The sequence below is a fragment of the Loxodonta africana genome, chromosome 1, assembly GCF_030014295.1.
Source record: "Loxodonta africana isolate mLoxAfr1 chromosome 1, mLoxAfr1.hap2, whole genome shotgun sequence".
NCBI classification, from domain to species: domain Eukaryota; kingdom Metazoa; phylum Chordata; class Mammalia; order Proboscidea; family Elephantidae; genus Loxodonta; species Loxodonta africana.
Genome location: NC_087342.1, coordinates 146,607,528 through 146,679,616, shown reverse-complemented (window position 1 = coordinate 146,679,616; position 72,089 = coordinate 146,607,528). Strand labels below are relative to the sequence as shown.

General features: G+C 40.5%; 1 protein-coding gene across 1 annotated transcript; it reads left to right on the top strand.

Annotated features, from left to right (window-relative positions):
• The first annotated feature begins 34,876 nt into the window (after positions 1-34,876).
• TBX18 (T-box transcription factor 18) lies at positions 34,877-63,192 on the top strand. Its single transcript, XM_064294693.1, has 9 exons — positions 34,877-35,168; positions 35,653-35,805; positions 35,969-36,503; positions 38,678-38,779; positions 42,018-42,189; positions 49,161-49,328; positions 52,480-52,544; positions 58,129-58,223; positions 60,153-63,192. The coding sequence occupies exons 1-9, from the start codon at positions 34,877-34,879 to the stop codon at positions 60,875-60,877; spliced, it is 2,307 nt and encodes a 768-aa protein (XP_064150763.1). The 3' UTR covers positions 60,878-63,192.
• The last annotated feature ends 8,897 nt before the right edge of the window (positions 63,193-72,089 follow it).

Genomic DNA, 72,089 nt, shown 5'->3' with positions numbered 1-72,089 from the left:
TTTTTTTAGCCCAGGCTTATTGAGTCAGAATTTGCATTTTACTGTGCTTCCTATGTAATTGGTAAGAAAATTAACTTGTTAGGAACTTTACTCTAGAAAAGAGACTCTGAACAAAGCCAATATGCTGCTATTTTGGAGAGTACCGAGACAAAACAAAGCAAAACCCATTGCCACTGAGTCAATAATTCCAACTCATGGCAACCTCATGAGTTACAGACTAGAACTGAGCTTCATAAGGTTTCTTGGCTGTAATCTTTATAGAAGCAGATCACCAGGACTTTCTTCATGGTGCCACTGGGTGAGTTTGAATTGCCAACTTTTATGCTATCAGTTGAGTGCAAACTCTGCCACACAGTGATCTTTTTAGAGTATAATTCCAGTGAAACAAGAGAAAAGGAAAAGGAAATTGAGGCAGTGAAAAAAAAAAAGAAAGCAGATGTGCAAGGAGGTATATTGCCAAGCCATCACAATTTCTCAAGAGAACACAGCTGGACAATTGGTAACATCATATTTCTCCAAAGAGGCCACACACACACACACACACATACACACACACACAAAACCATTGCCGTTGAGTTGATTTTGACTCATAGCAACCCAACAGAACAGAGTAGAACTGCCCCATAGGGTTTCCAAGGAGCGGCTGGTAGATTTGAACTGCCGACATTTTTGTTAGCAGCCTAGCTCTTAACCACTGCACCATCCACGTGGAACCATGATAACTTGGAACAGTCTGTTGTTGGGAGAATGGAAGGAAAAAAATGAGCTGGTTCATTTCTGTTTCCTGCCTTCCATTGGTCAAAGATTGTCCCAAGAAGTGTTAGCTTCCCATCACTTCTGGAAGTGTTACCTGGCCACTCCATGTATCCACCTGGGAAGCCAGAGCTACTTTGGATCCCGTATGAGTCAGAATCAACTCGATAGCTCACAACAACAGGTCATATCTGGGTGATGGAGCAGTCAAGAATTACCAGACACCCCAGAAAAGCCTTTACAGTGAAAGATATAAACCAAATTAAATCTAGAAAAGGAGAAAACAGGAAGAGTTTAAGGAGATGAAAACTTAAAAAAAAAAAAACCTTATAAATAGTATCAGAGAAGATAGGATAAGTAGAAGTGCTTATTATCTATATAGAATGTCAGACATATCAATTGGAACTGCAATTCAATTGTATATCTTCTATTTGAACTCATGTCAGTCTCTTTTCTGAAATGTCATCACAGCTAACTTTGAAATATGAAGATGATTACAGTGAGACTAGAGATGAAAGATGATGATGCATTCGCAAAGCGAAACAAAGATATTTTAAAGGAACTTTAAGAGAACAACAAAAAAAATTGATAAAAATATGATCATAGAAATTAAAAAAATTATATAGAAGGGACAGAGGATAAAGTTGAGGCAATCTCCAAGAAAGCAGGGCATAAGGAGAAAGTAAAGTGAAATAGGAGAGAAAAAGTTTTTGTTTTGATTGTTGAACCTCCTGAACTGATACAAATAAAGACCGGTTCAGGAGATTCAACAATTAAAAAAAATAGTTTTAGAAATAGATTTTAAAAACGGAGTGTGTGATGGTTGTGTGTCAGCTTGGCTGGGTCATGATTCTCAGTGTTTTGGCAGTTGTAAAATGTGATCACTTCCTTGTTGAGATATGATACATGATCACCCCATGATGGGATCTGCTGTGTGGTACCACTGGGGACGGGGCAGCTGACCGCCCCCTCAGTCTTCATCTCTCTGCCCTCCACTGCCTAGGCATTCCTGCTCTCCTTCCTGGGGCTTTGGTTTTGTTCTAGATTCTGCAGCTGGCTCCTGTTCCTCTAACCTCCAGTTCTTGGGACTTGAGCTAGCATATTACCTGTGGTCTTGTCTGCCAATCTTGAGATTCGTCAGTCTTCACAGCCTGCAAGAGCCCTGCTCTCCAGCCTACCGATCTTGGGTTCTCCAGCCCCTGCAGCTATGTGAATCAGCAGAAGTCTGCGACAGCTCTGCTTTCCCACCAGCCGATCTTAGGTTTGTCAGCCCCTGTGGCTACATGAATCAGGAGAAGCCTCTCTCCTGCCCCACGGACTTGGGATGTTACAGCCTTTAAAAACTATGTGAGCCATTTCCTTGATATAAATCTCTCTCTCTCTATGTGTGTGTGTGTGTGTGTGTGTGTATAGTATGTATATGTATATATACGCTTTACTGGTTTTGCTTCTCTAGAGAACCCAGCCAAAAACAGGTAGCACAAAGATACAGATAAAATTCACAAAGTAAACCATAAGGTAATTTAAGAAAAATTTTCATATTTGAAGGACTTGAGTATCAAGATTGAAATGGGCCGTCTGATGTTCAACATAATAAATTAAAAAAAATCTACATCAAGACTGTGAAGCCATTGTGAAGGCATTGTAGGACTGTAAGCATGTTTGGATGTGTCTTAATGGTACTGATCCCAGGTGATTTGTGGATAACAAAATGGAAGAGAGATTAGAAGATCCACTTAGAGCAAGAGAGGCACACACAAGGATCACATTTTTAATATCTACCTTTTTTTGTGTGTGTGTGCTTTCTTTGCTTGTCTTTTAATTTTTTAATGAAAGCTGGACATATTGTGCAGTACTGTTCAGACTGAGGTAAATAAATTTTATGCTTAAACATGGCATGGCTCTTCTACTAGGCATTTAGTGTGGGGGTGTTGAGTCAATCTAGTCAGGATTTTAGTTGGGTTTGGAAGTTATTGTTGCTATGGTTATTCTCAGTGCACCACAACAGGAATTCTATTCCTCTGGGATTACTTTGTGTTTAGAATGGTGGCTGGTTTCTCAGAGGACTTTCCTCAATGTCTGCTCCACCTTCAACTTCAGGTCTTTCCTTTGTTCCTGTGCCTTTGATGGATCACCCCACACTGTTGACCCTCTCACTAAAAGTACACAGCTATCAGCTTTGACTAGAAGGTTGTTAACCTGGCTTGTGGGGAAGGGTACTTACTCTGTTCCTCTGATTCAGTGTCAGTATTATGCAGGAACTGTGTCCCTTGGGTACAGGGCTGGGACCTTCTCAGTGATCCTATGTGTCCCTACTTGTAAAAGATCTATAATGGTGTGGACCCAGGAGTATTTCTACTTCTCCCTTTGAGGGAGGGGATTTTTATGTTCTTTTCTCCTAGCTGTAATGATTCTTCACCAGTACACTAACTGCAATAAGGGTTTGCTGTTCTTTACCAGCAACCTTTATTCCTTAGGAAAAGTTTAGGGGTGAAAGATCCAGGCAAGGATTTATATTTTCCCTGTGGTGGGTGCTGTTTCCCTCCCTAGACCTGTACCATCCCCACTCATCTGTCAGTTTGTCTTACTGTGGTGGATTGTGTGTTGCTGTGATGCTGGAAGCTACACCACTGGTATTCAAATACCAGCAGGGTCACTTATGGTGGACAAGTTTCAGCTGAGTTTCCAGACTAAGACTAGGAAGAAGGGCCTGGCTGTCTACTCTGAAAAAAATTAGCCAGTGAAAACCATATGAATAAAAGTGGAACATTGTCTGATATAGTGTCCAAAGATGAGCCCCTCAGGTTGGAAGGCACTCAAAATATGACTGGGGAAGAGCTGTCTCCTCAAGGTAGAGTTGACCTTAATGATGTAGATGGAGTTAAGCTTTCAGGACCTTCATTTGCTGATGTGGCACATCTCAAAATGAGAAGAAACAGCTGCAAACATCCATTAATAATTGGGACGTGGAATGTACAAAGTATGAATATAGGAAAATTAGAACTCATCAAAAATGAAATGGAATGTGTAAACATTGATATCCTAGGCATCAGTGATCTGAAGTGGACTAGCACTGGCCATTCTGAATCAGATAATCATATGGTCTGCTATGCCGGGAAGGACAAATTGAAGAGGAATGGCATTGCATTCATTGTCAAAAAGAACATTTCAAGATCTAATCTGAAATACAATGCTGTCAATGATAGGATAATTTCTATATGCCTACAAGGAAGACCAGTTAATACGGTTGCTATTCAAATTTACACACCAACCACTAAGGCCAAAGATGAAGAAATTGAATATTTTTACCAACTTTTGCAGTCTGAAATAGATCCAACATGCAATCTAGATGTATTGATAATTACTGGTGATTGGAAAGCAAAAGTTGGAAACAAAGAAGGACCAGTAGTTAGAAAATATGGCCTTGGTGATAGAAATGACTCCAGAGATCACATGATAGAATTTTGCAAGACCAATGACTTATTCCCTGGAAATATCTTTTTTCAACAATATAAACAGCAACTATACACGTGGACCACACTGGATGGAATACACAGCAATCAAATCCACTACATGTGTGGAACTAGACGATGGAAAAGCTCGATAACATCAGGCCAGGGGCCGACTGCAGAACAGATGATAAATTACTCATATGCAAGTTCAAGCTGAAACTGAAGAAAATTACAGTTTCATGAGAACCAAAGTAGAACCTTGAGTATATCCCACCTGAATTTAGAAACCATCTCAAGAATAGATTTGATGCATGGAACACTAATTACTGAAGACCAGACCAGTTGTGGAATGACAACAAGGATATCATACATGAAGAAAGCAAGAGGTCATTTAAAAGACAGGAAAGAAAGAAAAGACCAAAATAGATATCATAAGAGACTCTGAAATCTGCTCTTGAACATCAAGCAGCTAAAGAAAAAGGAAGAAATGATGAAGTAAAAACGCTAAAAAGAAGGTATCAAAGGCAGGCTCAAAAAGACAAAGTAAAGTATTATAACGCCATGTGCAAAGACCTGAAGTTAGAAAATCAAAAAAGAAGAACAAGCTTGGCATTCCTCAAGCTGAAAGAATTAAAGAAAAAGCTGAAGCCTCAAGTTGCAATACTGAAGGATTCTATCGGCAAAATACTGAACAATGCAGGTAGCATCAAAAGAAGATGAAGGGAATACACAGAGTTACTGTACCAAGTAGAATTGGTCAATGTTCAATCATTTCAGGAGATAGCTTTGTGATCAAGAGCTGATGGTACTGAAGGAAGAGGTCCATGCTGCACTGAAGACATGGGCAGAAAGCAAGGCTCCAGGAATTGATGGAAAACCAATTGAGATGTTTCAACAAATGGATGCAATGCTGGACGTGTTTACTCCACTATGCCAGGAAATTTGGAAGACAACTACCTGGCCAACCAACTGGAAGAGATTCATATTTATGCCTATTCCAAAGAAAGATGATCCAACAGAATAAGGAAATTATCAAACAATATTGTTAATATCACATACAAGTAAAATTTTTCTGAAAATCTTTCAAGAGCGTTTGCAGCCGTACTTCAACAGAGAACTACCAGAAATGCAAGCCGGATTCAGAAGAGGACGTGGAACCAAGCCATATCATTGCTGATGTCAAATGGATCCTGGCTGAAAGCAGAGAACACCAGAAAGATGTTTACCTGTGTTTTATTGACTATGCAAAGGCATTTGACTGTGTGGATCATAACAAATTATGGACAACACTGGGAAGAATAGGAATACCAGAACACTTAATTGTATTCATGAGGAACCTGTACATAGTCCAAGAGGCAGTCATTCAAACAGAATAAGGGAATACTGCATGGTTTAAAATCAGGAAAGGTGCGTGTCAGCGTTGTATCCTTTCATCATACTTATTCAGTTTGTACACTGAGCAAATAATCCTAGAAGCTGGACTATATGAAGAAGAATGGGGCCTCAGGATTGGAGGAAGACTCATTAACAACCTGCGTTATGCAGATGACACAACCTTGCTTGCTGAAAGTGAAGAGGACTTGAAGCACTTATTGATGAAGATCAAAGACTACAACCTTCAGTATAGATGACACCTCAACGTAAAGAAAACAAAAATCCTCACAAATGGACCAATAAACAACATCATGACAAATGGAGAAAAGATTTATCAAGGGTTTCATTTTACTTGGATCCATAATCAATGCCCATGGAAGCAGCAGTCAAGAAATCAAACGACGCAGTTCATTGGGCAAGTCTGCTGGAAAAGACCTCTTTAAAGTGTTAAAAAGCAAAGATGTCACTTTAAGGACTAAGGTGCACCTGACCCAAGCCATGGTGTTTTCAATTGTCTCATATGCATACGAAAGCTGGACAATGAATAAGGAAAATCAAAGAATTGATGCCTTTGGATTATGGTGTTGGGGAAAAATATTGAATATACAATGGACTGCCAAAAGAATGAACAAATCTATCTTGGAAGAAGTATAGCTAGAATGCTCTTTAGAAGCAAGGATGGCGAGACTTTGTCTCACACACTTTGGACATGTTATTAGGAGGGACCAGTCGCTGGAGAAGGACATCATGCTTGGTAAAGTAGAGGGTTAGCGAAAAAGAGGAAGACCCTCAACGAGATTTATTAACACAGCGGCTACATAAATGGGTTCAAACATATCAATGATTATGAGGATGGCTCAGGACTGAGCAGTGTTTTGTTCTGTTATACATAGGGTCACTATGAGCTGGAGCCGACTCAACGGTACCTAACAACAGCAACAGACCTGGACCATAGAATGGCTTTCTTAGTAATCTCACCCTACTCCAAATGTTTTTGCTGAGCACTCCTTGAGGTCTCTGCAGAAGAAACTGAAACTGATGCTATTTCCTCTTTTGTTTGTTGCTCCACCCATTCTATATTCTACACTCAGTCTTTAAAAAGTGTTGCTGTCGATCCTGACTCATAGTGGCCTTATAGGACACAGTAGAACTGCCCCATAAGGTTTCCAAAGTTGTCGTCTTTACAGAAGCAGACTGCCACATCTTTCTCCCTCAGAACAGTTTGTGGCTTTGAACCTTTGACCTTTCAGTTAGCAGACAAATGCTTAAACACTGTGAGATTTGTGCCTATCGTTTGATCTTTAACAACTAAAAAAAAACTTAGCAGAATTTTTATTATTGTCATGTGCAGTGTCTGGCAGAACCTGCCCCCAGTAAGCAATTTATCCTGCTCTCTCTCTCTCCTTGGAGGCACCAGTGTTTCCTTAGATTTTTGGGTTAATTAGCTGCCATATGATCTCAGCTCTCTGATGAGTTCAAGAAAAATTGTGATTTTACAGCTTATCTGGCCTTTTTGTTGTACGACAGAGTGGCAGGTGGCAGAACATATGGCAGTTCCTATCCCAATTCTGGGGTAAAGAGTTGAAGTTTAAGGTCAAACTTTCTCTAAAACACCTTTAATATTTTCGGTAAAATGTTTAGTTAATTAAGCTTAACGTTTTGATAGATTCTATTAGACATGTCTAGTGATCCATCTCCTATCTTCTCAACTCATACTTTACTCATCCCATTTTTATGGCAACCAAGTTTAGTAGATGTAATGGACAACATCTCACCTCAGCTACACTACATATCTCTTTCTTCTCATAATCATACAAATTGAAAAAAAAATTTACCTACAGTTCCTGCCTCCCAACAAATCAAACATTTAATTTTACATTTTGTTATCTAGCTCTTGTCCATACACATAAAATAATTTGAGGTAGTTGATATAAATTTGTATTCTGATAGGGTTTCATCGGTATGAGGTTTTGCTTGTTTGCTTCACTTACTATGCCATCATAACTATCCATTCATGCTGCTAAATAGTCATCATAATCTCACATAATGACTGCATTCTTATGACCATTCCTGGAGTTCATGTAACCTAATTTAATTAAATGCCCCTTATTGTTCATATTTGGTTTTAATTTTTCAGAAATTTCCATAATAAACTTTGACATACAGCTTTTTTTTTTTTTCTTTTAGGTTATTAAGGTAAATTTACAGAAGCAATATTACATCAGAGTTTATAAGCCTGGATATGGTCTTTATATGATTTGTCAACTTTTTAGCAAAAATAGTGTCACAACCAATATATTAATTAGTGAGTCAGTTTTACTGTAGGTTCATCAACATTAATTATTGTCCATTTTAATGTGTTTACTTAGTAGATGTAAACAGTCAAATCATATTAAATTTGTGTTTTACTGCTACTGACACCAAATTATTTTTATTTATCATTATTTACTAATGGTGTTTCCTTTTGTATAAATGTTCTTTTACCTCTTCATTTACTAAGGTAGAATTTAATATTTTTCTTATAGACTCAATATAATATGCTAAAACCTGTGTAATATGGATATTAACCTTTCTCATGTTTAAAAAAAATGTTTTTGCTTTCTTTTTTATTTTAGGTAATAATGGCAGTAAATGTCAGTCAACTTACATTTCCTTTAGGTAGTATTACTGGTTCTCCTCTAGCCATGCTTTCCCTGCCCCTACTAATACAGTTTATTTATTTTTCATACAATTTTTATTCACCTATAAACTCTTGAAGGCAAGGGCCAGGTCTTCTCCATGGTCAGTATAGTTTACGACATATGAGATCTTTACCTTTTAAATTTATTCTATGGCTTTCAAGTTGTTTATCAAGTTGTTGCCTTTAACTAACTTGAAATATATTTTATGTGAGTGTGACTCTGAATTATTTTTAAATTACTACTCAATTATCCTAATATCAGTTTCATTAAATATCTCTTCTTTCTCCCATTGTTTTGTAAGATTGTCATATATATTAAGTTCTTATGTGTAAAAATACTAGTTTCTGGATTTCTCACACTGTGTTACTATTCAATGAATGTTTTGTTTTAACTGGGTTCCTAGTAAATGTTTTGTCACTGTCTGAACACTTTCATCTTTTTAAATACACACACACAGGGGAAGCAGAATTTGGATCCAATCCACTCTCATTTGATTCAGCGGTCACTTTTCGTTGATCTGACCAAGTTGTTGGATGACCAGCTCACTAAATTACTGAATTTTTTCAAAATTTTAGTTTTGGTAATTATTCACACCAGTAGTTTCTACAGAGGATTTGACCTGGCAGCTGAGTTAAATGACAATTTCCCATTTCAGATGCTGAGGCATTTTTCCAGGACTCAATAGTTAAGATGTGAATGGATGAGCTTTCCTTCAAGCACACTTTGTAGGCTTTTCTGTCTTTGCAGGCTTATGCCCTGTCCCTGCTTCTACCTCTGCTGGTGAAAAGGGGCTTACAAACTCTCCTTAACCTGCTAAGGATAGAAGCCTAATGGTTTCCCTGCAATTGGTAATTTGGCAAATTGATTTTCAGAGAACTGATCTAGAGCCATCACCAAGCACCTTTTCCTACTGTAGTTAAATTATGTTTCCATTCATAAATTAAATGATTTTAGCAGCTGGAAGCAAACTTTTTTTTTTTTCTTTGGTGGGGGAGAGGGTAACTGATTTTATGTAAACACATGGTGTCAAATGACATACCAAAAGACAATCACCCTCCACACCACCTTTACCCAAAAATGTTGTTTTCCCTCAGATTCTTTTGTTGAGCTGGGATGTAGCAATACAGTGTGGATATGGATGTGGGGGTAGAGAAGAGAAAGTAGAAAGGCAAGACTGAGAAGTGAGAGTATAAGATTAAGGGGAAGGTCTCTCTGCCTTTACCTTTATATAACACTTTACCACTTTGAGCCCAAACACTTTCAAATACACTGTCTCATCTGATCTGCTTAATCAGTTAATGAATTTTTCAGAGCACATATTACTCTATTTTTCAGTTAAGTATATGGAGGCTCATAAAAGTTAAAGAACTTCCCCCAAAGTCATACAGGCAGTAAGTGAAAGAATCTGCACTAGAAACAACCTCCCAACTCTTCTTTGCTTACCCCTAACTCCTATTTGGTTGCTTTTTACATCTCTACCTAAAAGAACATCAGTCAAATTCCATTTCCTTTAGGTATTATTCGTTTAGGTTTGCCTCTAGGCATGCTTTCCCTGTTCCTGTTAATACAGTTGATTTATCTTTTATTTTTCATGTACTTTTTATTCATCTATGAACTCTTGAAGGCAAGGGCCAGGTCTTCACCACAGTCAGTGTAGTTGACAACATATGTCTCCTGGATCCCCAGATAATTTTTTCCTTTGGCTAGAGGCTTCCTTAGGTGGCTTGAATATGGCCAATAAACATTGACCAATCAAGTAGTTTCTAAGCTCCTCCTTTACCCATTGCCATCAAGTTGATTCTGACTCATAGTGACCCTATAGGACAGTAGAACTGCCCCATAGAGTTTCCAAGGAGCGCCTGGGGGATTTGAACTGCCAACTTTTTGTTTATGTTAAGTTGGCACTTAACATAGCACTTAACACTATGCCACCAGGGTTTACTCTAAGGTCCTGGCAAGACTCATAAGACCTGAATTTAAGAAGGAGAATAATATGTCAGGCTGTTTGCTCTAGGAACAGACAGCAGAGAGGTTTTCAAGTTTAATTCACTAAGTATCAGCTTGCAATGTCTATCATCTCTCCTAGAAACTGGGGATTTCTAGTTTTCTTCTCTTAACGATACTTATCATCTGGAAAATTTGAGTTCTGGTGTTGAGCTAGCTATCTTAAATGGTATTACAATATACTGTTCAGTGAGAAAGTTAAATGCAAGAGCATGTTGGGAAAAGAACTTAACAAGAAGGCTGCAGCCACTTTAGAAGTGTAAAACTCCTTCCACAGGGGAGCTTGGATGCTAAAACTTCCGTCAAAGGGTGTGAAAATGACATCAGTGGTCTGTTATCCCCTCATAAACGAACCAGACCTGTGCAGGGATGTTTGAGCAATGTCAGTCTTGTCAAACCCATAACAAGGTTTGACATCTGTTAAATCATTAAAGGCACAAATAAAATGTTAACCAAGAAGGAGCAAAGAGGTGCTGATAGCATGTATTAGGACTAAAAGTAAGAGGCCAGAAAGAGGTGATTAATTCCTGGATTTTGGAATATCACTATAGCTTGTTGGCTAAACCTTCCCAAGTTCCAAGTCACTGGCAACTACTCTGGTAATAAAAAGACAATGGAAATCTGTAATAGATGGCTTTAGGGCTTTTAACACTGATATGGCTCTTTCCACAATAAGTAGATACCCTTTGGTTCCTCACATCCTCGTCTTTCTGCAGACTCCTTGTTTCTGTTCCATGGAATATGATTCTCCCTGACCTCAAAGAGAACTTTATCCGTGAACAAGTACCATAAGAGAAAAAACAAAGATTGGCCTATAGTTCTCAGTCTAGTTTTTACACTCAACTAAACAGTGAATTCTACTTTATCTTTTGTGTCCAGGGGCATACTATTGTTGGAGGCTCACTTACACAGAAAATAGAGAAATGTCCCTTCAAAACCTGTGGCAAGAACAAAGCTAGGTAGTCATCAAATTGCTTTATTTTCATTTTCCTGGGCCTGAAGAAAGATTGCATTTCTCAGAATCTCCTGCAGGTATCATGAGGCTGTAGGACTGATTTCTGGCCAATAGAATGTGAACAGAAGTCAGAAGTGTCACTTTCTGGCTTAGGCAGTTAAGAGCAGGTGTGCTTTCACCATATACTCTCTTTTCCCTTTACACAGCAAACTCAAAAGTCAAGTTCCCAATGGTATAGTTAAAAGAAGGAGTCAGGCTGGGTCTCTGAGTCACCAACTGGAGGAAAGATGTCCAGAAGAGCTACCTGACCCCATACAGGACCCATAAGTGAGTGAGAAATAAACTATTATTGGCCTATGCTGCTGTTACCCAGTGGTTGGTTGACACTGCAGTTAACATTAATTTCCGTGACTAATAAATAACTTCCATAATGTTGATACTTTTTAAAAAGAAACAAGCCTGAAGTGTATGTGATAATTGTACCATGAAGGGACAGGTGTGCACATGCACCCAGTTAAACTCAAGAAAACCCAACTGGCTTGAAGAGGGACAGACACCAGCCTCCAAAATTAGGTACATGGGAACTTCCCGTAGCTACAAGAAGAGGAAAAATAAAGTACCATTCCACTCCCTTGGGGCTGCCAATCAAGGAAAGAATCCTTTAAAAGAATGGCCAGAGTACATTAGCTCACTAAAACAGACTTTCATTGCTGTGTGGAGATGGAGATGGATCTGGGGTAGGGATAAGAAGAACCCACAGCATGAGGAACGGGCAAGTAATCTGGACCACCCACCTAATCCCACACAGGCAGGACGACAACCTTTCAGCAGGACCCAACTTGTACTCAGGCCCAGAAATGGGAGTTTAATGTGATCACGAAGACTGTAAAAGAGGCAAAAGGAAAGTTCAGCAGCTTGGTGGCAATGCCCGTAGCAGCAGAAGCTCCAGAATTGCCAGTCTTCCAGGAAGGAAGTGTGTGAATGCTGAGCCAGCAGGACTAGGCCAAGGCTCTGGGTTGGCCAGAGCACCAAGGGCCCCTTGGAGGATAATCCATGAGAACCATTTTTTGGGAGAACACAGAGGATTGAGGGAGGGGCAGGGTTGCAGTTCCAATCACGTAACTTGTATGGGGAACCAGGAAGTGACTTTGTAAAATATATTATCTCTTTCCCTACTAGGGCTGTTCTAGAGCATGGTTTAATGGCTCTGGTTGTAGCTCTCTTCTAGAATCTGTACATTTTTTTTTTTTTTTTAATTTTTATCGTCCTTTAAGTGAAAGTTTACAAATCAAGTCAGTCTCTCATAAAAACATTTATACATTCCTAGTTGCTCTCCCCCAATGAGATAGAATGCTACTTCTCTCCATCCTGTATTTCCATGTCCATTCACCCAGCTTCTGACCCCCTCTGCACTCTCATCTCCCCTCTAGACGGGAGCTGCCCACATAGTCTCGTGTCTACTTGATCCAAGAAGTTCACTCCTCACCAATATCATTTTCTATCCTATAGTCCAGCCCAATCCCTGTCTGAAGAGTTGGCTTTGGGAATGGTTCCTGTCTTGGGCTAACAGAAGGTCTGGGGACCATGACATCCTGGGTCCTTCTAGTCTCAGTCAGACCATTAAGTCTTTTTTTTTTTTTTAATGAGAACTTGAGGTCTGCATCCCACTACTCTCCTGCTCCTTCAGGGATTCTCTGTTGTGTTCACTGTCAAGGCAGTCATCAGTTGTAGCCAGGCACCATCTACTTCTTCAAGTCTCAGGCTGATGTAGCCTCTGATTTATGTGGCCCTTTCTGTCTCTTGGGCTCATAATTACCTTGTGTCTTTGGTGTTCTTCATTCTCCTTTGCTCCAGGTGGGTTGAGACCAATTGTGGTCTCAACATCTCAGATGGCCACTTGCTAGTGTTTAAGACCCCAGACTCCACTCTTCAAAGTGGGATGCAGAGTATTTTCTTAACAGATTTTATTGTGCCAATTGACTTAGATGTCCCCTGAAACCATGGTCCCCAAACCCCTGCCCCTGCTACGCTGGCCTTAGAAGCATTCAGTTTATTCAGGAAACTTCTTTGCTTTTGCTTTAGTACAGTTGTGCTGAACTCTACTGTATTGTGTGTTTTCTTTCCCTTCACCTAAAATAGTTCTTGCCTACTATCTAATTAGTGAAAACCTCTCTCCCTCCTTCTCTCCCCACTCATGTAACAATCAAAGAACATTTTCTTCTCTGTTTAAACTATTTCTTGAGTTCTTATAATAGTGGTCTCGTACAATATTTGTCCTTTTGCAACTGACTAATTTCACTCAGCATAATGCCTTCCAGATTCCTCCATGTTATGAAATGTTTCACAGATTCATCATTGTTCTTTATCGATGTGTAGTATTCCATTGTGTGAATATACCCTAATTTATTTATCCATTCATCCGTGGTGGGCACTGTGGTTGCTTCCATCTTTTTGCTATTGTAAAAAGTGCTGCAGTGAACGTGGGTGTGCATATATCTGTTCATGTAAAGACCGTTATTTCTCTAGGATAAATTCCAAAAAGTGGGGTTGCTGGATCCTATGGTAGTTTTATTTCTAGCTTTTTAAGGAAGCACCCAATCGATTTCCAAAGTGGTTGTACCATTTTACATTCCCACCAGCAGTGTATAAGTGTTCCAGTCTCTCCACAACCTCTCCAACATTTATTATTTTGTGTTTTTTGGATTAATGCCAGCCTTGTTGGAGTGAGATGGAATCTCATTGTAGTTTTGATTTGCATTTCTCTAATGGCTAATGATCATAAGCATTTCCTCATGTATCTGTTAGCTACCTGAATATGTTCTTTAGTGAAGTGCCTGTTCGTATCCTTTGCCCATTTTTTAATTGGGTTATTTATCTTTTTGTTGTTGACTTTTTGCAGTATCATGTAGATTTTATAGATCAGATGCTGCTCAAAAATGTCATAGCTAAAAACTTTTCCCCACTCTGTAGGTAATCTTTTTACTCTTTTGGTGAAGTCTTTGGATGAGCGTAGGTATTTGATTTTTAGGTGCTCCCGGTTATCTAGTTTCTCTTCTGGTGTTTGTGCACTGTTAGTAATGTTTTGTATACTGTTTATGCCATGTATTAGGGCCCCTAGTGTTGTTCCTATTTTTTCTTCCATGATCTTTATCGTATTAGATTTTATGTTTAGGTCTTTCATATATTTTGCTTTTGTTTTTGTGCATGGTGTGAGGTATGGGTCTTGTTTCATTTTTTTGCAGATGAATATCCAGTTATGCCAGCACCATTTGTTAAAAAGACTGTCTTTTCCCCATTTAACTAACTTTGGGCCTTTGTCAAATATCAGCTGCTCATACGCGGATGGATTTATGTCTGGATTCTCAATTCTGTTCCATTGGTCTATGTGTCTGTTGTTGTACCAATACCAGGCTGTTTTGACTACTGTGGCAATATAAGTTCTAAAATCAGGTAGTGTGAGGCCTCCCACTTTGTTCTTCTTTTCCAATAATCCTTTACTTATCTGGGGCCTCTTTCTCTTGCATATGAAGTGGGTGATTTGTTTCTCCATCTCGTTAAAAAATGTTGTTAGTCCATCAATGGGTGAATGGATAAATAAATTGTGGTCTATTCACACAATGGAATACTAGGCATCGATAAAGAACAGTGAGGAATCTGTGAAACATTTCATAACATGGAGGAACCTGGAAGGCATTATGCTGAGTGAAATTAGTCAGTTGCAAGAGGACAAATATTGTATAAGACCACTATTGTAAGAACTTGAGAAATAGTTTAAACCGAGAAGAAAACACTCTTTTGTGGTTAGGAGATGGGGGAGGGACGGAGGGTGGGTGGGAGGGGGTATTCACTAATTAGATAGTAGATAAGAACCACTTTAGGTGAAGGGAAAGACAGCACACAATACAGGGGGGATCAGCACAATTGGACTAAACCAAAAGCAAAGAAGTTTCTTGAATAAACTGAATGCTTCAAAGGTCAGCGTAGCAGGGGCAGGGGTCTGGGGACCATGGTTTCAGGGGATATCTAAGTCAATTGGCATAATAAAATCTATTAAGAAAACATTCTGCATCTCACTTTAAAGAGTGGCGTCTGGGGTCTTAAACGCTAGCAAGCAGCTATCTAAGATGCATCAATTGGTCTCAAGCCACCTGGATCAAAGGAGAATGAAGAACACTAAGGACACAAGGCAATTACAAGCCCAAGAGACAGAAAGGGCCACATGAACCAGCGACTACATCATCCTGTGACCAGAAGAAGTAGATGGTGCCTGGCTACAACCGATGACTGCCCTGACAGGAAACACAACAGAGAACCCCTGAGGGAGCAGGAGAGCAGTGGGATGCAGACCCCAAATTCTCATATGACCAAACTTAATGGTCTGACTGAGACTAGAAGGACCTCAGTGGTCATGGCCCCCAGACCTTCTGTTGGCTCAGGACAGGAACCATTCCCGAAGCCAACTCTTCAGACATGGATTGGACTGGACAATGGGTTGGAGAGGGATGCTGGTGAGGAGTGAGCTGCTTGGATCAGGTGGACACTTGAAACTATGTTGGCATCTCCTGCCTGGAGGGGAGATAAGAGGGTGGAGGGGGTTAGAAGCTGGCGAAATGGACACGAAAAGAGACAGTGGAGGGAGAGAGAATGGGCTGTCTCATTAGGGGAAGAGTAATTGGGAGTGTGTAGCAAGATGTAGCAAGGTGTACATGGGTTTTGTGTGAGAGACTGACTTGATTTGTAAACTTTCACTTAAAGCACAATAAAAATTATTTAAAAAAAGTGTTGTTAGAATTTGGATAGGAATTGCATTGTATCTATAGATCACTTTTGGTAGAATAGACATGTTTACAATGTTGAGTCTTCCTAAGCACAAGGAAGGTATGTTTCTCCACTTATGTAGGTCTCTTTTGGTTTCTTGCAGTAGTGTCTTGTAGTTTTCTTTGTATAGTTCTTATAAGTCTCTGGTAAGAGTTATTCCTAACTATTTTATCTTCTTGGGAGCTACTGTAAATGGTATTGATTTGGTGATTTCCTCTTCAATGCTCTTTTTGTTGGTGTAGAAGAATCCAACTGATTTTTGTATGTTTATCTTGTATCCCGATACTCTGCTGAACTCTTCTATTAGTTTCAGTAGTTTTTTTTTTTTTTTTGGAGGATTCTTTAGGGTTTTCTGTGTGTAAGATCATGTCATCTGCAAACAGAGATACTTTTATTTCTTCCTTACCAATCTGGATGCCCTTTATTTCTTTGCTCTGGCTAGGACCTCCAGCACAGTGTTGAATAAGAGTGGTGATAAAGGGCATCCTTGGCTGGTTCCTGTTCTGAAGGGGAATGCTTTCAGTCTCTCTCCATTTAGGATGATGTTGGCTGTTGGCTTTGTATAAATGTCCTTTATTATGTCGAGGAATTTTCCTTTTATTTCTATTTTGCTGAGAGTTTTTATCATGAATGGGTGTTGAGCTTTGTCAAATGCCTTTTCTGTGCCAATTGATAAGATCATGTGCTTCTTGTCCTTTGTTTTATTTATATGATGGATTACATTAATTATTTTTCTAGTGTTGAACCATCCCTGCATACCTGATATGAATCCCACTTGGTCGTGGTGAAATATTTTTTCAATATGTTGTTGAATTCTATTGGCTAGAATTTTGTTGAGGATTTTTGCATCTAAGTTCATGATGGATATAGGTCTACAATTTTCTTTTTTGTGGTGTCTCTACCTGGTTTTGGTATCAGGGATATGCTGGCTTCATAGAATGAGTTCGGGAGTTAGAATCTGTACAGTTTAACAGAATATAGTTGTCTTCTCACTCCTTTCTACTTCTCTTTCCTTGAGAAAGCTTTAGGGAGTTGTCAAGAATGGCCAAGGAAACCATGTCACAGGCATAAGCAGGCCTCCCTGACTTCCCCTTCCTGATACCAGATGGATTCCATTGTTGGCTAAACACTGGAGGCTAGGAAGAGACAGATGAGTACCCAGTACTCTACTGTCATGGGGTGGGGGAAATTCTTCCCCCCATGTGCCTCTCTCCTTCTGCCATCATAAGACTTGCTTTTCTTCTGCTATATTACATGCACTTGCTAAGGAAAAAGAGCTGGATATTTGTTCTAGATCATTCAGCCTGTATCCCACAAAGAACAAGCACAACCATTAATGTGCACATACTGGCTGACAAGGAGACAAGATAGCAGGACGGGGCAAGGAAGGAGGCCTAGGAAGATCTCCTCCCCAAAGTTTTGCAGCCTAGGCCAGACAATAGCAGAGTGTTAGCCTGTCCCACTTTTTACACTAAGTTAATAGATGTTATGAAAAGAATAATATTTTATTCACTCATAAACATTTACTGTGTACAGTGATGCAGAGCACTGGCTTAGTACTTTTGGGGACACTAATGTAGACTCTCCCTGCACTCACCGGGCTTGTGATCTAATCGAGACTATAAGAAATATAGGGAGCCATGTTGGCACAGTGGTTAAAGTGCTCGGCTGCTAACCAAAACCTCAGCAATTCAAACGCACCAGCCGCCCTGTGAGAGAAAGATGTGGCAGTCTGCTTCTGTAAAGATTTACAGAAAACCTATGGGGGACAGTTTTACTCTGTCCTATAGGGTCGCTGTAATGACACGTGCAAAGAGCTGGAGGTGGAAATCCAAAAGGGAAGAACACACTCGGCGTTTCTTAAGCTGAAAGAACTGAAGAAAAAATTCAAGCCTCGAGTTGCAACAGTGAAGGATTCTATGGGGAAAATATTAAACGACACAGGAAGGATCAAAAGAAGATGGAAGGAATACACTGAGTCATTATACCAAGAAGAATTAGTCGATGTTCAACCATTTCAAGAGGTAGCATATGATCAGGAACTGATGGTACTGAAGGAAGAAGTCCAAGCTGCTCCAAAGGCATTGGCGAAAAACAAGGCTCCAGGAATTGATGGAATTTCAATTGAGATGTTTCAACAAACAGATGCAGCACTGGAGGTGCTCACTTATCTATGTCAAGAAATATGGAAGACAGCATCCTGGCCAACTGACTGGAAGAGATCCATATTTATGACTATTCCCAAGAAAAGTGATCCAACTGAATGTGGAAATCATAGAACAATATCATTAATATCACATACAAGCAAAATTCTGCTGAGGATCATTCAAAAATGGCTGTAGCAGTATATCAACAGGGAACTGCCAGAAATTGAGTCCAGCTTCAGAAGAGGATGTGGAGCCAGGGATATCATTGCTGATGTCAGATGGATCCTGGCTGAAAGCAGAGAATACCAGAAAGATGTTTACCTGTGTTTCACTGATTATGCAAAGGCATTCAACTGTGTGGATCATAACAAATTATGGATAACATTGCGAAGAATGGGAGTTCCAGAACACTTAATTGTGTTCATGAAGAACCTTTACATAGATCAAGAGGCCATTGTTCAGACAGAACAAGGGGACACTGATTGGTTTAAAGTGAGGAAAGGTGTACATCAGGGTTGTATTCTTTCACCATACCTATTCAGTCTGTATGCTGAGCAAATACTCCTAGAAGCTGGACTATATGAAGAAGAACAGGGCATCAGGATTGGAGAAAGGCTCGTTAACAACCTGCGTTATGCAGATGACACAACCTTGCTTGCTGAAAGTGCAAAGAACTTGAAGCACTTCCTAATGAAGATCAAAGACCACAGCCTTCAGTATGGATTAAACCTCAACATAAAAAAAATTTTTTTTTTTTTTTATGTTGAAGAAAACAAAAATCCTCACAACTGGACCAATGAACAACATCATGATAAATGGAGAAAAGATTGAAGTTGTCAAGGATTTCATTTTACTTGGATCCACAATCAACAGCCATGGAAGCAGCAGTCAAGAAATCAAAAGACACATCGCATTGGGTAACTCTGTTTCAAAGGACCTCTTTAAAGTGCTGAAGAGCAAAGATGTCACCTTGAAGGCTAAGGTGTGCCTGACCCAAGCCATAGTATTTTCAATTGCATCATATTCATGTGGAAGCTGGACATTGAATAAAGAAGACTGAAGAAGAATTGACGCCTTTGAACTGTGGTGTTGGCAAAGAATATTGAATATACCATGGACTGCCAAAAGAACAAACAAATCTGTCTTAGAAGAAGTAAAACCAGGATGCTCCTTAGAAGCAAGGATGACGAAACTGCGTCTTACATACTTTGGACATGTAGTCAGGAGGGATCAGTCCCTGGAGAAGGACATCATGCTTGGTGGAGCACAGGGTCAGCGGAAAAGAGGAAGACCGTCAACGAGGTGGATTGACGCAGTGGCTGCAACAATGAGCTCAAGCATAACAACGATTATGAGGATGGCTCAGGACCGGTCAGTGTTTCGTTCTGTTGTGTATGGGGTCGCTATGAGTCGGAACCAACTCGACAGCTCCTAACAACAACATAGGGTTGCTATGAGTCAGAATCAACTGCAGTAGGTTTGGGTTTTTTGGTGTTTATGAGAAATATTTTCCAATAACTTTAATACAAGGTAGGATGTGTTATGTGCCTAGAAGAGGAGGAAATAAGATGCCATGAAGGTTAATTCAGATGAGAAAGAGATTACCCTCAGCTGGAAAGTGGATTCAAGATCATACAGTGTTGGTGCCATATGGCGCCATAGAGATCATCTCATCGAAATACTTCACGTAGAAACTACGGATGTTAAGTGATTACTCAGACTCACAGAGCCAGTGACAGAGCCAACGAAGCCTTGAGCCCCTCTCTTCTGAGGGCCTACCTGCTATTTCATGCTGCTTCTCGGCACCTTGGCTGCCTCAAGCTAAAAGAAATTATTTGCTGTTAAAGATTTAGTCATTCAACACATAAACCATCATGAGGTTTCTGACCTTGAGAAGCTTACAGTCTAGTAGAACAGGTCAAACATGCTCACTTACATCTCCATACTTCCCTTTTACTTGGAATGTCTGAGATACAAATAACTTTAGAAAATATAGAGACTGAAATATACTGTATTTATATTTAACTTATTATCAAACCACGCATTTTAGTAGGGGGAGAAAGATGAGAGTTTAGTGGGTACTGAACAGGTAAACTATGGAAGAAGGAAGAATGACAAAAAGAGAAATCCCTCTGAGGGTCAATTGTCTGGATTGTCCTAGGTCATGGCTCCAGGAAAGAGAACTTATCTTCATAACGCCTAGCATCATTGCTGCGGGTACTCAATGTAAAAGCTCAACATAGGCACAAGCAGGGCGAGGTAGGAGGGAGAAAGAGGAGTGTCACCTTGTATTTTGGCCCTGCCCCAAATCCCTAGTACTTATGAGAATGCTGACTTACTGTAGGACCTGATAAACCTTAGTGCTAACCTCCTTCGCCCTCCCTCTGCCCCCCTAAAAGATAAATACTACTCAAAGATATATACGTCTTCTTGGAACCCATGATTCATCCCAACATCTAGGTGGTTGAGACAACCTCCACACCTACTGGTGACTAGGAGTATGGCTGCTGCACAGAGCTGCAAGTGGGACTGCAGCTTCAAGGACTGGCCCTATCCCATCCTTGCTGGGTCAAGGCAAGACCTGTCTTACCAACACCCACTTCTCTCTATCAGAAACTGGCCTTACTCTTTAACCACTGTGGACAAGAAGGGAGGATAAAGGAGCTCACAGACCTGACTTGCCTGAGTGCACTGACATGTCTTCAAGTCCAAACTTTGGAAGTCTCACTTGCTCTGAGTCCCAAAAGTAGAAGCACCTTTGAATGCTGTGTAGCTGTAGAAATGGGTGAAGGAAACTAATATTTGTGGCACGTTGATTACAAAACAGCAGTAATAGCCTCACACCGATAAAAAAGTTTCTTCAGTTTGTGGTATCCTTTCTATAGCTCTCTGGAATACATTCAGAGTACCTGGGTGGTTCAATTAATGTGCTTGGCTGCTAACTGAAAGATTGGAGGTTGGAGTCCACACAGAAGTGCCTTGAAGAAAGGCCTGCCAAACTACTTTAAAAAAAATCAGCCACTGAAAACCCTGTGGAGCACAGTTCTACTCTGACACACATGGGGTCACCATGAGTTGGAGTTGACTCCGTGGCAACTAGTTTTTATGGGATATATTAGCCAAATTTTATAAAGGAAACTGGGTCTGAGAGAGAAATTAAGTGACTTGTTCAGGGTTATAGCACTGAGTGCAGAAGCCAGCATTTGAATCCAGCTCTGTATCATTCCAAAGTTCTTTCCAGACACCAGACTGTCTTTATATAGAAAAGCAGCTATGATCAAAAAGTAACAAAGTAAAAATAGCCCAGGAAGAGTATCTGTGTCTGTTGGGGAAGGGAAGCAGTGGTTCTCCCAACTGGAGCACCATGTAAAACACACCATTGCTGCTCCTGCTAATACCGTCATCGTTGTCGTCATCGCCAAAAGGAATATATTGCTTCCTGTAAGGCATCCACATGATTTCTCCTTGTGCTCAAGAAGGATCAATGAGTTTCATTTTTACCCTGGCTCAGAAACAAGTTTAAAGTGCATCTTTAAGAACTATCTAGAACTGCACATGCGTATCAGAGTTCTAATTCTTTTCTCATCTTGACCCTGGATTGTGACTTCTATTGTGTCTGGTTCTAACTTCTTACTCAACATTTACATATTTATTCATTATATGTATTATCTTGAGAGTCCTCAAAACTTCAGTGGAATAAGTAAGATATACATGACATTAATAAGAAAAATAATTTACCTAAGGTAGGGCTTTCATCTGTAGCATCACACGGATTCTTCAGTCCTTTGAATTCTATTGCTAAAAAAAACTGAAGAAAAATCAAGACACCATCTGGCTGCCTTTGGAAAGACAGAAGTAATTCAGGCCTTTGATCTGCTCTGCACGTGGATCAAGAAAGGGAAGGAGGACCAAGTCTCCCTGACACAGACAATCGTTTGCTTTATTAAACAAGTGTCTTGTATTACACACAGAGAGTAGTGCATCACATGGATGCACACCAAAAAATTATGATGAAAAGTAGATACTGAGCATGCTGAGTACTTTGAGTTTTGAAACATTAACATCGCAGCTGTTTCTAATAATTTTTCTCCAAATGCAAGCATATTTCCACATGTACTAATGTAACTGTAACTGCCCCAAAATGTTTCATTTTTTAAGTGAAGCCTTCTTAGAAATAACTGTGCAACTGAGAGCCCATAAGCACCTTGGATCACCACCTCACAACCAGGTTACTTTGTGTTTATTTTTCCATCGCCGGCCATGATTAAAGATAGGGACTGTTTGAAACAGTTGACCGACTTACAAGTTTTGAAATGTGCCTTACTTATAAACTTGTGAAATGTGCTTTTCTAAGAAAAAAGCAGAGACAACCTCACTAATGACAGAAGTGAAGAAAGTTATTAGGTAGGGTGCCCTGGGAATTAAAATGAAAACTGCAGGGGGGAAGAAGCTCGTTCCTCGCCCACGATCTGGGGCCATAGTAACAGTAACAGGTCGTGGAAACTTGCCTGGGAAATAGCCCCTGGGTGGCTCAGAGCTGAGTCTGGTTGGTCGGTTGGTTGGTTGGTTAGTTGGTGGGTTGGTCGGTTGGTCAGTCGGTTCAGTTAAAAGTCAGGTGAACCTGCACTCAGATGGAAAGAAAACGCATATTGATACACTACTTCTAATTACCTTCATTTCAATTCTCTCCCCTATATTTTTGTAAAGGGTCGAGAGGCTTCTTTTTTTAGTGTCTCTTCCCACGGAGGTTTGACACACAGAGGCCGGTGCCTTCTCCGGGGCTGACTTACGCTGGCTGGGTGACTCAGGGCTGCCTCCATGGATGGCATCCTCAGTTCAGGGCAAACTACAGAGCCCCAGGATGCTTCCTTTTCAGCCCAGTTTCCATTGGGACCAGCTCCAGCCTCTCCGGCGGCCTCCCCCTCCCTCCGGAATTACGAAGTCTCACAGAGCTTCTGTGGGTGGGGAGGTGGCGCGGGGGGGGGGGGGGAGGGGTCGGCACGGAGCCTGGTGCTGAGTGCGGGGCCAAGCCCGAGTCTTCAGGGCGTGCCTAGAGAAGCTGTTCCGCCCCAGGCCGAACCCAGAGCAGTGCGGCGGCCCTGGGTCCCCAGAGGGCGCCAAGTGCCCCCTACCCAGTTTCCTGGCCGCGCCGACCCGCCCTCAGTCTCCGGGGTTCCCCGGAATCTATCCACCCCGAGTCCCTCTGTCCCTGCGAGTAGTCGGGTCTTCGGTGCTGAGACCCCAGCGTGGGGGGTAAGGGGCGCAGGCCGGGGCTCAGTTACCTCCCCCCCATCCCCAGTCCCTCAAATCTGGGCGGGATGTGAACAGCCGCACAGCGAGATACTTGTCAGTATCTCGGTTAACCCCCCCCCCCCCACCGGGGACTATGTTATTTCATCACCACCCCGCTGGCAAGCCCGGCAAGTATTATTATCCCCGTTGTAACGCTTTTTTTTAACGCCGAGGAAGCCAGTCTCGGGAGGTTAAGAACAGTACGTGGTCACGGTCACAGAACAAAAGCATGCGGAATCGCTTCGTGAGCAGAGCTCAGTTGTTCCCCTGCCTCCACCCCCGAATCCCCTAGAGACGAAGAGGCGGAGGGCGGGGGGTGCAGGCCGAGGCCGGAGGCCGGGGTGGATTCGCGTGGACCCCGGGGGAGGGGGGGAAGCGGTGGGCTGCGCGGCTGTCAGGTCACCAAGGGCCCAGGACCGCCGAGCCGAGAGCGAGAAGGGACACATGCGCCGCGGGGGCTCAGAGCAGCGATGCGGCCCTGGCACTCGGAGCGCAGCAGCCGACAAAGGGGACGCACAGTTCCCGGGCGCCTCAGGCAGAAAACAGGCCATGCGCGGTCCCCGGAACTGGAGCTTGTCGCCCCTGGGGCCATAAGTTTTCACTCACTTTGCTCTTTAAAGCGATTTAAAAAAGAAACCCTTAATACAAATATATGGGAAAAAGTAATATTCTCGTCTCACTGTCAACCTCTCCCTAACCGAGATTGACAGCCTGGAGCCAACCCTTCCACCCCAAACCACATCCACCGCCCTTCCTTCGACTCTGTATCTGGCATCATGTACTCCAAGGCCTTCTCACAGGGTGGGGCAAGACCCAGGACGCCTAAACTCGGGTCTGTGCGGTTGTGTGGTCTTACGGGTTCGAGGATGTTTCCGAAGATTTTCATGATAATTATTACTTCCACTCTTAGGAGCCGGGGCGCCGCGTGGGGCTGGTGTTGGCCTCAGCCAGAACGCGCCCTTCTCGCCCGGCGCTTGGAGGCGCAGGCGCCCAAGCTAATCAATAACCCTTTGCCGGCTATGAACAGCAGGGGGCTGAGAGGCCTTTTCAAGACAGACGCCTCGGGAGATGATGTATTTATTCTTCGCACTTACTGTGCACTTAGCACCGAGAGGGCTGTTCTTTGCACTTATCAACGAGAGCCCGCGGCTCTGCTGCGGCTCATGACATCGCGGCTGCAGAGCGCGAATCCGCCCGGAGCCGCGGGCGCGGCTACCGCCCTCGCGGTTTCTTTCGGCCTCAGCTCTCCAACAGGTGGCTAAAGCCGCCGGCAAGAGATTGGGACGCCCCTTCGCCCTGCCGGACACACACTTTCCGGGATTCAGCGGCGTCTCCACGCTGCTTCCCGGCCGGCTGTGCGGGCCCCCTGCCTTGCGGACAGGATGCTCCCTGGAAACAGACGCGGGGCTCGCGGGAGCCTGAGGCCCGGAATGGGGTGTATTTGCCGGAAAATGAATATATCTGCTGGCTTGGGGCTCCAAGTAGCTCCACAGCCACCCGCAGAGGGCCGAATCTCCCATCCAAGTGTCGTGAGCCATGAGAGCAACTCTTCTCGGATCCAGAGACACTCTGGGGTTGTTACTTCCTCTCCCTCGGTCATATCCCCCTCGCTGAAGTTTGCCTCCCACGTCCTCTTTATTTTACACACACACGCCACTGGAGAATTCTCGATAATGATTGGGGGTCATTTATCCGTGGTGATACCTTCCTCCCCCAAAATGACCCTTCCCGAGATGACGCCAGACGCGGGCCGACTCAGGTCCTCGCTCCGGCCTGGGTAGTGGAGCCCCACTCGCTCCAGCCGGGCGAGCCCAGCAGTCTAAGAATCGCTGCTGCAGCAGGAGCGCGGCACTGGGCGCGCTGCTTTGCTACACCGCCGCGATGGTGATTTATGCTCCAGCCGCTCGCGAGAACCCCAACGCTTTGGCTGGGTTAATTTTTGTCAATACAGCCTCATCACACTGAGATAGTTTGTAGCTTGCAGCGGATTTTATTTATCACCCTGCACATCTGAAATATAGTGAGACATAAAAATAACCGACTCTGGAACTCTGTCTCAATACTGGAGCCGTCGGGGAATAATTTGGCTAGCTGGCTTGGACGTTTCACCTTCTAAACAGAAATGCAGCTCTCAAACTGTAAATCAGATTGTCTTCGGCAATGAAAAAAAAAAAAAAAAAGAGCACCCAAACCAGAAAGGAATGGGAACTAAATGAAAGAAAACGCAGGTATTGACCAAAGCAAAACAAGCTTCAGAAACCCAGACCGGATTTTAATTTTAAGTGTGTAATCTCACGGAGAACGTGAATTCCTGAATGTTTTGCCGGTGGAATCCACCCCAGGGATTCTCGGATGACAGCACTAACTGAATTGATTTACTTCTATTTACTATTATTGCTGTCGTCGTTATTGTTATTGTCATTATTAAGTAATAAATAATATTCATAATATATAAATAAACTTGAACCAACCTTACTCTAGTCCCCTTGACTAGTTCTAATTATAAATGAAAACAAGGGGACGAAGAACGGCCTGGGCAGGACTGGGTGGGAGCTCAGGAACGGGCTTAAATCTTGGAAAAGAAAGACATCAGAAATTTTCCTGGCACTCCTCTCGTTCCCAAAATTTTCGTGAATGGATTGAAAAGAATCTGCTAGTGTTCCACTGAGCATCAGAGATCCCTCTCGCCCACCTACCTGGAACCCCCTAATAATGAATGCTCAATTTCTTACCGCTCCACGTAGACTGAATGTTCAAAATCACGGCCAGGATGAGCCCTTAGCAAGGCAGGAACTGGAAAGGAAGAACACAGATACAGGCGACCACTCGACAATTGATTACAAGGGGAACTCAAAACACAATCAAATAAAACTTTTCCTGGGGGAAGGCGCATCTGCTATTATTTTGCATTATTTTCCCCCCAAGGAAATTTCATTTTAGCGCCACAAAACCGAGACCAGTCTCGTGCCTGTTGCCCTATGCTTCCACTACGGAAATCTGAGGATGGTTTTCTTGACCTTGTACCCACAGCGACTTTATGCGTAGACAGCTGCCGCATTCTTAGGGAATTTTGAAAAAAAGTATGTATTCATTTAAGCTCATTTTAAACCAAGACCATTGGCATTAATTGCTTCCAATATTTCTCCAAATAAACTGGAATAGTAGAGCGGAGGCTCTTAAAAATCCACAAAATTAAATTTAAATTTAAAGATACCACAGAGGGCTTCAGGTGGAAAATTAGAGGGATTATTTTTAAATAACTTTGAAGATTAAGGGGGAAAGACCTTGGTAATTGCAACGTTTCTAACCACTGATCAAAAACCAAACCCGTTGCCATCGAGTCAATTCCAACTCATACTGACCTTATAGGACAGAGTAGAACTGCCCCATAGAGTTTCCAAGGAGTGCCTGGAGGATTTGAACTGCTGACCTTTTGGTTAGCAGCCATCGCTTTTAACTACTATGCCACTAGGGTTTCCTCGACTTATAGCGGCTCTATTATATCCACCGTTAGTACTGAATATAGGAGCCCTGGCGGCACAGTGGTTAAAGTACTCGGTTGCTAACCAACGAGTCGCTATGAGTTGGAATCGACGCCACGGCAGTGGGTTTAAGTTTTTTGGGTTTAGTATTCAATGTGTAATATTAGATTATTATTGCAATCAAAACGTGTGCTTTCACATTTAAATGAGGGAATTAAAATTGAATCTAATATTTTGATGGGAACAGGATCTTCAGGTAATGGGAAATTTTCTTCAAGAGCAAATGAATCGGTGCTGTTCAGAAAGTTGCATGGTTCAATTCCTATCTGGTAGTTTTTATATAGGCCTGAAAATGGCTTAGCTCAAGTTGGTATCTCTACTTCTTCAGAGCAGAACTCAATGAAACGTAGTACGCCTGCTGAGGGGCACCTCCTGTGTTGTGAGTAATCCTTTGCCAATAGATGCCCTAACATCCTTTTTGGTATAACCAGGTGGAAACTAAAAGGAAAAAAAAAATGCCTTTCTACATATTTATTTTTATTTATTATTTTATTTCTAATACATCAACATGAGTTCTTTCTCTTAGGATCCCAAACCACAATATCTGAAAAATAATAATACTAACCAAAGGTGTATCTGAAAAATTAAATCTACAGATGTAATATGTACTGTGAACCCTATAAAATGCGTTTACAATGCTGACTTAAAGAAAGAAATTTATAACTTTCATATGTACCTTCCTTGTGCAATAGGCAACTGCCATATGTTTCCGACTTCCATAATTCAGTTTTTGCTGGACATCTGTAGCAGGTAGTGAGTGCTTCTTAAAGTACATTTTATGTAATTTGAGAAGGAACCTGCACCAAAGACTAAAGGTTAACATAAAAAAGCACAGTCTTCGTAGAAATGCTAGTTTTTCTAAATTTACATCACCTATTTTTTTTTTAATACACATGGGTGAGATAGCCTTTTTTTTTTTTCCTCCTCCTTTATGTGACTGAATTTTGAAATAAAGTGATTTGGAAATGTGGTATATATGTATATACATGTATATGTATGTATATATACTGAGAATTTTTTACAAGAAACATTTCCAAAAGTATCTTAACATTTCGGTAGCATTCCTCTAGTTACTACTACTCTAGCCTTTTGCTTCAAGATTCTTATCTGGCTGTCCCTGAAAACCCAGGTTGGAATATATATTCCAGTATGATTGTTTTAATTGGGACAAAGTTTTAAATTTATTTTGAAAAGGAGAAAAAAACCTGAGCTCTTCCATTTTTCATCTGTCTTAATTGTTTTTTTTTTTTTAGTCATACAATTCTTAAAGGAATGGAAGAGTTTTCACAAATGAAAACAAAACCAAAAGTCATAGCATGTCCAAGTTTTTGCCCATGTGTTTAAATGCAGGGTCCATCCCCAATGCTAATACTATTTTTCAATAGCTCCCTTCTTTTTGTGCAATTCCAGTGCTGGCTTTAAATTAATCTGTTAAAAATCTTTTCATTCAGCTGAAACTGAAATGCCTCATCTGTCAGTACAAAAGTATGAATAAATTCCAGCCACATTCTTCATTGTTTATACAATCAGCAGATTATATAAATGTGCACAGAATTTCCACTGTTTAAGAACTAAGGATATCTACAGATGGGAAGCATGGGAACAGGACCCAATTTACAGCCAATTAGGGGGTGTAATAATTTTTATAAAAAGTTAAACACCAAACCAAGTGGCTCTTAAGCCGGGCCTAATCCAGGACATGTAGTTCCATTTTCAATTCATTTTATGAAGCCGGCAGACTTAGGTAATCTTTCTTTATAGGGGAAAATAGCATTAAATATTTAATTTCAAGAACATGAAAGTCCATATTTTAAATGTCAGTTTAAACATGATTTTACATAGCACAGACTATTAATATGCCCATTAACTACTTAGAAAATATTATTTGATTTCTCCATTCATTTTCTCAATTTGATTTATGTACAAATCGACTTGTTGCAGTGCTGGTATCAGCGCTGTCCAAGTACCCGTCTTCGAGCACTCATTTACATCTGGATGTTAATTTCATTATTTCTTCAAGTTATCTCATATTTGGATCGGGTATTAGTGATGGGGACCACTGTGGCCCTCTTTGAACGTTTCTGTTTCTAGCCCGTTTCTATAAGGTTGTGGGAGGAGCTGGGTCAATGAGTGAGGGGGAGAGGGTGGCGGTTTTTCACTCAGGGGAAAAATGATTGCAGTACCATCTGAAGGCAGAGCAGAGAGTGCAAGAAATTGGACGTGAATCGGGAGGCTCATTTGCCCAGCTGCGAACTCACCCTGTGTTTTCTTCTTGACACATCACCAGGTTTATTACCTCCTCGCTGCCCCACGACTTAATCAGTATGAAAGCCCCTTCTCCCTTTTCCCCTTTCTTCTGCTATCCCCAAGCTGTAGAACTTTGGGGAGACGGAGGGATGCAGACAAGTTTACCCTGCGGGTACGTGGCAGCCGAAACTGCGCACCTCCCCTAAGCCCCAACCAACCAGAATGAGCGCTGACTGAAAAATCAATACTAGGAAAGGTTTCCCGCCGGTAACTGAGTTAAAGCGCTCACAAGTACCGCCGTGCTCTTCTGCCGGCTGCGTGGATTCTTTTGTACCGATGCTAGGTCGGTTTCAGTTGACTGGAATCTAAAAGGACAGGTTGTTGGAAGGAAAGAGTCGCCAACATACGGGTGCGTGATGTTTGTGTGAGCAAGTCCTCGACAGGAGCGAGCCTCAAAGAATTGCGACTCTGGATCGCTTTCTCCACCCGGACTGGATTTGCAGCTGCGAACCCTAGACTCTGCAACGAGGCAGGCTGTGACAGCGCAGCGGTTAGCCCCGTGGCTGCCTTATTTACTCTCCTTAGTCTTTGTAAATTTATACAGATTGTCATTATTTTTATTAACGCAGATCAGAGAGGGGAGGCGAGAAGAAGAGTATATGCGAAGAGAAGAAGGAAGAAAGTAGGATAATGTAGGAACAGGAAGGAGAGAGCAAGCCCCAACCCTAGTGTACGGCTCCTTCCTCTGACCCAGGGGAAAAAAACCAAACCCATCGCCATGGAGCGGATTCCGACTCATTAGACCCTATAGGACAGAGTAGAACCGCCCCATAAGGTTTCCTAGGAGTGCCTGGTGGATTTGAACTGCTAAACTTTTGGTTAGCAGCCAAGATCTTAACCACTATGCCACCAGGGTTTCCCTAAGATTTGGAGCGGCATCTAAAGTCCATGGTCCTCAATTAGGATATGGCTCCTTCCCAGGTTATGTTACAAAGTAAAGAAGCCAAATAAGTACCCCTCTAAGGGCCTGGATTTGGTCCTTGCTCACCTCCACTCCTCAGCCTATTTCTGTATTTCTCGCTCAGCTAATCTTTTAGCTAATAATAAACATCTTTTTATGCGTGGGAAGGAAGCCCAGCTCCTGCCTGTTTGGGAAACTCGGGGACCACCCGATGAGCCTCGACTTCAGGGACCAAGAACAGACTCTCCTGTAAAACAGGACTGGCTGCCCTGGGGCTAGGGACGAACCTGAAGGAAGGCAAAACATTTGCCCAGTTGTGAACCCTGTGTCAAATTCTGAGTCCCGAAAACCAAATGCAAGGATTAAAAACGCCAGCAGGTATGTGCCTACGGTGATTATAGAGAGTAAAAGGAAAAAAAAAAGTCTAGAGAATGAAGTCCTGACGCGTAGGGCTTTTTAAATTTAGAATTCAAGAATAAACCACTCTTTAAAAATAAAACATGTGCATCTTATAAGTTAGGTAAGATGAAATTATATATATATATATATATATTCAATACTGTGAAAACAGGCTCCAGACTGAAAACGCAGCGGGAGCCGACAGAAAGAATGCGCTTAAAAAAAAAAATTCTAAACTATCGGATTTTAAACTGTACCAAGAAATAAAGAGAGACCGGATATGCTTTTTAAAAGCTCCCCCACTATCCTTAACTTTGCTATCTGGAGGGACCGGGATTCCACTGGTGCACCAATCTGCCGGACCTGGAGGAGGAGAGATCTTCTGCCCTCCCCTCCCCCCAAGTCCCTGAGCCAGACTCAGTCTGATAATTTTCTTATCTGAGTGACTTTCATTTGAGATAGAGCCCGGCTGGTCTTGTCAGAGGCTTGACAGTTTAATTCAGCTCTAATAGTTTCCTTAAGGTAACTCATCCTCGGAGAAGACATTTTCTGTCCTAAAGTGACTCCTCCACCCATGTTTGCACGCGGTCAGGTGCACACACGCGCACTCGCAGACGCATACCACGAACACGAACACACAGGGACAAGTGTACATACTCTCACTCACGCTCACACACGCTCATCCAGACGTGCATATGCGTGCAACTCACTGACCAAGCTCTCCTCGCGTGTACACGCGCCCCAGCCCGGTTTCCTTTCCTCATGGACTCGCAAACCGAAAGGGCTTGTCTCTGCCCGGGAGCGCGCCGGCAGCGCTTTTGGAAAAAAAGACCTTTCCAGGGCGCTGGCCTCGCCCTCCCTCGGAAGGCTGCGCCCCCGCTGCGCCCGCCGGATCGCTGCTTCCGTTTTTCCTTCCTTCCTTCCTTCCTTCCTTCCTTCCTTCCTTCCTTCCTTCCTTCCTTCCTTCCTTCCTTCCTTCCTTCCTTCCTTCCTTCCTTCCATCCTTTCTTCCTTCCTTCCTTCCTTCCTTCCTTCCTTCCTTCCTTCCTTCCTTCCTTCCTTCCTTCCTTCCTTCCTTCCTTCCTTCCTTCCTTCCTTCCTTCCTTCCTTCCTTCCTTCCTTCCTTCCTTCCTTCCTTCCTTCCCTCACCCAGTAGAGGTTCGACACCCCCTCTCTAGAAGCAAAGTTCAGGGTGCGCTCCAATTTACCACCCGGTGGGCTACGGGGTGGGGGACAGCTGGGCCTCTTCGGTCCCGGAGCCTGAGCCCGATTCAGCGCGAGCCCGAGGTGGCGAGCAGCTGCGCTACTCTATCGCTATGGTTTCCAGAGCCCAGCCTGGACCAGGACTAAAGGGACTGGCGTCTTCTTTCCCCAGGAGCCCCGCGCACAGCTGGGTTATTTCTAAGGGCCCCGTTCTATCTGACATCGCCAGGCCCCGCTTTCCAGTTTGTTGTCCTTGCGGTCACAAGTCCCCCGTGTCAGCGCTTTCTCGGGTCTGAACCTCTCCTTCCCGGGGGTAAAGGCGAAAGATGTGGCAGAGGGAGCGAGTAGGGCGTGGGACTCTTGTGATACTGAGAGTGCCATGCTGGCCTGTGTACTTCCTCCTAAATCTGCGTGAGCTGCAGGGCATATAAAGGGACAAGTACCCGTCTACAAAAGAGACTGAGACTTGCGTCTGGGAATCTTGTTGGTCCGTAGGGGCCTCAGGTTTCTCCCGACTGGCCGCTTCTCCTCCCTCTGCCGGAGGCCCAAGTAGAACCCTGGGCTCCAGCTGCTCCTACCCTAGGCTGCAGAGTCTCCAGGGAGACAAAGGCTCAGAGAACTAGACGCGGCGTGAGGGACGCCGGGTCGCTACTTCTCAGGGTCGACGAGAATCTGGGGCGGGGCGCTCCGTGCTCGCAACCGGCCACTACCAGCTGCAGAGACCCTTTAGATGCTCAGCTTGGCAGGAGCATTCCCTGGTCACGTCCGCCCCCTTTGCACTCGCGGCCCAAGCCCTCCAGACGGCGATCTGTACTCTCTGGCCATCGCCGGTCCTGGGACCCGCTTCAGATTCTGAGTTCGCGCTTATTTTTAAGGCTGTCGAGGCGCCGCCAAGCTTGGAGGCCCACTGGAGACAGGAAAGCCCCAGACCAGTCGCAAAGCCTTTCTTTTACAAATGCAAAGCATCTCCCAGTTGAGTGTGTTTTTTTTTTTCAAGCGTTTAAAAGAGGTCCCCTCAGCACCAGTATTACCGAGTCCTTTCTGATCACAAGGCTGCTGGATAAGGCTGGGCAGTGTGCACGTGCCTCTGTGCACCGCCAGCTCAGATTCCCGCTGCTCCGCTGCTATCCCGCCTAGGGAGGGACCGCGCGTTCACCCAGCTACGGTGAAAATACCGTAGCAGCGAAACTACTCCATCAATCATCGTACGGAAAGCTTAAAGAGAAGTCAAAGATAACAGGACAGCTAACAGTTCCCGGAGGCTGAACTGAATGAAGGAGAGGAAACACAATACTTGGTTGCGTAAAGGTTACGAATAATACACATTATGAACTTTATTCTACAAGAGATTTCCTCTATTTACACCAAAAATCTTGACAAAAAATCGAGTTGGAAAAAGTACAAAACAAACTGTACATACGTGTTTGGTATCATTCAACTAAGAAAGGTCGTTCTTGTTTCAAACTGGCGTTTTAATGAAACAAGTAGACTCTCTAAAAGCCTGAGATTAAAGTGGTAAATTGTCAAAAGTAGAGCAAATAAGTTATGTTAAACCAGTTTAAAAAAATTTCAGTGGGAAATGATTTTGCATCTTAAAACTTCACTTTAAGTTTTACGAGCTTTTAAGGCTAAATCCGTACCATTAAAGACACGTTGTTGTTGCTGTTGTGTGCTATCTAGTTGACTCATCGCGACCCTATAGGACAGAGTAGAACTGCCCCTTTGAGTTTCCAAGTCTGTAATCTTGACGGAAGCAGACTACCACATCTTTCTCCCAGGAGAGGCTGGTCGAACCACCAACCTTTTGGTTAGCACCCCAGCGCTTAAACACAGTATCACCAGGGCTCCATTGAAGACACACAGAATTAAAATCCCATGACCTGAGTTTTAAAATACTTAACTACCGTGCTTAGAAAAAAAAGGCCAGCTCGCCGGCACACTTTTTTTTCTGGCTAGTTTATAGGAAAAATTGAACGATGATGTAAAATTCTGCCCTCCCAAATAGAAAGGATTTTAACATTTCTTGAGCCCACTCCCAAAAGGAAAATCCAAGGAGTAAAAATAAATAAACAAATAAATAAGCCTAGTGCCACGACGGTGCAGTGTGGGCGCTTAAAATGCAAGAGCGTTTAAATAGAAACGACAGGCCTGGGTTCTGTGAATTCTCCCCATTACCAAAACTTTCAGACTTGTAGCAAGCAACCTTAAGTGGTAAGGCAATGGGACGGGAATTTAAGGTCTCCTGAAGGGTTCTTGCTATTCTAACTTGGTGATCTTCTCGGTTTAAAGACAGGAGCCTGCATCTTTCTTGGTCCTGCGGAGGAAAGCTGGAGAGTCTCGGGGTCTAGACTGGGCTGCAGGCGGCGGAAGACCCTCCGGGTCCGACGCGCGCAGGGCTCGCACTTCCAGCCAGACGGCGGCGCTTTTCACTCCTATGTTTTCGCGACCTTGTAAGGAAGTGGGTGCGGGCTCCGGCGGCGTCGGCTCCCCCTGATTGGACGGCCGTCTCGGTGATTGACAGGTGCCCCTGGCTCCTCCCCCGCCGCTTTATTGACACTAATGAACAAGTTCTTCCCACCGCTCTCCTGCCTGGAAGTGCTGACAGATCAAGGCAACAAATTTCAATTACAATCCCTAATTTGTGTCCGCAGAGTGTTTTTTTTACCCATGTTAGTCCTCTCTAGTGCATCAGTCGAGGCAGATCTTGGAGCAGCAAGAGGAGGTGGAGGGGGTGGGAGCGAAGGAGTGCATCAGTGAGAGAGCGCGCGCGGGAGACCGAGGGAAGGAAGCTTGGCAGGCCCGTCGCTGGTTCCTCGGATCCCAACAGGAGCGAGAAAGAGGAAACGCCAAATTTGTTCTTGCCCGCGACAGGGAAGGGGCAGAGCTCGGCCTGCGTGAGGCCCCGAGAGTTGTTTAAATTTTGGTGGGGGAAGGAGAGCGAGTGTGTGCGTGTGCCCGCGTGAGTGTATATGAGAGAGTGGCGCGCGGCCGACGGGCGGGCGCCGGGCGGCGGGGATGGCCGAGAAGCGGAGGGGCTCGCCATGCAGCATGCTAAGCCTCAAGGCACACGCCTTCTCCGTGGAGGCGCTCATCGGCGCCGAGAAGCAGCAGCAGCTGCAGAAGAAGCGGCGAAAGCTTGGCGCGGAAGAGGCGGCCGGGACCGCGGACGACGGAGGTTGTAGCCGCGCCGGCGGCGGCGGCGCCAGCGCCGGCGCCGGAGGAAAGGGCTCCTCTGAGGGAGACGAAAGCGCCGCGCTCCCGCAGCCAGCTGGGGCGGTGTCCGGGCCCGACCGGAGCTGTACAGACCTGGAGCGGAGCTGCGGCTCCGGCGGAGCCGCGGGTGAGTCGGCCCTTTCCCGCCTAACTTCTCCCGGGCGCGTCCTCCGGGCCGGCCCGTACCGCGGCCGCGAACCTTAACTTCTCAGAGTTTGGGGGTGTGCGTGCACCCCGTGTCCCGACGTGCCAGAGGCAACACGCGTCGGCCGTGAGTATCACGGGGAAAACTTGCTGCTTTCCTTGCCGCTTGTGCGCGCAACTCTGGTCACGCTCCAGACGGTTAAAATGAAGCTTCCAGCCTTGCTTCGCAACTCCTCAGCCGCGGCTGGGAAGTTTCCTCATCTGCCTCCCTTGGGCTCCCAGCCAATGGGTGCTCCTTTTTTCCTTACTAACTTTTAAAAGCGTGGTGGGTGGAGTGGGAAGCAACAGGGGAATCCCCCCGAAACCGGAACGAATACCCTAAACCGCTTGTGCAAACCAGGAAGAAGGCGGCATATTTGCAACGATTTCCCGGGGGTAGCTGACCATCCTCCAGCCTTTCCTTCTAGATTTCCGCTGTACAAGGCTGAGGGCGACCGCGAGGTTGCTTTTCGTGCTATCTCGCCGCTTTGCTGCTTGGCTAGAAGCGCAGGACAGCCCGGGAGGTTGGCGGGAGACGGGTCTGAAGAGCTTTTTAGAAGTTACCTCTCTCCGGGCCGAAAGTGAGGCGCTCAGACGCCTATTGATTGCGAAGAGAGGCCCAGGCGCTGTGGGCCAGGGGCCGGGACACCACGCTCTTTGGCTGCTTACCCTTCGGAGCAAAGGCTATGTTTGGACCAGCACTAGGGGCTCTGAACTCGAGAACCCGGCTCAGATTCTGTTGAGCACGAGTTCTAGACCCCCGCGGCGGCGCGAAATATTTTTGGGGCCTTGACCCCGCCGAGGCCGGGCGGGTGGGGTGGACGCGGCCTGCGCCTAGCTCGGGCTCCGGACTTGGGGGCCACGCAGGCCTCACTCGAGTGCTCAGTGTCCCCTCAGCGGGCAGACAGCGGGTGTTTATCGATGGGCCTGTTAGAAGGCTCAGATGGCACCAAGGCTTCTCGTTTTCTCCTGGTTCTCCCTCTCCTCACCCCCTCCAGGGGGTTCGCGTCTCCCTGGCCGGCTTCACCTCTCAACTTCTCACCCATTCCACCCTCTCTGTCCTTTTCTGGCCAGGCGGTTGTGAGGACGGCTTCCTGCAGGGAGCTTCCCCACTGGCGTCCCCGGGGGGCTCCCCGAAGGGGTCCCCTGCACCTGCCTTGGCCAGGCCCGGGACCCCGCTGCCCTCGCCGCAGGCCCCGCGGGTGGATCTGCAAGGAGCCGAGCTCTGGAAGCGTTTCCACGAGATCGGCACGGAGATGATCATCACCAAGGCGGGCAGGTAAAGTAGGAGCTGGCGCGAACATTCCCCATGTCCCCCGACCCTGGCCTCACCTCACCTCCTTCAGTTAGGAAGGAGAAGGGCCTGTTGCGCAGTGAGAGCTCTGGTTCGAATTTACGGGCAGACGTGACAAGGCCCTGGACGGTGGTTCACTTTCGAGGTGGGCTTTGCCTTTCTAGTACAAGCCATGAGGTGCACAGCCTGGCTGCCCTATTATCGGATAAAAAAAAAAAAAAAAAAAAAAGGATGCCGGGGAGAAAATCACTGCGCCATCGATGTTTGCAGTTAAGGGTAGTTATAGATTCGAAGTCGTATTTAAATCCGTCCATACATTTATTTAGGCTCTAGTTATCATTCCTGGGAACAAACAAACAGATTTTTTTTTTTTTAACACCGTTTACTCTTCAGCCAAGCTATTATTTGCTTTTTCGGATTTGAGACTTTGAGGTTGGTTCTATATCAAAAGATTCACTGGCAATGTGAGGACGTTATGTGTTGTGCTATTTTGATGTTAGACTCGGATGAAAAGTCACTGAAGTCACTAATAATACATGTTCAACCGCCTGTAATTGCGAAAATAATTACCCTGCTTAAAAAAAAATCATTGTTTTATAGATCCACAGTTACGTGATTTTTTTCCTAAATGAAATTCAACTTCTTAGTTCTAAATATGCTGAAGAATATAAAACTTTTCTAAGAAGTTATATCAGCTTTTTGAAAGTATAAAATTTGTACGTGCATCAGTTAGTAAAATGAATGGATTTGTTGGCTAGATCATATTAATTTGAGGTAGGCACAGAAATATTTGCATTTTAAAGTTTTCAGTTCATGTACTGCAATGAAATCTATGAATAATATGCTCACTTAAAAGAAACTTAAAAACACACACCACTCATTCAGGGAGTACACATGGTAAAAACCTGGATAGCATGAAAATATCCAAACTTATTAGAAATTACAAAAACATATTTTATTGAATCCATATGGTACCTTCTGCATTTTCACTGAGCTTTTATTAATGATCCAAATTCAGCCTTCAACAACACAAAGCAACAGTTGTCTTATAAAGGAGGTAGTTAAAGACCTTTACTCTTTATCTTACAGGTGCAGTGAAATACCACTAGAACAGCCAGCATATTAAAACTGTTCTCATGCCTAGTTAGGAATAATGGACTTTCTTTTCTCTGGAAGTGGTCTTTTAATGGCATTATTGCTATAGAATAAAAATCTGGTAAATAACCATACTAAAACTTGTGTTATAAGATTAAATTAGCAAAAATTAGATTTAACTGGAAAGTCCTAGACATAAATCATTAGATGACAATTTTTAAAAATTCTGTTTTTTTTCCCCACTCAAAACAAATAATTTGCTGGTATTCCTTGCTACTACTATGTCCTTTTTAAAGGGTACGTGCATTTACTTTAGCATCTCCTTTGATACACATCTCTGAGAAGCCAAGAGAAAATGTTTATTTTAATTTGTTTTAATTAACAAAATTTTAAGTAAGTGTGGTTAAGTAAGAAGTTATTTTCAGTGTACAGAAGGGGAAGGAATGATTTGGTAAATATGCATTGTGTTTAGTTTCTGCTTTCAATAAAGAAGTTTTACTATACCTTTCAAATTTAGAGCAACTTTTGCACTTCACCTTTACCATGCTGCAGACAGGAAGTCCTGTCTCAATAAAGAACATATTGTTTGGTTATAGCATGGCACATTGGCTCCTTGTGGCTTTTTATAACCCTTTTAAAATTTCACATTATAATATATTTTACCACTTGCAGAAATTTGACTTTTTTATTTTTATTATTTGATATATTTTATTATTTGTATTATTGAAGTAAATATGTTCATTAACTCTTGTTTTATAAAATAAAATGCATTATTTAGTGCTATTACTCCTTCAGTATACAGTTCAGCTTTTAAACTATTCTGACATTTCAGTAAACATGGAACACATGGACAGGGCACAACAAATTACAGTGAAAAAACATCAGTTTTGATATCCCTTCCCTGTGTTCTGATTGTTTGAATTATATTTACCAAAGTGAATGCTATAAATTTGTGTATATGAAAAATGGAGATTTGAGAGGTTTGTTTGCTTATTCATTCTCCATGTCTAAGCATAAACAAAAACAAACCCAACCCTCTTTTCCTTTCCCTCCTTTACACATAGGCGCATGTTTCCAGCAATGAGAGTAAAGATCTCAGGATTAGATCCTCACCAACAATATTACATTGCCATGGATATTGTGCCAGTGGACAACAAAAGATACAGGTACAGTGATTGTCTACAGAAACTACTAGGATTTTGTAGGCTAGTACCTGTTTGATCTGTGAGGACTGTGATAGTTGTTTCCAGTAGCCTGTAAAATTTCCAGTTCCATAATCCAACCACCCGTGGGTTCCAGCAGCCCAGCTGGTGTCTTCTCTTTTAGCAAATGTGAAAACATAATTTTTGTTTTGTTTTTGATAGACAGACAGATGTCTTCAAGTATAGCACTTTATCGACAGGGGCCACTTTTAATGCAGCTTGGTGTTGGTAAACTGAATGTGTCCTTTAGATGGGTTCACGTTTCGATTCGAATTTTGAGGGAAAATGTTAAGTTTGTAGATTACACTGTTTCATTTTCTTTGTGATTTTTTTTAACTCTTCAAATAAATTTTCTTTATAACTTGTTACATTCAAAATCATAAAATGTCTGGGGAATTTTTTCCTTTCCTTAACTTCTGAAATTTGAGAAAATTATTTCAGATTTTCTACAATTAAGAAAAATAAAATCTCATAATTTATTATATTGACATCTTTAAAATGTTAATAAATTGTTACCTTACCGTTGTTTTTTGGTTGATTGCTAACACAATATATATATATTTTTAAACCTTATAATACCTGGGTTTTGAAATAGAATATATTTATCTAAATACCAAGTAATCTTTGAAAAGATATACATTCTTTAGTTTCAAACCAACCTTTGCTCTTTTTCTTTTGCAAGAAAGCAAATCTGCAGTTTTTAATGATAGTGATTTTTATCTTCATGAAGTTAAAATCAGTAACATTTGAAAAAGGAAGTTTTGAATGTTTGGAAAATAGGAAGATGCTGTTTTAATTTTGGTTTTCTTAGTTTTTCATAAATAGAGTGATTGCAAGATTGCAAGTGATTGCTTTTAGTAAGTTTTTAAATGAAATCAGATTTGGTTTTTGCTACTTTTTAAAATATAGGGCTGCTTTTTTGAAACATTTATGGTGTTAAAATAGTATACAGGTTTTAATTAGCACATAGAACTATGAAATACTGCAAAAATGGCCATGTAAATGGCAGTTTAATTATTTGTATTTTATGCATAAGTTGTATTGCTTAGTTACTTTAGTTAAGTAAATCATTAAGATATTTTGCTGAAATTACCTGACTGCATAACAGAGGCTAAAAAGCATTGATGTTCATTCTTTTTATATAATTGGTTTAAAACCCATGTTCTAATTTGGATTTTGTGCTGAGGAAGGTAATGTAAATCTTAATGAGCTTAAAAACTATTACTGTCTCTTCTAAGTTAAGTCTTCTACTTCTTTCTCCAGATTTCTTCCATGTGTTTCGGATAGTTTATTTTACTTAACTGATTCTTATTTATTCGCACATAAAGCAGGGGAATTTCAAGTATTAGTACTAAGATGCCGGATTTTAAAAGATAAACTTATAAAACATGAGTTTGCTTTCACTTACATAGTTTCCCAAGAAGAAATTTGTTTTCAGCATTTCAATTTAGAATATTTTACAAAGAATATGTAATGTGTAACATTAATTCTTTTGATGAATATAGATGTTTAAACTATTTAATATATATACTTTTTTCAAGGGTTTGATAGAGCATACAACTGTGTTTATTTTGGTAATGATCAAATTCATATTCACAATACAAATTTTTCTTTTGTTTCTAAGATTTCCATTTTATATTCCACTTTTTCCAGCAGTATTAGAAAAAGTTTTGGGGTTTATTTTCTGATGTCAAAAAGTGGTATTTAGTCAAGTTAAAATGATTATGTTTCATAAGAATGTAAATAAAAATTCACAAAAACCCACACTTGTGAAATTTATTTATTGAAATTATACCATACCAATTAGAGGAAGTTAAAAAAAATATTATTCTTCTTAATTTTGTGATTTTTTTTTTCCCTAAGACAAGGAATTAGAGTATAGGAGGCATATTGAGAGTTCAAAAGAGAATGAAATATGTGACCATACTTGAAACAAAGGGTCTCATCAGAGATGTTATGAGAGGGTATCATGCTATTTAAAAAAGTAATTGGCAACAGTGAGCTCAGGGATAACAATGATTGTAAGGATGGCTCAGGACTGGGCAGTGTTTCATTCTGTTGTGCATAGGGTTGCTATGAGTCAGAGCCGACTTGACGGCACCTAACAACAACAATTGGCATACTACACAGGTAGAATTATCTGAGACCGTTTGCAGATCATTGCTTTAAGTTGTATGCCATATTTCAAAACACAAAGAGAAGAATATCTAAGTATATCATTTCATTTAATACCCTTTTCTAAGTGATTCATTAGTATACTAGTTTCTAGTTTTTTTGAATTAGTGTATGTTAAATTAACATTAATAAATGAAAAATTAAACATAGGATTAAATATTATCTTATTACTGGAAGTGTTGTTTAAGTGTTTATTCTTACTAAATCAATATATTTGACATATATGAACAAAAACAATGGGATGGTTGTCTCTTAATTAAAAAAAGTAATATTAATGACCTGTGCCGTCATTTCAAAGTTTGATTATATTTGAAATCTCTTTGCAAGAATTTTCTTACAGGGGCCAAGAAAAATGTAGGAGATAAAGGCCTACATTTTCTGAATATACAAAATTTTAAAATATAACTGAATAATTTATCTTCAGCATGTAGAATCATAGCATTAGGAAAAAAAAATTCTAACTGATAATAGATAAAATTTTTTCCCTATGAAAATCAAGTTTACTGGACCTTCTGACAATTTCCTCTTGCCTTTCCATTGCCTAGCCTGTGCATAAACCTAAAGTGGGAAGTGATCTTAAAGGAAGTGGAACAACTTAAGATATTATAACTCTCAAGTATTTTTGATATTTGCTTAAGGTGAGATTGATAATTTAATAATATTTTCATGTCAATTGAATATCCAGCTGAAAAGTTAAAAAATATTAGACTATCAGGTGAGATGCCTAATGTGAATATATTTTTCATAAGCATTAAGACACTTGCATTTATGGTAGTTATAATGCACATATTTTTCACTAAACCCTTAACACACAACTTACTCTGAGTTGTCACTAGGCCGTCGCCACCTTAGAGAAGTTTTGAAAAGTACTTGAACTCATATTTTTTTATATACCGGGTATAAAGAGGAAATGTTTATTTTAGACCTTATAAAAAAAAGAAAAGATGTCCATTTTGTCAGATTTTGTGGAGTTGGAGATTCTAGGAGACCGATAGTCCATATACTGAACCTTGTCATTGCCTTGCAGGTATGTTTACCACAGCTCTAAATGGATGGTGGCGGGTAATGCTGACTCCCCTGTGCCCCCTCGGGTGTACATTCATCCAGACTCACCTGCCTCAGGGGAGACTTGGATGAGACAAGTGATCAGCTTCGACAAGCTGAAGCTCACCAACAATGAACTGGATGACCAAGGCCACGTGAGTAGACGGCCTCCCTAATGCCACACCATTCAATAGCATGCTTACATCTATATTGCATGTGACTGAAGGAGACAAACCCTTCTAAGATTATAGTATTCCTTTCCTGGTTGATCAGAGTGTGAACGGTCTGTTCAAAATCAAGGTTCTTTTTGCATCATTTTTACCTATGGCCCTGGTGGCATAGTGGCTAAGAGCTACGGCTGCTAATCAAAAAGGTCAGCAGTTTGAATCCACCATTTACTCCTTGGAAACTGTATGGGGCAGTTCTATTCTGTCCTATAGGGTCACTATGAATTGACTCGATGGTGATGGGTATATGCCTGTGGTCAGAGAATCCTGTGAGGTATTTAATAGGTTAAAACTAGATACTACATTTGTACCAGAATAAAAGAACCTCAGGCAAACTTTTTTTTTTTTTAGCCAAAACGTTTGTTTGCATTCCCATGAGGTGCTAATTATTATACTTTGTGTATGAATATTTGGGAATTGGGTTAACCAGGATAATTTATTGTGTCCCGCCTGCATCCAGCTCTCGTCCCAGCTGAGACTCATTGCTTCTCAATAACTGGGCCAGGCTTATGCCGTTTGTGTGTTTCGCTTACAAGTTCCCAATTGTTTTGTAATAATATCTAATGTGTCAAAATATGTTACTATAATTCTTTTTATTCATAAAACTGCTGAAACCTGATATGTAAGTCAAAGTTCAGCCATTGCAATAATATAGTCATTTTAACATCTGGTTAATTTTTTTATGCAGTATTGTTTCTAGGCAAGATTTCTACATTATTATGTTAATGAATAACTCTAGGTGCATGCTGATTTGCAATCAGAGTTAGCATTTCTATTAGGTTTTTGTTATTTGGGAGAGTTTTGATTGAGGCAGCATAGAAATGCCTTTTGAAGAAAGTATTATGCCTAAAGGAAGTCCAGCAAGTTCATTTCTCAAAGGGGTGACATAACAGCATATTTACAAGCAAATCTTTTAAAACAAAAATGTAAACTGTCATAAACTAGTAATACAATGATGACAGGATATGATTTGCAAATTTCTAGACAGTTGGACTTAAAGAAAACCTGTAGGTAAATTTCATTGCTGTACAAATGCAGTATCTAGATTTTTTAATATGCATCTAGTGAAATCTCACTTTGCCAGTGCTTTTGTTTATTGTTTGTTGTCTTTTATAATTTAAAACAATCAGAAAACAACAGTAGATTTCTTTTCTGAATCCAACTTCATGCCTAGTATTTTAATGCATTACTTCTAATTTTCCTTTTTTATTCTTGTTTACATAGTCAAGTTTTTTAACAATTATTTTTTGTTTGACTTCAGTGAAAGGACACTGGTTTCTTCTGTAGCATTGAGGGGGCTGGAAAATGTTGCGTGCGTGTCCGTTAAGGATTCTGTCATTTTTGGGGATAGAAAACTTTAGATTAAATGCCATTTAGTGTCACTGGTTTTCAAAATCTTTAGTATCCCACACTTCTGAGTTCTGTGGTTTTAAAGAGATAAATAGATCTAAAAACTATATACTATCATATATTAGTTATAAACTTATTTAAAAATTTAAATAAATCATTTTAGAACTCTTAGGTCAGATTACTGGATCTATATGTAGTATTTAATATATCTAATCTTAGATATATATTTAGTAATGATTATCCATATGATTTTGACTTTGTAGTTTCACTAGATTTTATTTAAAATACCATTTGTTTAAAGCACAGAAGAATAGATTGCGAACTAAAATTCTATTGCTTCAACATAAATAATTATAAATATTTCACTATTAGAAAAAATAAAAACAAAGCCGGTAATAGGCAAAACCTAGAGACGTATGTTGTCTATGGGTAAAAAATTTCCTTTAAGGAATGCACTATTTTAATTAAAGGAGGTAATTAGTGTGTGAAGGAGAGAGAAAGAGAGATAAGTATCTGTGACATTAGGGAGCGAGGAAATTGGTTTTGAGAATGGTAAAAATGTATATATTATAATTGATTTAAAAAAAAGTTGCCACTGAGTTGATTCTGTGACAAATGGCAACCCTGTGTCAGAGTAGAACTGTGCTTCATAGGACTAGAGAGGAAGTAGGAGGAGAAATGCTCTTTTTTGTTACTCATTTAAATAACATTTTTTGAAGACTTTATAAAATGTGGTGAAAGATACAAAGCCATGGTGTAGCCTAGAAGGAAGAAAAGACAAGCTTAATAACCATCCTGTCAGCCCTCAGAGAAGTCCTGAGGCCATTTTATTCCAACCAGGAGAAATCAGTTTGATGCCCCCAAATGAGGCTGGATTAGAGATTGGGAGAATTTGCTTCTAAACCTATTGCTGATTGTGACTCAGGGTCTAAGAAGACAGTAGTACTGTTCTGGTGGGAGTTCCTAATTCAGGTGTCCTTTTCCTGATGCAAGACACCTTTCAGGGACTAACCTCTACCCTCATAAGGTTAAGTTCCCCCTGCCACCTTTCATAATTCGAAAGGAAGTATCACTAATCTCTGACTAATAAAGCTGTAGACTCAAATAAGAGGAAATCTCGTAATTTGCTTTCTTATTTTTTTCCCAGTTCCCAGCTTTACTCTGCTACACATGTGCAAATTGTCAACATAGTGACTTGAGAACTCCATGTAGACCTGGGACTTTTATTAAATACAGAGTTATTGCTGGAATCAAATTCTCACAGGTCTGGGACTAGACCTAGGATTGCGTTTCACCCTAACATGTAGTCCCTGCATGAGATGTGAGATTACCAGCCACTGTTGTTTGCCTCAAAGTGACTTTTCAGGTATTTGTATATCAAAGATTCTTTAGAGAAGGATATTGGTGAGAATCCAGAGTAGAAATGTCCACCACCCCATAGCTAATCTTTGAATGTAGTGAAGGCTTTATAACCCCTACCTGTTTCTCAAGGGCATCTGTAGCCACTTTTTGCCTGGTCGCTGTGGGTATCATCACAAAACAAGACTGGTGCTTGGCCGACCCACGTGCAGATCTACTCGTATTTATGATTAACATGCTTGGGTAGGGTATTCCTTCTCATCTTGTTCATGTTTCCCTGTTCACCAGAAATTTGCTTTCAGGAGGGAAAAGTTTAGATGAGAATTTCCCCCAAAATTTGAAGACACTTCACAGGTAACAGTGCGCCTTAAACCTTGGCAGGACTCCTACCTGCAGTGCTGAGGGCTTCTAGAGGAAACAGGGCCCTGCAGCCACAGCCAGGGATCTGTGGGAGGACCTGTACTCCCAGCTGCAAAGGATTTGCTGATACAGAGTCACTCTTAGATCTAAGTTTGTCCTCACCCCCTTCCCATTTCACCTTGAGAGTTAGGTTAGGGAAGCACAAGATAATAGGAGAGGCTGTTCCAGTCTCCCTTGTGGAAGGAACTTGTAAGAGCTTAGAGATACAACATATTCACGTTATTGGGCAAGTCACTTACCCTTTCTGAGGCTCGGTTTTCTCGTGTGTTATATTGGAATCAGAGAACTTTCAGTGAATCCAATAAGCTGGTGACCTTGAAAACATATTCTTAAAGAGTGTTTTATATATGGTGTCACACATGAAACAAAAATAAGACCACCTTGCTGTGGAGGCTGTGATCCAGCGTGATAGCTTTGACCCCTACTGTTTTAAGTGAGTTAGTAACTGGCCTCACCAGAACTGCAGGGAGCCAGGCTTTGGTTATCTGTTCCTCTTTGGTCCTTTCCTTGGCTTTTCCAACACTGGCATTTAGGTCTTCTGGAGAATTTCCTGATTCAGCAGATAGTGTTTTCCTACTGAGCTGTTCTGTAAGACTGTCTATCAAACCAAGGGCACTTTAGGCCTGTCAGAGCAGAAATAAGTAATATTGTGCTTCTTTTGACTCAATAAAGTAGAAAAATACGTATCAATCTGCTTCATGAGAAAGCACTGTGTTTATTGGACATTGGTCCATGTGACTCCCTGTGTTACAAGGTAATGCCAAAAATAAAAAAGATCCTCCCTCTAAACAGAACAGAAAGCATGGAACATACGGATATAATTTTTTGGGTTTTGGCAGTGGCCATTATCATTGTGGTCTCCTTGTTTATATGGCCTGTGGTTCTCCTGGTTCTACATGTTCTGTTAAATAAGTAAAATGTTATTGATCACTCATCATTTTAAGTTTGGTGGTTCCTGAGAAAGCCAATAACGCTATCTTGTAAAGAAGAACTGAAACTTGTTCAACATTTCCCAAAAAGTTTCCAAAGATACAGTAAATTCCTATAGATAATATTGAAAATTATGGTTTTACTTGGATAATCTTTATGATTAGTAATGTATAAACGCAGGCACATACAAGCTGTGTGTGCATCCCATTCCACTGTGCCCCACCTTAGATTGTTTTTGAAATAAGGTGAAGATATAGACAAATACATTTAAAATGGCTCTGAAAAAATATAACTACTGAGTTCTAGATACTTTTCAGCCCTGCTGAGATATTGGGGTTCTGAGGAGATTAACTTAGATTTCTATTATATCATTTCAAATGAGGATTAGTAGACATACTACTCAGATACCACCTTAGTTATCTAGTGCTGCTATAACAGAAATACCACAAGTGGGTGGCTTTAACAAACAGAAATTTATTTTCTTGCAGTTTAGGAGGCTAGAAGTACAAATTCAGGGTGCCAGCTCTAGGGGAAGGCTTTCTCTGTCAGCTCTGCAGGAGGGTCCTTGTCTCATCTGCTCTGCAGGAGGGTCCTTGTCTCATCTGAGCTCCTGCTCCTGGGCAATCTTCATGTGGCTTGGCATCTCTCTCCCCCATCTCTGCTTGCTAGCTTGAGTTTAATCTTCTTTGTATCTTAAAAGTGATTGACTTGCTATACCTTAGGCTAATCTTACCTCACTGATATAGGAAAGACAACTCATTCCCAAATCAGATTATAACCATAGGCATAGAGGTTAGGATTTACACATATTTCGGGGGGACATAATTCAATCCATAATACTATACCCAGGAAATGAAAATAAAAACATTTGGATATGCTGATCATTAGAATGATTAGAATTACATCTTGATCCTGTGTTTTTCAAACTGTTTGACCTGACTCACAGCAAGACATACATTTGACGTTATGATCTAGTGTGTGTGCGTATGTGTCATTGTGATCTCCTTGTTTCTACACAGACATGCCTACACAGCCTGATTAACAGAAAAAAAATCTCAATGCAGTGCTCATCCTTACTACACAAACTGTACTCTGATTTTCTTCGCCATCTTATTTAATAATTTTATACATTTAAAAAATGTCCGGTTGCGATCTTCTACGTTGATTTCGTAAGCCACTAATGGGTGGTTGAAATTCTGCCCTTTCCTTAGACTTGGAAAGAGGAAAAAGAGAATTTGGCAGAAGTTGCAGGCTCATCTGTGTGTGTGTGTGTGTGTGTGCGTGCGCACGTGCATCTGTGTGATGATGAGGGCTACTGTCTCCTCTTGTCCTTTCCTCGTGTTCACACGGCCTCGTCAGCAAACACACCTGATGGGGCAGGGTCATGAGCTCTGCTAACCAGACCTTTCTTCCAGGAAAAAGAAAAACGTTAGGGTAAAACAAGCAAGCAAACAAAAACAAAAAATCGACCACAGCACTCTTTACTGTCAGAAGGTAAAGCCATCTTGTGGCAGCTAAAACACTCTCCAGATATAGGACTATTTGTGTTTGAAATGACCAGAGATTCTGAGTTTTGCTTATTAAACTGCCCACATCCTGAAAATCAGGAAACGGGTTAGACATTGTGTTTTTCCAAGAGTTGTTTCACCTCCAAGCTCATCACACCCAAAAACCTAAATTCAAGCCTGCATCAGGAAAGATATAGGTGTATTAACCAAACTCATTAATAAATGACTCAGCCTGGAATCCCAGCAGCAAATAGAAAATCCTGCTGGAGAAACCTATTTCTTCACCCTACCTGTTCAATTTTGAAAGCATAGAACATATAAACAAGAAGAAAAATTAATCTACGGTTCCATCACCCAGAGATGATCATGGTTCATGTCTTTGCGTGGGCCCTTTCTACTCTATATAGTCGTGATAAGTTTGCAAACAATTTTGATCCTGTTTTTTTATTTAACGTTTAAAAAGAAACGTATGTACCATGTTGTTGTATATTTTCTAAACACTGTTAGTAATGGCTGAATAATACTGTATCTCATTGTGTGAAAATGTTTTCATTTACCTAACCTCTCTGCTAATGGAGATTTTAATTATTTTAAGTGATTTTGTGATTATTTATTGTTGTTCATCTTTGTACACAAAAAGCTATTCTGAATTTGAAATATTAGAATGCATTCTCAGAAGGAGAATCATTGGGTAGAAGGCTGTAAACATTTTCAGGGTAATTGAACCATATTGTCAGATTCCTCCAGCAGAGTCTGAGAGCACCAGCTTTTCTATCCCTGGGCATCTGTTTTGGAAGCCTTGTGATAGAGGCACTGGCCCTGAGCTCTCCAGGCAGACCAGAGAATTTGCAAATCAAAATATGTCTACCCAGGCACATGAGGCAGAAGGTGGTGTATCTTTAAAATTCCCTTTGCCCATGAATGGGCACGTAGTATCACCAATGGAGGAAACATGAAGAAAACTAGGCCTGCAAATAATTTTAGGGGGTGTGTGCTGTGGAATTTAAATATAATTTTAATCTCATTGTTAGTTTTATTGGTTTTAAGCTTTGTGTTTTTATTGCACTCATAAATAAAACATCTATGGATTTATTCTTGTATTTTCAGTGATAGAAAATTTGATGTTAAATTTGTGTACTTGTACATAGGATTTCACCAAATAATGGTTTTATTTCTATTTTGTATTCTTATGCACATTTTATAAATGACTTCTCAGCTCTCCTGTTCCAATTTTGATATAGTTTATTAAATTCATACTTTTGCATTCTTGGAAACTTAAGTTTCATACCATAATTTATTTTACATAAATTGGCTTTTCTTTCCTCAACATAGATTATTCTTCATTCTATGCACAAATACCAACCTCGAGTACACGTCATCCGTAAAGACTGTGGAGATGATCTTTCTCCCATCAAGCCTGTTCCGTCTGGGGAGGGCGTGAAGGCATTCTCCTTTCCAGAAACTGTCTTTACAACTGTCACTGCCTATCAGAATCAGCAGGTATTGTTCCGAGAATTGCTGTTTTTCTACACTTTTTATTTCAGGTGTAAATAGAAAGCTAACCATCCTTTTCACTGTATCTAAATATTATGAATTTTTATAAAGCATTTGCCATGTATGACATCCAGTTATTTCCCCATGATCCCCCAATTAAGGCTACTCCGGTAAGGACTTCCTTAGACAAGAAGTGTGTCTCCTGACTGAGTTTTGTTCCATTTAGAGGCTTTCCATTTTGAGATATTGAATCAGAATGTCATATTTAAAATTAGAAAGCATGTTTATTGCCCAGGAAATAGAAATGTCAAATGTAGAAATGTGAATTGTGGAGAGTATGGGATTTGTCGGCTCATTTTATTTGAAAACTATCCCTCATGTATTATGAGAAATACTATTTCAGAGGCATGAATCTGATATAGTCATGTTAGTATCTATCCAAAAATGGTTACTTCTTTCAGGATATTCTTTAATTTTAATAGAGGGTGATATACATGCTTGTAATCTGAGAAATCAACAATTGTGTAGTGGTTTTTTCATAAAATTAGAAATAATTTAAGGGGCAAATATGTATAGTTCTTTAACGCTCTGTCTACAGGTGCTAAGTAGGTGGAGAATGGAATTGGAGGCAGTTATTTAATCCATGTGATTCAGGCCAGTTTTCATAATAAATAGCTACATAATTGAGGTTGGTGTGGCCTGCTGCAGGTTTTTCTTTTAATTAAAAAAACTTTTATTTCAATGGTTAGCAAAATTATTTTAGGTCTTTGCTTCTCTTTACATGTATATACACCCTAGTTAAGACTGGAAGGCTTTATAATATCTGCTGTGGTTTCTGTTGTTGTAAAGTTTCTTGGATCTCTGTCCTATACATTCCCCTCTAAGGCTGAGAGACTCATCGGCTCTCATCACTGTGGAGACGTCAGCCCAGGGCCACAACCGAAGCTGCCCTGTCCTCTCACCCTCGCATTGCCACACTATTATATGAGCTCTTAAAATCAGAAGGACCAAGGAAAGAACATGAAATGTAGTCTTTAGAAGGAATAGAGATAGTTAGGAAAATATTCTTAAAATATATTAGGGCAGAAATAGATTTTTTAAGGAAAAAATTAATACATGAGGAGAAAAGAGCAGAGGCATTTAGCACCTTATTAACAACCCAATTCATATTCCACATTCATTCATTCTCTTTCGTGTACCCAGACAAATTATCTGTGTTATGTGTGTATTTTCAGTGAGCTTCTGTGGCCCTGTAAGTGAGGTAGAGATACAGTGAGCTTTTGGTACGTGTTGGTGAATAGCTCACCGATTAGCAAACATTGACAAGCCGATGAAGACGGTGGAAAAATTGGAAGAAGGGAAATTGATAATGATCAAATGCAATCACATCCACCTTTTAATTTCCTAGCTACTATTTTTAAGAATTTACGGAAAATTGGTAGGCCTAGTAGTTAATAGCATGGGCTGTAAACCCTGGCATCTTAGCCCAGGGCTACTGCTTATCAACATGTGATCCTACTTAAGGCTTAATTAAGCCTCAGTTAAAACATAAAAATAAAGAAGTAAACCTGGAGTAATTACCATGTAAGTTGTTGTAAGAATTAAATTAGATAATATGCATAAAATTCTTAGCATAGCATACATAGTATATACTTGATAAATGTGGTAATGCTAGTAATAAAAATGATAATAATAATGATAATAGTAATTGGGATATACCTTTATACAAGGAATCATTATTTTAATCTGTACTCTCTTTGTACTTTAAAAAAGTGCTTTTAAAAATATTCTGAAATGAACAGAAAATTGAGCTATGAAAATCTGTAAAGAAGGATTCCTTCACTGACAGTGGCAGACATGGTGAATTAATTCGCAGACCCTTTCATTATATCATTTATAATATATTCATATCCACATACTCAGAAAATATATAGAGCACACGTGTATTAGGTATTGCACACCTGATGGGGGATGGCTGAGAACATGCACCGGACAATATAGGGAGATGGCAGATGACTTTCCAAAGGCACTTTTCCTTGCCTTAGTGTTTTTGTCATTAGCCAGGATGGTATAGTCAGAAGTCTGTTAATTAATGTTCTAGATTTCATTAAGCCAAGGAATGTGGAAAGCAAAACATGATAAGTCTCTTAGAAAATAGGCTGTAAATTCCACTGGACAAAGTGGAGATCTGGCAAGAAACACATGGGTATTGTTTGTTAGTGTCACATTTAAGATAAACCAAACCAAACAAAACCCGTTGCCACTGAGTCGATTCCAACTCATAGCGGCATTCAGGATGGTATAACTAAAAAAAATTTTTTTCGTAAACACTTGCACCCCAAATCTTGTAGTCTGAGTGGTCAAGAAGCTGGTTATGCGTATTTTCACTACATGTATAAGATTTAATCCCGTTGGAACCTTCAAGCAGTAGTTACCCCTAGTTAGGTTTTTTTTAGGTAGTCACCATAGTGCTCTGACCAGGTCAGGACTTGAAAACTAAAAGATGAAAAAATAGAACTTTCGGTGAAGAGTCACAAAGATGATTAAAGGAAAAAGAGATAAGATAAAGAAGTGTGTATTACCTAATTCTAGAGAATAAAAAACTAGGATCTATAAATATAAATATAAATATAAATATAAATATAAATATAAATATAAATATAAATATAAATATAAATATAAATATAAATATAAATATAAATATAAATATAAATATAAATATAAATATAAATGGCTGTCAAATAGAAGTTGGCTATTAGGGTTCCCAATCACCATTGTTGCAAGAGAAACAGGATTAAACCACATCCCAAAGTTAGAAGGAGAAACTTCAGTTTAGAGAGGATAGTCAAACATTGGGCAAGTTACCAAAAGAAGAGTCAGGGATGTGGAAAGCAAAATAAACCTTTATCTATTTATAGCAATCGAACAGGGGTGGGGAGTGTCTTTGTCACGGCAGATGAATGTCCTAGATGATTTCTGAAATTTTCTTTTAGCTTTTCTTCTAGGATGTTAAAACATCTGGAGGATTGGAAAGAGGAAACAGAATCCTTCAATAGTTAATTCTGGAATAGTTTGTTTTTCTGCAAACATTTCTGTCCATCATAATCATACTTGGCACTTATATAAGATTTGATGTAAATTTTTTTCTACTCTGCAGATTACTCGCCTAAAGATAGATAGAAATCCATTTGCCAAAGGCTTTCGAGACTCTGGGCGTAACAGGTAAGCCTTAGTATACAATATTCTGGCTGTGATAAATATATCTGATGTCTTATTGTGAATTTTCTGTTACAAAGTAAGCAGTTGAATTTACTAACATGGTTTTGAAATAATTTCTTTTTGAGGATTTAAATTTGTTAATACCATTGAGCTTTGGAGGCAACTTACTTTTGGATGTAATGATGTGGCCTGCCCTTTCTTTAGATTAACTTTCATGTACGGTGCTGCGTGAAAATAGAAGTTCTCAGAGTGTACATTTCATGCTGCTTCTGAAGGAGTCTTGGGGAAACCTGCCCTTACAGCTCCAGGGGCCTGAATACCCCAAGTCAGTGTCCTTTCTGCATCTGTTACTGATTTAGAATTTGCTTAGTGATACCAACACTATTGTTGATTCTGTCTTCTGAGTATGATAGGGTCTCTTGTTTCCTCATATTTCCAACTAGAATATGAAACTACTACCCCATTGCCAAGAGAGCTGATGTTTTTAGTTTCCAAATTTGTCTTGGCTTCTCTGACAGCCACACACTTGTTTATTTTTTCTGTGTCTCGTTTTATGGTGTTTGTGCTAAGTGGGAGAGCTGCAATAATGAATTCCACTTTATTACTTCTATCAAAAAAGCAAATCACCTAGTCTTTGTGCCAAGATTTTTTTGGATTTATTGATATGATTCTATTCCAGTGTAGTCCAGTGCAACATTTTCTAAAATAGCCATTAGTAGTAAAAGTGGTTAATAATAGACTAATGTTCTCCAAATGCCTTTTTGAGGTAAAACTTTGAACTAAATGTTTTTAAAAACATCTTGCTTTTAAAAAGAAGTGTCTAAGTAATTTTTATTATTGTTTTATTATTTTAGTCCAGACATTATTCTAAATCTCCTTGAAATTTTATATTGATAGGCTGTGTTTACATGAAGTCACAATCACCGATTAACTCATTTTAGAGACAGTTTCATTTCAAATTTTAAAGAGAAAATGATCAGGTAGTAGTCCAGATTTTTAGTTCTTCCAGCTAGGCAGTTTGGCAGTGTAGGTATAGACAGCAACCCTTTTCTCAGCATACACACAAGTGCTTTCGGAGACTTGGTTTCACTCCATACTCAAGCGCATAGTTTAAACATCATGCAGTATGAGAACTAAAACACATCAATGACCCGTTGAGATTAGAGCAGCCTTCAGTTTAGTGCAGGTGGAGGCACAGCACTGACCAACAGCAGGACTTCTCTTGGAAGTTCTTCACTCCATAGGAAGGTTTGGATGTATTCCTAATACATACTAGCTGTCTGCTGTATTAAAATTATTCTGTTTTGTTTTAGACTTCTGTTTCAAAGTGAAGACAAACTTTGCCTCTGAAAACTGCTTGGCTTTGGTCATATTAACTCTGATTTATCTTGCTGTTTAGAGGAGCTTCTGAAAATTGGGTGTGAATCAAACCATCAGTTAGTAACCTGAGATGGTCACTAACAAGGGTGACTTGAAGGGAACTTTTAGGATGACTTCTTTTCTAACTTGACAAATACTTTGATGGAATATTCTGGCAGTTTTGGCTTTAGCAGAACAATACTTATCCATTTAAGACTCTTGTATTACTTTCGGTTCATTTTTGAAGTAGTAAATTAAAAATATTTTTATAAACATACTTTGGATAGATAATAAGGAATGAACTTTCAATGAGTATTTTGAGACAGTAGATGTATAAAAATGTTTCAGGAAGAATTTTAGATATGTCAGCATAATGAAAAGAAATTTTAATTTGGTCAGTGACAAAAATCAGTGACATTGGCGAAAATAAACTATTAAGCCTATCGTTTGGTATGGTGAGGTCAAAATGCTAGTTTTGATATGACATCTTTATTTCCCTTTGGGCGTTTTGGGAATGGTGACAGAGCATCTGTGATGCTTGCTACTGTTTTTTTACCTGACTCTAAAACTTTTAGTTTCAATAGACAGACAGAAAAATAATTGTTTTAATACTTTTTAAACTTTTGTTAAAATTAAAATTTTTTATTTTGCTCCAAATGTGTGAACAGTATCTTAGTCCAGGAAAAGCATGTTGAGCCTGTACATAGCCTTCGTACTAATGAAATAGTTTCGCTCTTTTTTCCCTCTGTTTATTATAGATAAACTTGTCAGTACTTACTTTGGAATGCTAAATATCTATATCACTATTCCTTGTTTTAAAAAAGTCTAATTTAAATGCAAAAGATACTTATATGGGAAAGAGAGAATTTGGTCAACTTTAAACATTTATAACATCTATTATTTTCTTAAGGAAAAAAAAAGCCTAAGTTATATGTAAGACTTGGTGGAGGGCACAGTGCTATCGGGTGGGTGGGTGGGGGGTGATTTTTTCCTATATTAATTGAGAAGGAAGCCATGGAAAAAAAGTTCAGCATATTCCTTTATTATGCCTGGTTCTGTTGTGCTATTGTTACTGCTTTTTAAAACACATTTTATTTTTATTTTCCCCAGTATGTGAAATAAATTAATTGAGCAGGACAAGAAATAACGTGCAATTGTGATTGCTTAAACTGTATAAAACAATTTGCTTTAATTAAAAATGATCCCTTTCTGGCTATTCACAGCTCCACAGCCTATTTTATAGGAATCAGTAGCTTCAGCCCTTAAAAGCTCTCCTGTAAGACATTTGCTATGTGAAACAGAATTTATGTGCTGAGAATAGTTTCATTCTTCAGTTAGGCCTTAGGTTTGACCCTATAAAATTTTTTACTCAGGAAGGTACAAAAATTTCTTCTCTTTAAATACTTCAGGAAAAACATAACCATTTCACTAAATAAACTTGGCCATTTGATAGCATAAATTAGGGTGGTGATAAAATGTGGAAATTGTTCAAAGGCATCTTGTATAAATTATCGCCTTGGCTGCACTCCTGCAGGAGGTGCCTTTTATCTTTTCTTTAACTAGACAGGAAAAGTCTCCATTCCTGGAGAAAATGAAGGCTTTTTTTAAAAAGTCCAGATTCAGCTAATAAATATTTTATAACTGTTTCCTGCAAAATATCTGAAATCCTTTCTGGAACTTGCAGTGTGAAACATCAGCCTCGGGAAAAATATCCATAGCTCCAAATGAGATCATTTGTAGATATGTCACCTTCCGAGCATCTCCTTAAAGCTTAGTGCTGTATGGTTGTCATGATCAATAATCTCTCTCCAAGAATCTGGTCTGTGAATTTGTATTAAAGCAAATACTGCTAAAGCGAATAATGCGGTAATGTTCATCTTGATATTGAGTAAATCAAGTCCAGTGGATGCTCGTTAAATACCTTCTAGTATACTACCCTCAGGACCGCTCCATGACCATTTTGGTATCCTTAATATTTAAAACTACAATTACTAAGAACTCATCTCTGTGCTCATAAAAAGAAGTTTTATGTAAAGCCATATCCTAACATTCTATAGCATTAAACTTTTTTTTTAAAAGCATGCTTCTAGAAAGTCATAAAAATTTCGAATTAATATAAGCTAAAATAAGGGTAATGTCCTAAACAGCACCCAGCATTCGTTTGTCCAGTAGTAAATGCAGCCCATGTTCACATGGGATTTGGGGACTGACCAGGCCTGCAAAACTGTCCAAAATCAATATTTTGATTCACCAAAAATATTACTGAGTGATCTTGAATTTGTCCTGTAGTTTGACTGCAATTAAGATGTCTGATTCAGGGAAAATCACATAGTATTAAAAAACTTTAGAGCTGGAAGGGGGGTCTGAAATTTTGAAGTCTAATCCTCACTTTATGGGAAACTGAAGTCCAGGGAAGTTAAGAAATTACTTGAGGACACACAGGGAGTTATAGTGAGTGGCAATCATAACCGAGTTCTCCTGACCCCAGTCCAGGGTGCTTACCCCTAAATAGTCCTCTCTTTGTGGGACACTGATGAGATCTGGAGATGGATCCTGACCTTCATTCCCAGTGTAGCCCATGTAAGGCAACATGTGGCTCCACTCTGTGCTCTGCTGTACCCTGTGACAGCCCAGTACTGGCACCTGTGTAGGGCTGGTGCCGTCTCCTTGAAACGCTCTCAAAGCACATTCCTCCAACCACCTGTGACTTAAGAGATGCGTCGGGTTCATGCGTGCACTCATGTGATGATGTGTTCATGCATGAGAACGTGCGCATGCACACACACCACCCTTCCACACACACACAACCTTCTCGGATCACCCAGATGGGGCAGTAATGCTCCTCACAGAACAGCGACAGAAATCAACAGGTTAATAGAGAGGGACTAAACGCTGATGGTCTAAGGAAGCAAACTCCATGTGTAAAACCCTGAAACTGAAGGCAAGTAGTGTGAGATGGTGAGATCTACACAAATCACTCACCAGCAACATTGAGAGAGCTTTCGACATTGTTGTGTAGTTGGTATGGCACTTTCAGGTGATTCCTGTAGTCTTAGTTCATAGCTCATCATGAGTTGGGGATGCAGGGAATCCAGAGGGGTAGGACCTTGGGTCTGAGCTATGAAAGATAGATCTTGCAGCGTATTTAACAATCACAAGAGAATGGCTGAGCATTATTTGACACTCTAGGAAGCAGGCATTTCGTACATGGGTGCTATATGTTTCATGAAAAGAACAATGATATTTAGATTAACGATTTCTTAAGGCTGTGGTGATTGAGGGAAGAGTGGTGAGGTCTCAGGTGTGGTTATCTTGAGAATGGAATAGTTGAGCGAAGGGCCTCATTCCCAAACCTAGAGGAGGAGAAGACTGAATCCATCACTCAGGATAGGTGATTTATGTAGACCAAACCATCTTAGAGTATTAGTTGTCCTTCTGTCCAAGGTTTTAAAATATATGTAAATCATGTAATTAGTCTATAATCAGCCTGTTCTGTCTTATTAAATATTAACTTATCAAGTATACAGAGGGGCTTTATTTTTGATGCTAATACTAAGTCTGTATACTGTGTTGGCTTTGCGAGATCACTGTCCTGCTATCCTCCTGCACAGTGGGCTGAGAAGCCAGTGCTGCCCCCTCCTGGACCTTCTGTTGCTGGAGGGAGAGCCCAGGTGGGCTGCGTGGGGTGTGGTGGAGATTGTGCCCTGAGAGAGAAGTCAGTTTTCTTTGGATGAGTACTCCTCTGAGCTGGATACTAAGGCAGCGAATGATGGGGCAGGAATGCCTCTTAGAAAAGGGATGGCTTTACAGGGGCAACTTTTGTGGCAAAGCCTTCCTCACCAAGGGGAGAAATAATATGACAGGGAGAGAGGGTGGATTCCAGACCACAGCAGAGCCTTGGCCTCACCTCAGCTCCTTGGCCAAAGAGGACAGCATTTTACCCTCCAAGATAGGCTGTTTTCTGAGGATGTTAGCGGGACGTATTAGGTAGGTTCCAGCCTCTTCTGGTCCTGGTGAGAGAAAGGTCGCTCATCTCAAGACTATTATCTTCTACCTGTGGCAATCATCTGACCTGCCAATGGCGGGGTGGGGTGGGGGGGAAGGAGGATGGGTACCGTCAACACCAATGTTGTTTTCTGAGATGCATATTACCCAGTAACAATACAAAGCACCAACTGCACCTGACTAGACTTCTCTTACCTACCCTCATCTCAACCCTTCCATTTAGAATGGGGTTGGAAGCCCTGGTGGAGTCGTATGCATTCTGGCGACCTTCACTACGGACTCTTACCTTTGAAGATATTCCCGGAATTCCCAAACAAGGTAAATCACAAAGTCCCCTGGATCATGTCTGCAGACTGTTTATGCCTAGAAGCTCAAACCTGTTGTCGAGTCAATTCCAGCTCATAGCAACCTTATAGGGCGGAATAGAACTGCCCAGTAGGATTGCCAAGCCTGTAAATCTTTACAGAAGCAGACTGCACATCTTTCTCCTGTGGAGGTGGTGGGGGTTTGAACCGCAGACCTTTTGGTTGGCAGCCAACCACTTTAACCACTCTGCCAACCAGGGCTCAGGCATTGAAAAAATACAGAAGTTACTGTTTACACCTGTAATGGTGATTTCATCACCAACATTCTCCTGCTACAAAAATCCATCTGTTTTCTCAGGCAGTATAGGGAAGCTCCAGGAAAGAAGGCTGTCATGGTCATAGGTTAAATCTTGGATGTTTTAGACTGTTTATATATTGCTTTGGAATCTCTGGGTAGTGCAAACAGTTAATGTACTCAGCTGCTAACCTAAAGTTGGCTGTTCAAATCCACCCAGAGGCACCTCAGAAGACAGTTCTGGCAATCTACTTCCAAAAAGTCAGCCACTGAAAACCCTATGGAGGACAGTTCTACTCTGACATACATGAGTGGGAGTTGACTTGACAGCAACTTTTTTTTTTTTTTTAATGTGTCATATGACTTTTACTTTACCTTAAATCTCTTATTAAATTTAGAGGTGGGCTAGTGGGTGCTGGTGTCAGGAGCACTTCACGAGAAATTGCTGATGCTGGTCCCACCCTTTCTTGCCAGATGCTTTCTTCATTCCTTCAGAATGGCCTCTGGGTAGGGTTCTCCTAAGGGGTTTTTGGTGAGAAGGTCAGGCAAACGCCCCTGGACCCAGCTCTGAATGTTTTGCACAAACCCAGGGCACGTGTTTCCTCAGAGGGAGTTGCAGGGCATGAATGAACTTCCTCTCCAGTCTGCTCAGTAGATAACGGCTTTCTGCCCACGCTTGTAGTCAGGCTTTTACTCATGGTCCTGCCCTGCTTTCTGGTGAGAACTTGGCATACTGGGTTGTAGACGATTATCATGGATTGATTGGGCTTTTAGGTTATTTTGAGAAGCTATATAAAACACTGTTGCTGCAGTAATGAAGGTTTGATAGCCTTCGTAGCCTTTTGGAATCCCTCCTTTCCCCTTAATTTCTGTCACTTACAGACATCAATCTGCCAGCAAATCTGGAGAGGGGAGTCAGCCACCATCACTGTTATTGATTGGATGCAGGGTTAACCACCCTCTTTAAGTTTCACAGGACCGTTTATTCATTGGATCTCTGCTCTTAGGTTAGCATGGGTTTTCTGGTTGGGGGTGAGATTTTTGAAGTACTAGACTATTGCCTTATCACAATAGCCAAAACCTGCCAAGGCACACACATAAGCTTTCAGTGGCAAACTGCAGGTGTGTTTGAGGCTAGGTGTACCTTTGAGCAGTCTGGCTCTTCCCTTTGAGTTACTTTTTTTTCTTGCAAGAAAATATATTGATCCAGAGTGAGCTTTGCTGAGGGAAAAAATGAAAGATGGTAGAAGAGAGGTGATGGTTACACTTATGGAACAAAGTATGGAGTAAGACAAAACATATTTTATAAAGTTGCTGGTAAAGTCAGTAATGTCTACTAGAGTAAATGAGAAAGCTAATTGAGGGTAGAAATTCTTTGTGGTAGTGTCCCAATATTTTCTGCAATTAAAAAAAAAAGAAAAAAAACTTCATCCCGTCGTAAGATAATTTGCGTTAAAAATATTGAGGCAATCTGTGTTTAAATTATGTCAGTCCGAATTCAATTAAATTGTAAATTCTTTGACAGCCAAGACCATCTCCTTTTTCTCTTTCCAACACCTGTTGTAACAAGCTGCGTCCAGCATGTGTTTACAAAATTCAAAGAACAGATGACTCTTGACATTTCAACTGTTTTTTTTTTTTTGGTAGGAAATACAAGTTCGGCCACCTTACTCCAAAGTTCTGGGAATGGTGTTCCTGCCACCCACCCTCATCTTCTGTCTGGCTCCCCTTGCTCCTCTCCTGCCTTCCATTTGGGGCCCAATACCAGCCAGCTGTGTAGTCTATCCCCGGCTGACTACTCTGCCTGTGCCCGCTCGGGCCTGACCCTGAACCGGTACAGCACATCCTTGGCCGAGACCTACAACAGGCTCACCAGCCAGACAAGCGAGACGTTTGCACCCCCCAGGACTCCCTCCTATGTGGGTGTGAGCAGCAGTGCCTCTGTGAACATGTCTATGGGTGCCAGTGATGGGGACACCTTCAGCTGCCCACAGACCAGCTTGTCCATGCAGATTTCGGGGATGTCCCCCCAGCTCCAGTATATCATGCCTTCACCATCCAGCAATGCCTTTGCTACTAACCAGACCCATCAGGGTTCCTATAACACGTTCAGGTTACACAGCCCCTGTGCCTTATATGGATATAACTTCTCTACATCCCCCAAACTGGCTGCCAGTCCTGAGAAAATTGTTTCTTCCCAAGGAAGTTTCTTGGGGTCCTCACCGAGTGGAACCATGACCGATCGGCAGATGTTACCTCCTGTGGAAGGAGTGCACTTGCTTAGCAGTGGGGGTCAGCAGAATTTCTTTGACTCTAGGACCCTAGGAAGCTTAACTCTATCATCATCTCAAGTGTCTGCACATATGGTCTGATGAAGCCTTAAAGTTAAACTATGTTTGAATTTGTCTAATGTATTTTTTCTTCTTTTTCCTTTTTTTTTTGAAGCAATATGGAAGAATCTATCTATAGCTTGTAAAATGTACATATAATAGGAAATGAAGGCTCATTGAGCTTTTTACTTTCTCATGGTGAGATTGTGATTATCTGTTGGTATATATGTATACTGTACATACATAACATAGCATGTGGAATTCTGCAGCCTACAAAACCACACCCTCCCTTGATTTTTTCCCCTAGTTCATCCAGTTGCACAGAGTACTGGCATAAATGTAGTATGTTTAACCCGTGTTCTTAGACTTTTTTAAAAAACAATGGATAAAATTTGGCTATGATGCTAACCAGACTAAGACTTGTAACTTAATTTATAAGAAAAATTCTTTAAACAGTCTCATACTTCAGTGTTGATAACCAGCAGTAACCAGCATAGAGTCCTGTGATTTCTGTTATTCTTGGACACAGTATGTGTGAGAACCTTAAATGCAAAAGCCGGCTGAAGTTGTTAGTATTAGATATGAGGTATTTATAATCACGAAGGATTAGCTTTTGTGTTCGTGCTTGTTCTTATTTACCACAGATATTCTATGACCTTGGGTCTGTAAAAACTCACAACCCATAATAATTGTTGTTATCTTCTTAAGAAAGGTGAGAGACTTGCCTGGTTTTTGTGTTTTTTTTTTTTTGGCACTTTCCATTGGACACGTAAGAGGCACTTATTCATCTGCAGAGAATATATTTCCAGTATTATGATTTCTTGTTTTATTTAGTTGATCAAATAGACCATTAAAGAATGTTCTGTAAACATTACTAAATTCTGATTTTCAAAAGGGAAGGAATATATGACTTGAGTGGAATGGCAAAATGAAAATAAATTCTCATCAGATTCTGTGATTCCAGTGAGAAACATCCATCTTTTAAATCAAGAAGAATCATATTGTCAGCTATTCCTTAGGTTTTTATGTAGTTTGTTTTTTCGTTCAGGAGATGTTTTCCATCTTCTTTTGAGATTCCTGACCCATGGTCTATAAGTAAGGAAAACGATATTTGTGCTTCTATTTATGTCTCATAACTCCTACAACTTGAGACCTCCCCCGCTTCTTAACCTTACCCCTCTGTCTGAGTCGTCCCCAAACAGATACATCCTAGGCCTTTATGGTGTTAAATAACACTGTAAGGAATTTCAGGGGGTTATCTTCAGCAATCTGTCTTTTGGGAGTTGTAGTGCAAAGGCCAAAGCCCATTATTATAAAGGCCCTCTTGGAGGACTAAGGAGGAAGATACTAATTATGATAAAAGGACTATAAAACTTTAAAACTCAACAGCATTTTTAACCTCAAAACTGAAGAAATGAAAAACAGCATTCGCTTTTTAAAAACTCCTGAAAATAATGTGTATGTGGTTTAAGATTTAAAAGCAAGGAACTTACGTAGCACATTATGAGATGAATAGAAAAGGCTAAGAATGAGTGGTGAGGAACATCACCATACATCTGGTGAGAAACTAAAATAATGTGTCTGCCCAGTAACACAATATTTCATTTATCTGACAAGCTAAAAGGGTATGATTTCTATTCATTGGTAAGCCAAGTTGCTTTAACTCATCCCTAATTTGGATGGCAAAAGGGTGTAGCTCCTGATTTGCTTCTTTACTTTATAATAGCATAACTGTTAGTTATTTAGGGCAAATATACTATTGGAATAGAATTTACAAAGGATGTGACTTGCATTTGAAGATATTGGCAAATTTCCTTATGGATTCTGTAACAACTCATCAAATTAGTATTGATTTTTAATTTAAGATTAGCACACAGGGAAATAAAACATTTGCAATTGGTAGATCTATGTAAGATGTTTGTGTGTGGTATTAATAGCTTGACAAAAGATTTGGAAAAAGGCTTTGAGAATGAGAAAAGTCCTCATGAGTACATCTCAGCCTTCACGCTTGATGTCTTTCAAAGAGAACAAGAGATTTTTCCATCTTGAGAAAACATGGAAAGTTATGATTTATGCCCATATGTACTATAAGGAGAGAATTTTCCTTTTTGCTGTTGGTAATTTGAGATGACATCACAATACGAGTATAATTTTTTATTAATATTTTTGGATAAAATTTAGCAATATTGTACAAATGTTATTTCCTTTAGGTTTTTACTGTAAATATTAATCACCATGTCATTTCAAAGACTAGCCTTTTATTGCATTAAATGACATATACATTGATAATTGTAATTATATATCTGTATTTTATTAAAAAGTACTTAAGAAATTATATTAAAGTATGTTATTAAACTCTTTTATGATCTTACAGGACGATCATTTAAAGTGTCTGTAAATGTTGTTCTAAGAATAAGTACACACATGCATAACCCAAACACAAATTCTGTAGCTCTCAATTATAAGGCAGGGAGAAATGGCCCTGTTGTCCCTTTTTCATGTGTTAAATATAATTTCTTGGTTGTTGACCATGTCCTTGGAGGTGAGAGCCCTGACAAATGTTGAACACATGAAAATTCTAATGTGAGGGGGGAGGGTGGAGGTGGTATGTGTTGTTTCCAATCCGGAGGAGAAGGGCAGGGATACAAGAATGAGTTGCTTGCACTATTGACCAGTGATGACAGATCACTTCTAGGCCCCTTGACTAGAAAACATTCCAGGGGATGTCAAGATGGGGTGAGGTCGCTGCTATCATGACCAGTCACATTTTGAAAATTAACACTTGCTTCCATACAAGCTCTCTCCCAAAGATCAACAACTTTTCACTAGTGGGACTTCCAGTTGCTGACCCCTGATTTCTGGAATGTAGAGGGTCAGGAGACCTTGGTGACCCCAGAGAGGATTGGGGTACAGTGTTGCCTATATAGCAAAGGATCACACTTAGACTCTTTAATTAGAATTTGAGCAAGAAATCTCACTTTTAAAATACAAATGTTTCCCTTCCCCCAAGACTTCAATCTATCAGCAACTCACACCTTAGTGTGAAATAGATTAAAAAAAACAGCTTTGGAGATAAGTGGAGGTTTGATTAGGGGAAAAGAGAGTCATTTCTAGATCAAGGCAATTCTGGAGAGGAGTGGATGGGGAGGAGAAAGTGCAAGAACAGGGATCCCTAATCAAACCAGATTCGCATGAAATCCTGATGCAGAACCATTACAAAGAAGTCAATCATAAAAGGACAAATACTGTATGAAAACACTATTACAAAAACTCATGAAAAGGTTTGCACACAGAAATAATCTTTGATGGTTACAAGGAAGGGGAGAGGTAGGGAGGGAAAAACACTAGTCAATAGACGGAGCCCTGGTGGCACAATGGTTAAGGATTTGGCTATTAACCAAAATGTTGGCAGTTCCAATCCACCAGGTAAGTGGTAACTCCGGTGAAGGGTAAGGCAGTACGCAATACTGGGGAAGTCAGCACAACTTGATCAAGGCAAAGTCATAGAAGCTTCACAGACAAATCCAGACTCCCTGAGGGACCTGGTTACTGGGCTGAGGGCTGGGGACCATGGTCTCAGGGGACATCTAGCTCAATTGGCATAGCATAGTTTATAAAGAAAATTCTGTACATCTGATTTGATGAGTAGTGTCTGGGACTTTAAAAGCTTGTGAATGACCATCTAAGATACTCTACTGGTCCCACCCCATCTGGAGTGAGAGAGAATGAAGAAAACCAAAGACACAAGGAAAAGATTAGTCCAAAGGACTAATGGACCACAAGTACCACAGCCTCCACCAGACTGAGTCCAGCACAACTAGATGGTAACCAGCTACCACCACTGACTGCTCTGACAGGGATTGCAATAGAGGGTCCTGGACGGAGCTGGAGAAAAATGTAGAACAAAATTCTAGCTCACAAAAAAAAGCCTAGACTTACTGGTCTGGCAGAGCCTGGAGAAAGCACGAGAGTATGGCCCCCGGACACCCTTTTAACTCAGTGCTGAAGTCAGTCCTGAGGTTCACCCTGCAGCCAAAGATTAGACGGGAGTATAAAACCAACAGTGATACATGGAGTTCAACTGTGTATATGAGACTTAATGGGTACACCAGCCCAGGAGCAAGGACGAGAAGGCAGGAGGGGATAGGAAAGCTGGATGAATGGAAACGGGAAACCCAAGGTTGAGAAGAGGGGAGTGCTGACATGTCTGAGGGTTGGCAATCAATGCCACAAAACAATATGTGTATTAATTGTTTAATGAGAAACTAATTTGCTTTGTAAACCTTCACCTAAAGCAAAATTTAAAAAAAGAAAGATTTCATGAACTTCTTTCAGGAGTCATGGTAGAGTTGGTAGAGGCTACACCAATGTTCTCTTAGGGAAGTTTGTAAAGAATTCCTTAATTTCAAAGGGTAGCTTAGTGCTGGGTTTTCTCATGGGGGAGTTTATTGGCCGCTTGCATGAAAGTTTTCCTAAGCCTTCCATTGGGAATGAAATAATTTTGTTTAAACAGATTGTATTTTAATCTTCATTGATCATCATCCTTAAAAAGTAAGTGCTTGGAGAAGTTGAAAGTGAGGTTCAATATGTGAAAAGTTCACTACAAATGCAGGATTCCAGCATTCTAGGAACTCAAAGCTTAAAAACGAACACTTTCGGTGGTACAAATGAGTGAATAATATACATTCAAGTATAGTAACATCCAATTAAAAAAAAAGAAGTTTTTTTTTTTTTTTTTTTTACAAAAATTCAGTATTCTCCATGCTGATAGATTTTCAAATGAAAAATTTTCTTTTCTTTGAAATTTGGTGTAGTAAGAACATCATTGCCTTGGGGATTAGGGAACTCGATTTCAAACTGTGGGTTTTTCAGTCATAATTTTGGGCAAAAAATGTAACCACTTTGGGTCTTAGTTTTCTTATGTATGAAAGGAGAGGCTGAGACTAGATGATCTGTAGTCTTTCAAATTCGTATGATCCTAGTTATAATATTTAGCTTAATATTAAGAAAATAGTTTTATAAAACTGTTATATCTTTTGGAAGTAAATATGTTACAAAGAACATAATACCATGAGGGTTATTCTAAATTTACTGGATTGCTTAGAATTTAACTTTTAAATGCATAATATGTAGGGCATATTTAAGCATTTTATTATTTGAAGGAAGCTGTACTTAATAATATATTTGCATCTTTATAGTGAACAGAAAAAATTACTGAATAAAATTTCCTTTTAGTATGACATCTAGTAAAACATCTAGAGATCATTTCAAGTTCATTGAAAATATATTTAAGTCTTCATTGAGAAAACACTTTTTTTTTTTACAGGATTTTATTCATGCTAAGACTCAGATACAATAATATGAAGCAGTTGATTACTCTGCAGTTTATTAAATTTATACAAGGCTGGATCAACACACGCATCCTTCTTCCATGTCTTATCATATTCATCATGTCACTGAAATGACTTGATAATATAGGCCAACACATTTTTAAAAATAACAGCTTCACTAAGATATAATTCATATACCATACAATTTACCTATTTAAAGTGAACAATGATTTTTAGTATATGCAAGAATTGCACAACCATCACCTGTCACTATAATCAGTTTTAGAACATTTTTATCACTCTCCCAAAAAACTTCGAACCCATTAGCAGTCATTCCCCTTTTCCCTCTATCCGAGCCTCTCTGACCCTAGCCCTAGGCAACAACTAATCTACTTTCTGTCTCTATAGATTTGCCTGTTCTGGACATTTTATATAGATAGAATCATATAATATGTAGTTATTTGTAACTGATGTCTTTCACTTAGCATAATGTTTTCAAAATTCGTCCATGTTGTAGCCTGTATCACCATATTTCTTTTTATTGCTAAATGGGCTATTGTCCATTGCATGGATATACCACATTTTATGTATCCATTCATCAGTTGATGAACAGTTGAGTTGCTTCCACTCTTTGACTATTATGAATAATGCTTTTATAAATATTTGTGTACCAGTTTTTGTATGGGCTTATGTTTCATTTCTCTTGGGTACATACCTAGGATTGGAACTGCTGGGTCGTATGGTAAAATTTGAGTAACCGTCAGATTATTTTCCGTACTGCTACCCCTTTACATTCCCACTAGCAGTGTATGAAGGCTCTGATTTCTCCACATCCTCATCAGCACTTGTTATTATTAGGCTTTTTGATTCTAACCATCCTAGTGGGTATGAAGTGGCATCTCACTGTGGTTTCGATTTGCATTTCCGTGATGACTGAAGCTATTGAGCAGCTTTTCATGTCTCTCTCTTTTTTTTTTTTAATTTTTATTGTGCTTTAAGTGAAAGTTTACAAATCAAGGCAGTTTCTCACACAAAAACTTATATACACCTCGCTACATACTCCCAATTGCTCTCCTCCTAATAAGACAGCCGGCTCCCTCCCTCCACTCTCTCTTTTCGTGTCCAATTCGCCAGCTTCTAACCCCCTCTGCCCTCTCATCTACCCCCCCAGGGAGGAGATGCCAACATAGTCTCAAGTGTCCACCTGATCCAAGAAGCTCACTCCTCTCCAACCCATTGTCCAGTCCAATCCCTGTCTGAAGAGTTCATGTCTTTATTGGCTATTTGTATTTATTCTTTGGAGAAATGTCTATACACATCCTTTGCCCATTTTTAACTGGGTTATTTTTCTTTTCGTTATTGAGGTTTTAGAGTTCATTATGTATTCTAGAAACAAGTTTCTTATCAGATATACGATTCACAAATCATTTTCTCCCATTCTGTGGGCTATCTTTTCACTTTCTGGATAGTGTCCTTCACAGCACAGACGTTTTTAATTTTGGTGATGCCTAATTTATTTGTTTATTTATTTTTGATGCTGTGATTTTGGTGTCAGGGCAAAGACATTTTGATAATTTCTTTTAATCTGCCCTTCTACATTCTCAGTAGTAGTAGTGGAAGTGCATTTTTAAAGTGCTTTTTGGATGTATAAATGTAATACCAAAACCAAACCAAACCAAACCTGTTGCCATCGAGTGAATTCCAACTCATAGCAACCCTATAGGACAGAGTAGAACTGCCCCATAGGGTTTCTAAGGAGCATCTGGTGGATTTGAACTGCTGACCTTTTGGTTAGCAGCTGAGCTGTTAACCACTGCACCACCAGGGCTCTACTACTTGATACATCACCCCCCTCCCCACACACATACACCTTGAAATGTTCTGGGGAATAAATTATATATCCTTCAGTGTTTTTAAGGCAAGGTGAAAGGATCACAAAGCCTCATGAACTCTGTGTTATCATAGAAAATGGTTGGCACTTTTAATGTTTATTCATTCAATAAATATTTATTGAGCATCTACTATTTGCTTAGTGGTATTGTAGGAATTTGGGGTATAGCACTGAACCAAACTCTTGGTGTCTCCAAATGCCTTGTAAAAGTCGAGCTGCTCCAAAAAAAAAGTTCACACTGCAACGTATCACAGTTGGCATGAAAAAAAGTGTTGCTTCTTGGCTTCTCTATGAGCTGGTGCCCCTGCCCTTATTACGATGTTACATATCCCAGATGGTCACTGCAAAATGCTTGCTCCTGTGCCAAGGTACAACAGGGCTGTATTATCGCCTTAACTCTGAGTTTGTTTTGTGGTTTTCTTTGGAAACCCTAACACATTTAAATGCAATTTTTTCAATTTGGCTCTGTTTACAGACCTGTAATAAGATAGTTCTCTATTAATAGCAGGAAGGGAAAACCTTGCATGTTTAGGGTTTTGGAAAACTCTGGTACATTTTTCTTAAAGGTATTTGGTGAAATGGATTGCAGAGATTTGCAGATTCCTTAGTTTGCCTAAGTGAGTTTCAAGGGAAAATTAGTTGAACTGTATGTTTTTCATACAAAATAGAAACTCTCACTCGGCAACAGTAAAGGGAATCATAAAAGGCACTTCTATCCAGAAAAGTGACGAAGCTCCAGAAGTTCTTTGCCTTAGGGAAGGTTGGCTCAGAATGAATGAACATCGTGGTGGGCCCCTTGTAGCTTCTGCTAGTTTTGTTTTTCTGAATTTGATGGGTGTGTGGGGGGAGGGAGAAAATAGAAATTGTCCGTGTTTAAATGTCTGCTGCCTACTTTTTTTTAAGCTTTATCTTGAGAATGTTGAGAGGGTGTAGAGACAGAAACATAAAAATTCAGTACCAGAACATCTTTAGAGATGAAATATGAAGGTTTTATGTGTGGAGATGTAAATGATCTTCAGAGTTAGCCATTTTGACTCATTTACTGGCTTCAGAGGACATGGTCAGCGAATTCAGTGACTGAACCAAAAACACCAACTTGTTGCTGTAGAGTCTGATTCCCAGTGACCCCATGTGTTGCAAAGTAGAACTGCTCCGTAGGGTTTTCTTGACTGTAACCTTTATTTCTTCTGTGGTGCCACTGGGTGAGTTTAAACTGCCAACCTTTAGGTTAGTAGTTGAGGACAAACCCTTTGTGCCACTCAGGGACCTAATTCAGTGACAGCCTCTTCAATTACATCAAGCATTTTCGAGCTTCTTGTCTTCCTCTTACTTTTCCCTCAGTCTTCAATGTCCTTCCCCTCCTACCTGCCCATTTTTTCAGGAACTTACTCAAATCATACCTCAGTGAGGCCTTCCCCAAATTCCATTCCTCCTATCTTCCTTTCTTCAAGAGGAATAAGCTCCCCCTTTAACATGTTGTCACACCACTCTGTGCTTCTCTGAAGGAATCTCCCTCAACACCTGATTTTCATGGAAATCAACCAGCCCAGCTAGAATGGGAAATCCATGATCTAGGGAGCTATAGCTCATTTATTTTATGCCACAGCACCAGGCGAACTGGAAGTCACAAAGTGATTAATAAAGGAGTGAATACATGAATAAATGTGCGAATAATTGTTGAAATAAATTAATTTTAGAGACCTAGGATGAAACCTCAAATTTGGACGATCTAAAGGTTTTGTATGGTGAGCTGCCAATTTGCTGTGTAAAAGATAATTGCCCACATCCTAACTAGGTGAAATCATTATCAATAGAGACACAAAGGACTGTAGCTTCCTCATTAATATGCAGGAAAGTAAAAACTTCTTTCATATGCTTTGTAACAGAGGATTGTGGCCAACACCTAAATAAGATCCTTCTCCCAATGCTGTAGATATTTTGTTATAGGTATCTTCCAAAGCTACAAGGATGGTATGTAAATACAAAGGGGGAATATTCCTAAGGAAAGAAGGTATTACATGCAACTTGGAGATAATTCAATCTAGGGAGCTTCAAGAATTGACTGTTTCTGTGGCAGGAACCCCCTAGAGTCTAGTCTTCAAATAACATGAGGTTAAGCTAGGACATCCAGCTAGCCACAGATGCATATTATTGATTGCAGTGAGACAGAGTGAAAGAGAAGCCCAGGCTTCAAAAGTGAAGGGCATATTGTATCCTGGTAGTTATGGGCCCATGACTCTAAAAAGACTGTTGTCTTGGGTTACTAATATGCTTAATTCTAAGTTATGAGTTGTACATCTGTGCAATGAGTTGGTATTGCATTAAATATCCTTTTATCTAGGAAAAAAAGTATTATATTCTGTCTTGGCTTTTTAGTGCTGCTATAACAAAAATACCACTAGTGGGTGGCTTTAACAGACAGAAATTTATTTTCCTACAGTTTAGGAGGCTAGAAGTTCAAATTCAGGGCACCTGCTCTCTCTCTTGACTCTGGAGACAGATCTTTATCTCTTTTCAACCGCTGTTCCTTGGTTCCTTGGTGATCTTCATGTGGCGTGTATCTTCCCTTCCATTTGTGCTTGCTTGCTTCTGTGCCTAAGCTGCTCTTTTTTATATCTCAAAAGTGACTGGCTTGAGACTCATCCTGTCCTGATATAGCCTTATTAACATACCAGAGAAAACTCTATCCTCAGATGGGATTATATCACTTGTATAAACCAAAACTAAACCAAACCAAACCCATTACCACTGAGCCAATTCCAACTCATAGCAACCCCTTCAGACAGAGTAGAACTGCCCCACAGGATTTCCAAGAGGAGAGGCTGATGGATTTGAACTACTAACCTTTTTGTTAGCCGCCAAGCTCTTAACCACAGCACCACCAGGGCTCCTTATCACATGTATAGGGGTTAAGGTTTACAACATGTATTTTTTGGGGGGATATAATTCAATTCATAACATTTTCTAATACAGAATAAAAAAATTACAGAAAGGAACGTTAGCGTTCTCCCTAAACCCCATGGTTTAGGGTTGTGCTATCATGGTGGAGACTCAACACTTTGAAAAGAACCTTCTTTGCTATGAAAAAAGCCATGTTGATGGCAGGTACTATCTTAGTGGTGGGATACTTAGATGAGTGGGCCACACACACTCCTTCTTGTCTGTCTCACTTTTTTTCTCTGAACATGTGGAAATACTTTATATTGGTTTTTCCTCAGATACTAGTGGTAAGGTATACCTAAGAGCTTAGGGATGAAACAGGCATAGATTAGGGAGAAGAAGCATAGAGAAAGCAGGAGTCCTTACAGAGTTCCTTAGCCCAGCTTTTACCATAAAAAACAAAAAACAAAAAACAAAAACTCTGCTTAATGTCCGCCCAGACTGATAAAAGTGTACTTTGCTTCTACTTTTTGTTTTCCATGTGTGTGTGATGCATCTGTCAGAACCCTAGTGGGAGTGGGGTGCGTGACATCCTGAACACCTAACACATGCATTTGTTTATTTACAGGAAGTTATTCATTCATTCATCCCTTCATATAGCATTTGTTGCTTACCTGCCAGATTCTGTTGCTGGAGATGTGGTGATGAGCAAGAAAAAGTTTTTTTTTCCTTTTTAATATTACTTTTTTAGGGGAGCTCAGAGCCTCACCAAAGACTCAGATAGAAACACATAAGTGTGACACAATGTGGCAAATATTAAAACAGAGGTAAGTAGCTGTGGGAACATCAGAGGATGTGATTAAGGTTATATGAAGGAGGGAAAAAGAGCCAAGGGAAGCTGTGAAGATGAGAGACCATTTGATAAAGGCTAGGGAGGGGTGGTGAGAGTGGGGATGAATATTCTAGAATACCACAAAACCAAACCCACTGCCGTCAAGTCCATTCCGACTCCTAGCGACCCTATAGCATTGTCCGTAGGACTTTCTGCAAAGCTGTAAGTATTCTCTGTCTGCTAATAACAGTATCCATTAGCCGCATGTAGCTATTGAGCACTTGAAATAAGGCTAGCATAACTAAGGGACTGAAATTTAAA

Excerpts from the sequence above, each read along its gene's own strand:
- TBX18 (XM_064294693.1), top strand. The coding sequence starts at position 34,877 with ATGCTAAGCCTCAAGGCACACGCCTTCTCCGTGGAGGCGCTCATCGGC. Across the intron at positions 35,806-35,968 it reads TACCTCTCTCCGGGCCGAAA|CACGAGTTCTAGACCCCCGC; the intron begins GTGAGGCGCTCA and ends GATTCTGTTGAG. Across the intron at positions 52,545-58,128 it reads CGAGACTCTGGGCGTAACAG|AATGGGGTTGGAAGCCCTGG; the intron begins GTAAGCCTTAGT and ends CCTTCCATTTAG.